Source organism: Cygnus atratus, chromosome 21 (genome assembly GCF_013377495.2).
Source record: "Cygnus atratus isolate AKBS03 ecotype Queensland, Australia chromosome 21, CAtr_DNAZoo_HiC_assembly, whole genome shotgun sequence".
NCBI lineage: Eukaryota > Metazoa > Chordata > Aves > Anseriformes > Anatidae > Cygnus > Cygnus atratus.
Window position 1 is genome coordinate 6,584,660 of NC_066382.1, and position 55,137 is coordinate 6,639,796.

Genomic DNA, 55,137 nt, shown 5'->3' on the forward strand with positions numbered 1-55,137 from the left:
AGTATAAAAAGTAGAATAAACTATTAAAGAGCATCCACAGGAGAGCTACAAAGATGGTGAGGGGTCTAGACTAGGAGATGTATGAGTAGCAGCTGAGGTCCGTTGGTTTGTTCAGTCCAGAGCAGAGCAGGCCAAGGGGAGGCCTCATGGCGGCCTGCAGCTCCCTCACAATGGGAGTAGAGGGACAGGCGCTGAGCTCTGCTCTCTGGGGACAGTGACAGGACCCGAGGGAACGACATGGAGCTGGGACAGGGGAGAGTCAGGCTGGGTGTTAGGAAAAGGTTCTTCACCGATAAGGTGGTTGGGCACTGGAATAGGCTCCCCGGGGTAGTGGTCACAGCACTGAGCCTGATGGAGTTCTGGAAGCATTTGGATAATGGTCCCAGACATAGAGTTTGATTTTTGGGTGGTCCTGTGCAGACCCAGGAGTTAGACTCAATGATCTTCGTGGGATGATTCTGAGTTGTGATTCTGGATAGTCTATGATTCTGTGATCCCAGTCTTCCCTGTCTACTTGTCCTCCTAGAAATTAAACCCTGGGGGGAAGACGTGGACCACATCATGTCCCTGATAAGTCAACATATTACGATTGTGGTGTGCCAAGAAGGGAGGTGCTGAAAAGCCCAGACTGCAAGCAGTCATCTGCCTTCATTGCTCAAATGCTCCTGCTGATCTTAGCAGCGATGTGGGGAGAAACTTAACTGCTCCCAAACTGCTTAGCGCTTTGTAGGTCAAAACCAGCACTTCACATTCTGCTCTGCATTTGATAGATAGTCTGAGCAGGTGTTCCTGCATTGGTTCCTTTAGTTCTTGGGTGCAGACTGTGTGGCACTGCAGTGCCTGATCTGAAGAGCACTCACACATCTTAGAGCTCTGTGGTAGGAGTCATGTCTGGGAGTTTCTTTTCTCCTTTTTGTAACTCCTGGGACTTAATTTTCACACCTAAGCTATTCCTGAAATATTTATGTTTGAACAGTATCTGGACTCTGCATCTTTAGTCAGGTAAGTTGCTGAATTTGGGGAGTCTCAGTTAAGAATGGAGCCTCTTCTTGCTGTAACCACTAAACCACAATATAATAAACTACTAGGGGGTGTAAACTGAAAAATGATTTTTGCTTCCTTTTGCTAGTAGGACCCTTTGTTTTTTCTTTAGCTGGACCTTGTGAAAGCAGTGTGGAGACCAAGGCAAGAGGAGGCCACTAGATCCTGGAGCCATGGAGCTTCCCAGTTACAGAAAGCAGTTGCTGCAGCAGCTGTAAACACTCTTCAAGGAGCAGCAGTTCTGCAATTGCACCATCTTCATTGGGACTGTTCATTTTAGAGTACACAAGGTTGTTTTGGCTGCTGCCAGCCTGCTTTTTAAATCCTTATTGGATAGCACAGACACCATCTCCATTGATGCTTCTGTGGCTACACCTGAGGAGTTTGCGCTGTTGCTGGATGTGGTGTACACTGGCAAACTCCCAATGGGGAAACAACTTCACCAAAGCCATCTCTCTGTCAGACAGTCTGCAGATGTTTGATGTGGCTGTTAGTTGCAAAAACCTCCTTAGAGACCTCCTCAGCTGCTAATCTCAGGATCAGACAGTGAGAGAGGTCTCCAGCCAGCCAGCAGACTCATCTGAAAACAGCGCTGAAGCTGATAACCTGCTTCAGTCTGAAAAACCTCCTGCAAAGAAAAAACAGATACCTTGCACCCTCAGAGAGTGTCCCCTTCTCCTGACTCTGCAGAAGCAGAAATGGAGGGAGATGTTTCTGTTCCTGACCAGGAGCTTACCACAAATCACACCTGGGTTCCACAGGACACGACCCTGAGCAGCTCTGGGTCCCTCAGGGCAGATTCAGGCTCTCATCCTGACCAGCCTGCCTGCACAGAGCAGTGTGGCTGTGCAGAAGAGGAGCCTGCTGAGCCTCTGGAGAAGAAAGGAAGAATGAGTGATTTAGGTGAGACTTTACAGGTCTGGGCACAGCACTGCCTCTTAATGATTTACAACCCAGTTGCATTACACTTTCTTGGCATGGGGGATCTTTTTCTCTGCATTTCTTCATTCTAGTTTGCCCTGGGTTGGTAGCAGCACTGGTGTGTACCCTGGTTCTGTAGGGGCTTTCTTCCTTTGGCACAGTTCCTTAGGCCTTTGTGATTGTTTCTCTCAGTGCTTTACCAGAGCTGTAGTGAGCAAAACTTTTCTATCCACGCGTGTGATTGCATCTGATGTACAGTGGGATCTGTGTTCGTGCAGAACATGCGGTTGGTAACACAATCCTTGTAACAGTAAGTGCACAGAGTTGCCTGCTAATACTACCTTATCTTTTAAACTTGTGTTCAGCATGGGAGGAAAACAGAGGCTGCAATGGATTTAAAATAAATGTTCCATTTATAACTAGTGTTAAATAAACTGTTGGTTTTTCCTCCAGGCTGCGTGATATCTTTAGAAGGGATTTGTGAGTCACAGTTTTCATATTACAGCAAATGTGCTGGTTACAAACTGATGCTTTTCAATCACATCATGCTTTTTGTGAATCCCTTCAATTAGCAAATAACTCATCTTGTTTCTCTCACACAGCAGCAGAGAGCAAAAGCTGTAAACTGTATTTCTTTCTTCGATATGAAAGTGTTTTCTCTGAGGCCCTTTCTGATGCCCAGGCTGTGCTCAGAAGACTAGAAGAATGCAGAGAAATTGATGCCTCTCAAAGGGAGGTAGGTGTGTTTATTGGAAAAATAATACAAGTCTTTTCTTCTCCACCCTGCTGAGGGCTAGAATAGTTTGGGCCTTGTTCAGGAAATATTTTCATGGGGAAACTGGGGCTCTGGTGCTTTGTTGTTTGAAGGGCAAATCTCACCTGAATGACACCCTTGAGAAGCATCTGGAAGAGCAAGCTGCTCGTGCATGTAGGTAAGGAGGTAAGTAAGTAGGTAAGGTGTCCTGCCCTGAAGACATCTTCAGTACATGGTAGGAGAGCTCTGACATTCTATCTGTTTATGGCATTCGCTTCGGGAACTGTATCAACACGGCAATGACTGACACATGAGATCCCAAAATAGACTTCCTGAGCCCATGGCGGAGTCTTGCCGTGGAGCATCTGCTCTGCTCTGCTTTGCAGGCCGTTCACCAGGAGTGTCACAGGCAGGAACGGATGTGTGGCATATTGGCCTGCTGTCCCATGACACTTCTCCTGGTGGTGTGCCACTTTAAAAGCAGTCATTGCAGATGAATGATGATCAGGTTGGTGTTGGAAGATAGTTGAATCTAGTGCTTGGTTAACACTGGAGGATATTGTGGGCTCTGAACAACGGATGCCAGCCATCATAATAGGTCAAAGCCACCAAAGAAACAGCAGGTTACATCTTCAGTGGCACCACTGAAGTTCCTGTATTTGTGTAGTGGCCATGCAGGGAGACTTGGGGGCACTGCTTGAGCACAGTGTCTGGGGAAGAGCCACAGCTGTCATGCGGTTGCTCTGCTCACCTGGGCTGCTTCTGATGGAGCTGTTTTCAGGCCAGGCTGCCTGGCTGCATGAATTGCCCTCTATAGCTTTTCTGTATGTAAAGAAATAAGAGCATGGCAGTTTTGTGGCCAACGTTTTGGTGACTCTGTGATTAGCCTGACTTTCGACGTCAAGAACTCATGTTCCCTGGATTGGAGGGCTGAGACCTGTAGGTCTTACAAGCTGTCTGGGTTTCAGTCACCTGTACCCAGCAGTACCAGCATGTCTGTGTGACACGGGATGTTTTGGCCAAGACAGCTTTCTGCTTTTGAAAACCAAAGTCAACATCTTTACTAGAAAAAAAAAAGTATGACAGCAGGTAGGAGAATTCCCTTGAGTCAGGGAATACAGATTTATTTTCTGATGAGGCTTTGAATGTTCATGGGAGGAAAGCCTGTGTTCTCTTAGTGGCTGACCCCTTTGATGGTGTTCAATTTAAAAATGCTTTAGGAGGGAGATGTGGGTCCTAATTCATGGTTGCAGTTGCAAGCCCAGCCAGGCTGATGCGTACCTTTGAGTGCATTGCTCTCTGCATGCCTGCCGAAAGATTACATTTCTGTGTGTTTGTTCATCTTCCAGATTAGAAAATGATGTCAGGTTTAAGGTTTTACCCATTCCACACATTGGTAACTGAGGCTCGACTGGAGCAGCACCTCTGGGAGGGCGCCGTGCTCAGGGGATGTGGACAGGCGCTGCCAGAGGGCAGCCTGTGCCAGCGTGTCCCCCTCACCTGCTAACACCCCGTGCTGCAGGTAGGCAAGTACACTGCCTTGCTTCTGTAATGGCCTAGGAAGCCCCATTTTCTGTTGCTTTGCAGTAACTATAATGTTTCGAGTTTCTTCAGGCCCGGCAGATGAGGTTGGTGGGCCCTTATATGCCATATGCCCTGCCCGTTTTGCTCCCACATGAGTTGTTGCTGTAGGGCCCAAATGGGAAGCTGCGGAGCTCAGAGACAGTCTGGGTATCTGACTGCAGAATGGCACCTGGACAATTTTTCTGTAGCTGTAAATAAATGCTGAATAAATGAGAAATGGATTTTCTTTAAGCCTTGCAGAAAAATCACTTCTCAGCTGCAACAAGCATGAAAAGTGTCAGCCCCAAAGGCAGTGGGGAGGGGGGATGCAGCTCAGTGTAAGTAAGGGCTTAGGTGAAAACTCTCAGCTCAGCCTATTCCGTTGCTCTCTGAGCTCCTGCTGGGATAAGCGGGATCTGTCGGCGCTGGCACCGGCCTGGGCTCTGTTTTCAGCAGAGGGTGTTGCTTTTTCCCCTAAGGGCTCTGTGTTTTCTTTGGGGCCATCATACAGTGATATATTTCATGCTTAATGTGTAAGTTTAGCTCAAAAGAGCCCAGCTCAGGGTGTGTAATTAGGGCTGAAATTGTGTCAGTGGTAGAAAGTCATTGGATTTTTTCCTCTCTCTCTCTTTTTTTTTTTTTTAGTTCCTTTTTGTATTATTTTACCAGGTATTTGCTTGAAGTCTCTTGGGTGCCTCAGGGCAAGTAAAGTCAATTTGGAAGCCAGCGAGATGGCTGTAGATGCAACCACGCCGTGAGAGGAGCTGCCTTTTCTTCATGCTACGTGGTCTGGTGGGGAGTGTTTGCGGTGCTGCAGAGGAGAGGTCCCATCCCTCGTGCACGTGCTTTTGCTCACGAGTCCTTTGTGGGTACATTGTCTCTACAGGCAAGCAGTATTGGGTTTTTGATGCACAGCACTGGGGCTTGGGAGTGTTGGTGGGGGTTTTGCCAGCTGCTTTTAGAGCCAAGGCTGCTCTGGCTTTAAGCTCCTTAGGTTTCAGTGAGAGTTTGCTTTAGACATCACCCTCTGTTTCTGTTCCTTTGCTCGTGAGCTCGTCTGTGAATGGGTGCCTTGTTTCCTGCGGCAGGCCAGTAGCCCTATGTTCTATGGGGTTGTGCTGTGCTTCCTTTCAGCGTTGCTGCCTTATTTCCAGGTACATCCAGTAGAAGTTTAAGTTGCAGGATTTTTTGCCTTGCTTTTGTCAGAATTTTTACTTTTCTATAAGTTTGTTGCTACCTTCTGCTCCCTGGGCTGAAAAATGCAGATGTACCCTTATAAGTTGGTTTTCTATTTAAGATGATGTGTTTTTTTGGGGGGTTGTTTTTGTTTTGAAGTCTCTCTGTGTAACTCACATAAACTATTCCGATCTAATTTGGTTCTGGCCTGGATGAAACCTGCTTGGAAATGAGAACAAGACTGAAATTGCAGTAATCTGGGGAAGCGTAGAAGAGCTTTGCTGGTGTCAAGTCTTATCTTCCTGTGCTCTCTTAGAGAAACTCAATTCAAATTATTGCACAGCTCATTTGTTCCCTCTACTACTGGTTTCAGATGAAGTGGGGGAGCGTTGATTCTCTAGCGCAGAATAAATGTCACTGTGCTTGTGGATCATTTCCACTGCATATGGGCCTGTCCAATTATCGCTGTCCTTCATTTGCAGCTGCAGGAATTTCTGGATGCGGCATAAAAAAGTTTGCTGTTACCTTCTGCATCCTGATGAGGAGCGCGAGCTTGCAGGTTTGCCTGTTTTCCTGGTGGCAAAGCTGCAGGAACCTTTTCATTGTTCCGGTCTTCTTGCATGGAAGTTTTGGCTGAGCTTTAATTCTTGTGTACAGCAAGCAGGAGCCAGCAACCTCCATGGCACCGTCCTGATGCTGGAGTCTCCCTCATAGTTCACTTACAAATGCAGGTTTGGGGGGGGGGGAGAGAACCACAAACAAAACATTTCAGCGAGCTGAACTAGCAGTGGGAACATAGTTTTCCCCTGATTACTGTATGCCAATGGTATATCATATATATAATGTATTATACCAGTGGTAACTGGTTGACTTCATGGCTCGGTTGTAGTCGAGGAGCTTTTCTGTGGGTCAGATGTGAGCTGCGCGCTGTGCTGTTCATGCCATTGGCTCTGCAGGCAGTGGCTTTGTCTGGGCTGGGCTGTGGTTTTCTGATGGCTTTTTTATATTTGCTTTATGTTATGCACTTCAAAAAGTACTCAGTAAAAAAACAAACAAACAAACAAACAGAAAAAAAACACACACAAAACTAAACCAACTTGCATTCACAGAGGCCTGGTTGTTATGTCTCTGAACTGGTTGCCTGCAGTTGGAGACTTTGCAGCTGGCAGTGGCTTGTGCAGCTTTCCTCAGGGAAGGGAGGTAGGGCTGAGTTATTGACGCAGAATTTACCGTGCTCAGGGGTCAGTCGTGGAGCTGAGTGTGTCTGGGCTTATGAGGGAAAGGTTTAAAGCAAGGTTCGACTGCCATCCTAAGCCTCCTGGCTTTCCAGCCCATCTCTTGAAGATCCCTCCCACCACTTTAGGTGCTTGCATGAGTACTGAAGCTGCTGTTTAAGGGAGATCACTCAGCAGCAGTAAAGTGGCTTTTTGCAGAGATCTTTTGCACCTGAGGCATGTCTCACAGTGGGAGCAGAAGCATGGATGAGATGTGAAAATCCACCTACAGGGAAAAGGCAAGGCTGTGGATTAGTGGCCAGCTGGATTTGTGGTTGCACCGCCTGCTGCTCTGCCTCTCTCCCCACATCCCTGGGTGAAACCTGCAGGCTTGGTTATGGGCCACTGCACGTGGGATATGCATTACTTGCCCACCTGGTTTACTCCAGGGAATGTTAGAAGAAGCAAAAGAATTTGAAGCATGAAGGAGCAATGGGGAAGAGCAAGAGATCCTGCAGCAGGATGAGGGGATGTAGCAGTGTAGGAACTGAAGGTATTAGGAAAGAAATCCCCCAAATGTGGAAGATGATATGGAGATAGGGGACATATCTCCTGTGGTGTTTCTTACCCCGGGGCTGCCGTGGAATTGGGGAGGTTTAAGATCAGCTTGGGGGACGTTCTCATGGTGTGTGATCATTGAGGTACTGGTAGGACTGTGAGCAGCTGGGGCGTTGCGGGCACCACAACTGACACCTGCAGTCAGGGCTGAATTTCTCGGTGGACTTTGAGAAAGTCCACCACCATTTGGTGGTACAACTCAAACTGAAGTCAGTTCTTAGTGACTTGGTTTCTCTGCCCCAAGGAAACTGCCCCAGACTGTCTCTTGCCCCAGTCTGGAAGCTGACTGCATGCTGCTTTTTGCCAATTTGGCCATGAAGGGTTTTGCAAGTGTCCCATGCAGTGAAAGCCTGATAGATGAGGCTACAACACGTGGGCACCTTACCGCTGAATGGAAGCTGGGATTCCAGCTTAATATCACTATTTCTCCAGTTCTTCCAGGTTCTTTGGGAGCTGTTTCTGCTTCAAAGTCAGTCTAAAATGCACTGTGCACTCATTCAAAACAATGCTAAAAGGCTGTTGCTCCCACTGAGCAACGTGTCTGAGGAAAGGTCTTCCAGAAAGAGACTATAAATAGCAGAGCCTTTCAGTTTCTGAAAACTCATTTCCATTAACGAAAACCATGCACCGAGAAAGGGATGTTAAGTGGACCTCTGGGTAGTGATGCTGTGCTGATTTTAATTAAAAAAAAATAAATAAGTTACAGCAATGCAAGTTACTTCTCATACATATTAAAAACATGCATTTGGCAAGGTGCTGAGCACCTTTAGAAAGGTGAGATTCAAGATATTTTGCAGGATCGGTCTCAGCTGGTAGGGGTCAGACATGCAAACCTTGAGAACAAACACAATCTGGTTATCAAGTCTTATGAAAAATTGATGCTTGGATTAAAAAAATACCTTTAAGCTTGCTCTTTGGCACATCTGCTGCATCTCTTTTTTTTTTTTTTTTTTTTTTTTCCTTTATAACAGAGCCCTTCATGTCCACATCTCTCTGGCAGGAAAAATGCCGTTAGTGGATAAGAACTGGGACTCCTGCAGCTCCCCCTCTGTGGACACTCCTTGCAATAGGTCATTGCACTGTCACGCTGCCCTAAAATATGAGCATTTACACCTGCTAGGAAAAGCAAGTCCAGCATCCCCCTGGTGTGGCCTCAAGCAGTTACATTCAGTCTTTTTATCATAGAAATAAAAATGACAATGACAGCAGAAAATGGCCGTTATCTCAGGAGCTGGGCTAAGCTCTCCACTTCAAAGGTACTTTTATAGCATCCCTGGAGTCTCTAATAAAGGACGCCTGCTCTGAAAGGCTGGCATCTCTTGTGGAGAGCTGGGGAGCATGTGTCTTTAGGGGCAGTATTTACAGCGTTAAAGGGCTCCAGGGAAATGGGAGCAAGAGTTCCAGCTTATTTCTTTTCCTTTTATTTCCATAACTGCACAGGCTTGTTTGCCTCTGGTTGCTCTTTTGGGTCACTGGAGTGGATTTTGGAGCTCTGAGCTTGATAACCAGGTGTGCTGAGAGCCCACAACAGACAGCACTTGGGTGCCTAATCTCCAAAGCTTGTGCCCAAAGCTAGGAGATGCGACTCCATTGTGATTTGGGAATGAGAATTCCTAGAAGTCCCACCTAAAATGTTCTCTGTTTTCTATGCAAGTGCTCTCCTTGTTCTGCACTGAAATCTTGTATTCCCTCCTCTAGTCTTGGGCTTCTTAAATAAGTGTTTACAACCTTATAAGGTCAGTTAGCTATTGGCATTTTGCTGTTAGGAGAGCCCTGGTCCGAAGAGGTGTGTTTGGTGCTGGAACGGGGCCATTCACCAGCTCCCATCGGCAGAGCTCACTGCAAGGAGAAGAGCTGGCAGGCAGGGCTTGTTGCCCTCCTTGCTGGGGCTGGTGGCCACAGCCCAGATATCTCCTGGGGCTGAATTCAATGCAGGCAGGGCCTCAGCGAGCTCAACCTGTGTTGGTGGGCATGTGTATATGGGTTTCTATGTTTTATTTTTTTTCCTTCCCTCAACAAAACCCCCAGAATTCTGCTTTTTGCTTGTATCAGGCAGTTGCCTGTGTTGTTAAACCTTCCCTGCACTTGCCTGTTCTCTTGTAGGCTCTGGTTGCCTGTCTGGCAGAGGCAGGGGAACAGTTGGTGTTCACAAAGCTGTTGGGCAAAGTGAAGGATGCCCCTGGATGCACAGATCCTTGTGTCCTTACTGAAGCTGTTCAAGATGGGAATCCCACGCTGAGAGCAGCCTTGCTGGAGAGGGAACAGGGCAGTGGAGAAGCCCTGCAGCAAACAGGTAGAGAACTGGGCATGGTTCTGGCAAAGTGAGTGGGTAACCATACAGGCAAAGCACCTTCAGAAACCTGGTCACGTCCCCCCGGTGGGCTGCAGTGCTCCAGTATTTGTTCAATCCTTGTATCCTTACTCAAATACAGGAGGCTTATTGCGTGCAGGCCAAGATCCTGGAGCGTTTCTGTTCCACAGCAGCGGGTTGCGGGCAGCGCGGGGCTCTCCCCATTGCTGCCTGGAGGGTTGGATCGATGGCTGCAAAGCCAATGTGGGTCAGAGCACAGCTGAGCCTCAGGACTGAAAGCTCCTTTCTTAGTGGAGGCTGACACAAAGTAGTGGCCTTGCAAACCTGGTGTTAACCTCCAGCTTGCTTTATGGCTTTGTGCTCTGTTAGATAAATGAGACGTTTTCCTTTCACAGAGTTTAAAGAGAATCGTAAAGTGATTTTTCTCTGCTGCTTGTGCTTGGGATGAGCTTTGCTATTCACTTAGATCTTACACAAAGTCTCACTCGCTTCAGGAGCCTGTCAGTTCCTTCAGACTGACTTGTTTCTTCTCTTGTGCTTCTGAATCCCTTTCCCCCAAGAGAGCATGAAAGAGGGAGAGATGCTGACTGCTTGTTTGCTGGGATGCAGGGAGGAGCTGATCCAGAACGTGACACAGCTGAGCCCCATCATAGAGTTCCTGGAGGCAGCAGAAGAGGGATTCCTGACCGCCTCGGAGAAGCGGGTAACAAATCCGTGAGAAGGAAAGCTTTGTGGGCGAGGGGCATACGCGTGTGTCTGCAAGGCACTGTCTTTCCACATGGTGTGCCAAGTGATGGGCTAGCCTCACAGGGTGATTTCCCTTTGCGCAGCATGGACTGCTTGTGGGAGTTGTCTCATGTCCTGTGCTGAGCTGTGGGAATAATGAGAGCTGAACTGCGAAGGGGGCTTCAGGGTGAACCGTCCAGTATGCCAGACTGTCCCTAAAAGCTGCGACTGGGGCAGAGGAGGCACCCAGTGTTTCTCAGTCTCTTTAAATGCCTTTTTGTGAGCCTGATGAAGGCTCTGCAGTGCAGTTTGTTTTCAGCAGAACCATTAAAACCCTGTGCTGCCTGCATGTCATTACGTCCTTGTGTACTCAGTCATCAGCTTACCTTTCAGCTGGCTCTCCCAGCATCTGCTTTCTTTAACTCTGGGCACACAGTTGCCTGCAAGTGTAGCATGCCCATTGACTGATTTTTATTTATTTATTTGCTTATTGGTTGATGTCTTGAACGCAGCAGTTGGTGTGGAGGACTATTGCTTTCCTGTAAGCAGTTGCATTATGTATGTTGATTTGAAGAAGCCATGAAATAAAAAAAAAAAAAAGCAGCGTAAAACCTGCTTTCTTTTGTGTTTTGAGGCGAGCTGGCTGTGCCCTGCCTGTGCAGCTGAAACTTGCAGGTGTCCTGGCGTGCTGTGTTCAGCACATAGCTTGCAGACCTCCTGTCCTAGTTTGTCACATCGGTTAGTTCCCCTGACATAGGATTATAGGGATTGGAAAGCACTGTTGTGCTCAGTGACATGAATGATGTCTGCTTTCTGTCTGAGTGAGCCTGACCGGAGCCACGACATGCTTCTTGAAAACCCTTGCTCATCTTGTAAATGCCTCGGTTTCTGTCTTGCTCCCTTGCACGCAATTCCTGACAAGGTTTCCAGCATGGGGCAGCCTTGGATATAGCTACAGCTGATTGTAGGAGGGCCAGAGAAAGTGCTGCCAACAGAGCATCCACCTTGTCCTCGTGGGCTGGGGGGTGAGTAGCAGCTGATGAATTTTCTCCTCTGAAAGCAGCACGTCTGAACCTGGGAGGGGATGTGAGAAGAGGGAGAGAGGTGTGAGTGCAGCAAAGGACTTTGCGTCTGCCGGGGATGTTGTGGCTGTCAGCAGAGATCTGCAAGGGTGCTGAGCTCCCAGCCATAAAAACTGCTTCGGAAGTGGGGACTTCAGAATTTTTCACATACCCCTGTTCACTGTTCACATCGTAACCCAGCCTTTGCTTTTAAAAGCTGCACCTTTTCCCTGCGCTCTTTTTTTTTTTTTCTTTTTTTTGTGTGTGGTCTTCATAAATTCAGGTAGTTAAAATGCAGCCTTTTTTATCTCCCTTCCCATGTGGGAAAAAAAAAAAGAACAACAAACATTCTGCTGTCATAGTTCTGACCCTTGGGCATAGGATCCGGTATTTAATTGCGTGATCATACACTCTGGTGTTCACAGGACTTCTGCCTTGGTGAAGGGGTAGTGTTAACCAATATTTCTTTTATCCTCTTCAGTTGCTGCCTGCTCCCAGACTGTTTGCTGCAGAGCCTCCAAATCCTGCTCTGAATACAAAATTCTTTTCTTCTCTATGGGTTCTCTTTTTGCCCTTGTTTTAGCTGCACTGGGAGGTGAGGCACAGGAAAGTCAGGTGCAAATTGCCAAGTGTAGACGGAACTGAGGAGCAGGGACCCTAGGGGTCCTTTTGTCCTTTTTTTTTTTTAAGGACTGCTTTATTTGTTTGTGCTTTTTTTTCTTTTTCTTTTTTTTTTTCCTAGACAAGTGGAAATGTGCATAATTATTTCAAAGTTAACTTGATTACAACAGTGGAACTGTGGCATATGTGCACTTGAGATCTCTGGTGTCTTAGGTGTGGTACTGGGAAAACTTACATGGAATTTAGCTGCCACCTCTGAAGGTTTCATCTTACCTGATTCTTGCAGAATCACACGAGAGCTCTGGGCTGGCAGAGGTATGATCTAGTTCTCCAAGATTTCATAAAGATGAGACTTTTATTTTTCTTCTTGCAGTTACTGCCTCATTAGTGACACATTTATTCATCAAGAGAAACATGAGTCTTACATGTATTAGCCTTTTTTTCTAGACAACTAGGATCTTTCTCTGCCTGGTCCAAGTTGTGCATGGAGCAAGTCCATTTTTCTTTGCTCAAAAAACACTACATGGTGAAATGAAGCCCCTTTACAAATCCCAGGTTTTGTAGAGAACTTTTTATCTAGCAATTCCATTTTTTGAGTGCTTAACTTTGTGTCTTTATTAGTGTTTGTGATGAGGGGAGGTAGGGTGGAGGATCTGGGGTATGGCTTGGGTGCAAAACCTTAAGAAAAGAAAAACAAATTTGGATAAAATGGAAGGGAGGAGTAATCCCTTGTGCATGGTGTCCCATGGCTTAGGTTGTCACATAGTTCAAAGTCACTGGTCCACGGAACAGCCCTGAACTTGGAGCAGTAGAGTGGCTGTAAAAAAAAAACCACAACACACCCATCCTTTTCTTCTGTCCAGACCTCTTCCAGAAGAGACCGGGCATTTTACCAGCCGGTAGCCGTCTGGTCTATATGTTGACATCTCACGTCATTAAAGTGTTGGCATTCCCCCTTCACATCTGGTTGTGGTAAGGCAGGGCTCTCGGGTGACTGCAAACCTTGCTGCTACGGTTTCCATCCTGCCTCACCCCACCTTCCTCTTCCTGCTTTGCACACCTGGCTCCTGCTTACTTCTCGCACCATCCCTCCATCACTCTACTCCTCTCCAGCTCCCATGCGTGAGCTCCTGCTGCTTTTCCCTCTTGGCCTTTTATGTTGTTCCTGTTTACCTCCCCTTTAGCTCCAGTGCCTACACAACTTGGTGCCCAAATCAAACTGCCTCTGAGCTAGGACAAGTGTTAAAGACCACACAAGCAAGAATACCTGCCTAGGATATTCACTGCCTAGGATATGCACTGACCATGGGGGCTGCAGGGCTGGTTCTCACTCTTGGCTCTCCCAGCTGCTTTTCTGCAATAGCTTTTTTTTGTTTGTTTGTTTTGTTTTTAGGCCACCCCTGCAGCCCGCACTACCAAAACTCTACCACATAACCCCAGTACAGGCTGGTTGAAGTGCAGTGCAGATACCTGCCTGGGAGCAGCAACAGGTTCCAGTAGGCACTCTCCAAAAGGATGCTATTCTTGTACCCCTCTTGTGTTCTCTTCAAAGAAGACTTCAGACTGAGAGACCAAAAGTCAGCTTAGTGTGAATTAGACGGAAGGATATGCCAACAGGTTCACTAACAGAGTTTTGGCTATAAAAGAACAGATTTTTAGAAATGAGAGAAACTAATTAATGAGTTCAGCTGCTCATAAGAGCTCAGGAGGAGCTGTTGGATTCTTTTCTTTTATGTTAAAGGTATGAGAACTGTCTGAAGTTTGCATCCCCAACAAGAGAGGAGAATTTGTATGAGAGGTTGCAGACCTGAGTGAATGTATAACTTGAAGAGGAATATTAGGCCAAGTAAAGAACCTGCCAGGAATGGCTGGAACAGCAGACAAACAAAGAAGTTTACTTTAGAGGTCTGAAAGTGTATGTAATTAGAGAGGCTTGCAGCATGTCAGACTGTTGGGAATCACAATGTATACTGAGATAAGTAACAAACGTTTAATTAAGTAAAGAAAAAGGATAATGAGAGGAGATGACCCACAAACTCATGGCTGAGCCAAAGGACAAATCCAGGAGAGCTCTGGCGAAGAGATACAAGAATGGAAATTTTCTGAAGTGAAACCACAACTCAGAGAGCAAAGGGGATTCGGGCTAATCATCCAGCAGACCGGAGGAGCACACACACATAGTTATGAGAGCAATGGCAAGGTTTATGGGTGCATTTTTCAAGCTGGGAGTAGTCCCTACAATGGGGCTAAAACTAGGACATGTGTGTAGGAGTGGGAAGCAGTGATCAGGCAACCAGAGCTATGGCTGCACAGGAATATGCACTGGAAAAGGCTGGAAGGCATGTGTAATTGAAGCACTGCACATAAGTAAAGAAATGGGATAAAATGCAGCAAAGGTGTTCAAGTAAATTGTTTCTGCCTGACCTGGAATCTTTATGTGATGAGATAAAAATGGGGTTTTCTGCCTCAATCTAGACTTGAGCAAAGCATTTGAATTTCATGTGGGGAAATTGTTAATCTAAAGGAAATGGTGATACTAAAAAGAGGATGTAGCTGATTGGGAAATAACTACAGGTTGTGCTGAAGGCAGGACTGACATGTTGAAGCAAGGTTACCAGTGGCTTTCTTGGTACTCAATTAATTGCATCACTAATGTTGTTGACACAAATATCAAACCACGCTAGGAGGACTTGCTGATGAGCAAAACTGGGAACTTTTGTCTACACAGAGGAGGATCTGCAAGTGGGAGAAGAATTACCTGTGTGGAGATGTAAGTAGTGAGAATTGAATGATGAAGTAGTATAAAGTGAAGGGGGTGCGTTCAGTAACAAGAGGTAAGAGTAGTACCTTGTCTGAAATACTGTGTGCAGTTCTAGTCCGGTTCAAAAAGGATGAGTTTGTACTGAAGTAGAGGCAGTTTTGCAGCTGTTAAGATCAGGGGAGTGGAGAATCTATTTTACAAGAGAAGCTGCTTTATTTAGACAAGTGAACTGAAGACTGAGAAGGAATATGATCATGCTCTTATAAAGAAATTGGAAAGGAGGAATAGGGTAAATACAGAGTTTAGAAGAGCTTTTTAAGCTAAAAGATAGTGTTGGCACATGAACTAGTGGGTATACACTGGCCATGAATAAATTTAAGCTGAAAATTAGAAGAATCAACAGGGGAATGAGACTGTAGAAGAGCTTTTCAACCAGAGGAAAGGGAGCAAAATGGATAACTAGTTTTAGGATAGATCTTAATAATTTTATTAATGGGAATGTATAACGTAGTGTTTATGACAGCAGTGAGATGGACTGGTAACCTACCAAGTTTCTTCCAGTTCTACATTTTAAATGCTTAGGAATGCAGAGAGTAGGTCAACGTGTATTTGTGAGATGGCTTTCCCCTGTAAGACTCTCAAGCAGGAATTTAGTAGGACCCTTGTGCAGGAATCTGTGTGTGTGTGTACACACACTTCTGTGATCCCCTGTCATTCCCCTTGAATCTGTCTGTCTGTACTGGCTGTGCTGGGGAGGTGTTACAGTGGCATGATAGAGCTTTTCTAAGCTACACTGATTATGTCTCACACATGAGATGTCTCATGTGGCCTCATCATATAAATCATTCAATTAATAGAGTGTTTATTTAATGAGTCATCTTTTTTCATCTCATCTTCAAGTGACAAACAGAAAAAATGGGGGAAACGAGGGAAAAGAGACTGCCAATTTAAAAAGTATTTGCTAAGAATATTAAATGAAAAATTGTTTTGAACTCTGTCCTTGAAATATTTTTTTTTGTTTGTTAACAACTTCCAAGAGCAAGACTTGGTGTAAGAAACCACCCGGATAGTTTTCAAGGTTTCAAATCATAGTCATCTAGGTTGGAAAAGACCTTCACGATCATAGAACCATAGACTCATTTAGGTTGGATAAGACTTCTAAGATCATAAAGTCCCACTATTAACCTCTAAGATTTGTGAATTTCTTTGTGGTTGTCAGAGATTGTGGGCTTTTTCCAGATCTAACCTTTGACATATGAACATGATTTCTGAGGGTTATCTTATTATCACCATTTTGCCCTCCTGTGGAAACTACTAGAGAGATATTTTTGCTCAATTAGCCTCTTGCCTTGTAATTTCCATTAACGTTAAAAGCGACCATGCGGTTCTGAGGCTTTAATCTGCTCAGTGCCAGGGAAGCTTAGTTGGGCTTTGGTCCTCCCCTAGATCCAGGTAGTGTTTCTGCAGATCATGATCATTAACTTGTGGTCTCCTGGCTGGAGCAGAGTGTGCTGATGGGTGTTCTGTACTTAGTGTCCCCATTAGACATCTTTATCATGGACAGCTAATCCCCTTCTTATTTCTGGTGTTTTTTGTTGTTGTTGTTTTTGTTGCCTGCCTATGGTGGTGCTGGGACTTGGAGTCCTCAGCTTTCAGTTGGTGGAACAGCCTTCCAAGCTGGGGTGGATTTAGGCACAAGTCTGAGCAATTCAGATAGAGTGGCAAATTTCACTGGCTCTGAAGTCACTTGAAAATTAAAAGCTAAATCAATATGCAGTGAAATGTAAATGATGGTTTAATAGAAAGCAAAACTGCACTCATAATGCTGATAACTTCTTCTGTAGCAAACATTCCCGACAGGCAGTCTGCTTTGTCATTTGTTAAGCACGATTGCTTTCTTGAAACACCAGACTCCCAATATGGTTAATTATCTAGTGGTAATACCCACTCCGAGGAGGAGCATTGCTTAATTACATAGAGTTGAATCTCCTCAAATTGCAGCTTGAACAAACAGAAGCACAAATATTTCTTATCATGAAAATGAAGAGGGAGGGAACAATTTGAGCTGCTAATGGTAGCCCTTGCCTGTCCTGTAATGTAGTGCTAAGAGACAGGACTGGTGGGGAACACGCTCTAGTTATGGAGCTCACCTTGGTATGATGGTGGGATGCTGGGAATGCATTTGTGACAACTCAAGTCCGTGTAATAAAATCAGAAACATTTTGATAGGATAAGGGGAAAAATATTTTTATTTGTAAACCACTCCCTGATCCATATGGGGCATATACAAGTCATACCTAAACCTTACAGCGCTAAAGTGCTCGATGAGTTTCCTTCAGCTTCGCCAAGATGTTTCCAGAAAGTCTTTTTCCAAGGAGTTTTTCATATTAGCTCAAAATCATTCCTTGATTATTCCACATTCTCCACTGCCTCCTTCACCACCTTGGAGAGCTTTCTCTTCCTACCTTACACTGTGTGTCTCCTGGATCCCAAGGACTGTATTTGCTTTTCACCAAGCTGTGTTTTTCACTGCTTTCCTCCCAAGTAGTGCCTTGTGAGTAATTGATCTTTCTGTTTGGTACTGAACCGAAATGATTAAAAAATCTAAGCATGCAAACAAAAAATATGCACAGATGTCTCGGATGAACTATAGTTTTTTATTTTGGGTTCTCCTATGAAAGTATCACTATGCATCTTCTCCAATTTTGTAACTCTAGCAGTGGAAAAAAAAATAGGTTCATCTATTTGGCAATTCCCAGCTTTATTTATCAACTAGTCTGGGGACAAGTACAATCATATATTATTTTTGGTACACAGTGTATTTTCCCCAAATCTCTTCATTGCCCTGAGTAAGGATTGTTTTTTTCTTGAATTAGTCCATTGTATTCTCATACTGTGGTATCTAAAAAAGGTTGTGGTTTTACTCTAGCGTCATTGTTTCTCAGATTCATCAGGTCAAGCCTCAGCAGATTCAGCTTGGAATTAGATATGAGAGGAAGGAATGAGGTTGAAGTTGCATTTTTTTTGGTGTAAGGGAGAGAAGAAGGTGTTACTGCCACTTTACAGTCACAAGTCTGGTTTGTGTTCCCTTAACATTAGCACCAACGAGGACTCAGCCCACTCAGTTCTTGATTCTGTTGGACCATATGGGTGTTAGGCCTTTAGGTTCTCCTTGGGTTTTGTGTTTGTAAATACCTTTATTTTTTATTTTCCTCTTCAGTGGCCACCAGTGAAAGCACAGCCATTGAGATCATCCTGAGGCACAGCAAGTTGATTTCGGAGGCCATTAGGCAGAGAGCGGACCTTGGCTCCAGGGGAAGCAGGACTCATGGAAGCAGTAAAAGAGGTATGAGGGGATGATGCAGCGTGTACCCCAGCTGCCTTTGGAGCCAGCACAATCTGGGGCTCAGAATCTGGACAAGCCCTAGCATGCACTGAAATCAGGGGATATTACTTAGGTCAGGCAAGAGGTTCAAAGTTGGAGGCATCCCTCTACTGAAGTGAGAGCATACTGGGTGTTTTATATAAATCTGCAGGAGGTTCTAGGTGAAATAAATTGCCAGTGAGCTTTTCAGTTGGTAAAAATGTGGATATGCAGACACACAAAATTTGGGTCTAGTCTGTATAGGTGTTGAAGTCTTAGAGAAAGTAGAACTGCCAGTGGATTGAAAGGGTTTCCCTTTGAGTAAGTTGTCTGAGGACTTTATCTAACATGATAATGAAATACTCCTAGAAAATGCACTGAGGATGCTGTGATTCTGTATCACCATCGTGCCTTGCCTGTTTGCCCTTTGACAAAACAAATGGTCTCTGTTCATTAGTATGTAGCTTTGAGCTTTTTCCATGAAGCAATCTGCAGTTGCACATTCCTGTCCTGTTTAGCTGCTGTTGGAGATCTGGAAGTGTAAGGTGCATAATGGCATACACAGATTCTCTCTTTGGCTCTCCTTGCAGTGGCTGGCTGAAGATGATTTGGATTTGGAAGGGAGAGAAAAGCCCAGGGAAAGTTGTGTATGAAAGACAGGTTTACAAGTCGGGTAAACTTGTAATTCTGTAAGGCATTGAGGAACCTCTATTTCCATGGAGAAGTAGTTTTAAGTAACCTAATACCAAATCAGAAAGTCTGAGAATGAATTTATTGTAACTTGGTTTAGTCCTGAAATTCTTTCAGCTCATGCACATGTATTCGTGGAAGGGCAAAGACTTGTTTGGAAAGATTTTTTTGCTGGTTTCTCAGAGCAGGTTCTCAGCAGAAAAGAAACAGGAAAAGTGAACGTGCCCTCGCTCCCAGACCATCCCATCCTTTGGCAGCCCCAAATTTCTGCCATGCGATATTTTCTTCTTACTTCTGTAGCTACTGAGTGTTTCTGCTCAGAGGAAAGTTCAGAGGCCTCCTTCAAAGCAGCTCTGAGTACAACACAGGAGAAGTCTGTCCCGGCCATCAAGATCTGTCAGCTGCTGTGCAATGTCCGTGAGTCTTTCCCAGACCTACAGCCAGTGATGCAGGAGCTAGGGCATGTGGGTAAGAAATGCACAGGCTTTCGTCCTTCTGTGGTCATTTACATCCAGTACTGGGAGTTTTGGGTAGTTTGAGTTGTAGTGGACCTCAGTATCCTGGTGGTCTGAGATTGTTTCACAGAACTGCTCTCTAATGTTGGGGTTGTACTTGCAGGAGAATTCCCAGGGGTGATCTCTGGATAAACGCCTTGGAGTATGAATTTCTCCTGCTGCTAAAGTGCATCAGACAAACGTGTCTGCTTTCTGAGAGTTGTGGAGACTGACTGACCCCACACTGGTATTCCTTAAGCGTGCTTGCAATTCTCCATGCTAGCCTTTGCTCTGGAGACATTTAAGCAACTAATTTACATTGTTTGTATCTATGTTAGGCTATTTCTCAGAATTTATATCCATACCTGTGGGGTTTCTTTGATTCTTCTTGTTGCATACTGTTGGATCTATATGAATTTGGACTTCCATTATAATCTGTTGACTTTGTATATGTGTGGATACTTCACAGACTGATTGTGAAAAGCTCACATCTGAGTGCACTTATCTTGTGAAAGGATGACAGTGATGGTGCAGTTTGTAGCCCCAGACTATTTTCTGAGTTAATTGTCTCACCATGCCTTAATTTGGTTTTGCTATATATACACTTTGCGAAGCAAATGATCCCCTAGGAGAGTCCCACAGCAGTAGGGAAATGTTACATACTGTACCAGTTTGGCAAACGTAATTTCCTGAACTCCAGAAACAAATGCATAGCAATAACCATGTGTGAGACCCTGCCCCGAGCTGTGGGATGCTTTCCGGCTGAGCTGAATTGTGCCTCTGCATCCGTCATTTGAAGGAAGAATGCTTAACAGGATGTGGTGCTTTAATGGAAAAGATAAGAGAGAGAGAAAAGTAGCTGCAGGTTTGCATTCTCTTGAATGCAAATGTGACTTGCTTATTCTATTTTCTCGTGTTTTTATGCCATCATGTTTCCCAGTTTGTCCAGGTACAGATTTTTTGGGCTGCACAGTCTGATGGATGTACATGGTGTGTCTTTTATCCAAGCGCAGACAGCAGTTCAGCTCAGTCCATCCCTATTTACTTGTGGTGTTAGAGCTGCACAGCTTATGGTGCAGTCTGGGAACACTCACAGACTGCTTGCTAGTTAGAGTAAACAGCTTTTATTAAAGTCTTGTCTTTTTTTTAGGGGTAGGAAGTTTAATTGGTTGGTTTGAAAAGTTGAGTCAGAGCCATGATTGGTCTTTATGAATGAACATAAGCCTCCTGGCTTTGACGCTTGCCATTGTTTCATGTTTGTCGGTAACAAGCAAAGGAAATGTTCCCTCTGTGCCAGGAAGGGGTAGGAGGGAGAGGAGGGTAGAGAGGGAGCTGCCATTCATTAGCTTGTCTCATTCGTGAGCAATAAGGAAAGGTTATTAGGGTGGTAGATGGGATTGGGTGGCTCAGAGCAGTGCATGCATAGAAGAAATCAAGGACTGGGCTTACTGCTCCAGCCATAGGGCTCAGAAGGTCGCATGCTGTGCTCCTCTTCCTCAAGTTCCTCCTGCTTATTGACTTCCTTAGCCTTAATGGTCCCCTGAGAGATGTCCTATACTGTAAATCCATTATTCATGCTCAGTTCAGATTTAGGTTCCCTCTTACAATGTCAGAAGAGCTGTTGCCAATCCAGTTGGCTTTTTTGCCTGGTCATGGCTCTGATGAAGATTTCCAGAGTAAAGTTGATTCCTTCTTATCTGCCATTCCTTCTCTGTTTCCTGCTGAAGCTCTGGTCACCTGCTACACTTCTCTTGACCCTGTCTAACCGTGAGATCATAGAATCACAGAATATCTCGGGTTGGAAGGGACCTTAAAGATCATCCAGTTCCAACCCCCCTGCCATGGGCAGGGATGCCACCCACTAGATCAGGTTGCCCAGGGCCTTGTCCAACCTGGTCTTGAACAACTCCAGGGACTGGGCAACCTGTGACAGTGCCTCACCACCCTCTGAGTGAAGAATTTCCTCCTAACATTCTAGAGGGTGTAAGGCAATAAAAATTGCACGTGTCTTTGAACGTGCAGACCACCTTAGCTGCTTGATACCTTGCAGAGAGGAGTCAGCTGAATCGCTCTGGCAGATGCCTGCTTCTCTGGCCCTGATATCAAAGAGAGCAGACTGCTGTTACTAAGTGTCTTTGCAGGGCTTCAAGCCAAGGTTGAGACAAAATCAGGCAAGAAGCAACATGAAAAACAAGAGCCCTGGAAAAATGGTATTTATTTGGCAAAAACATTTTTGTATGAATCAATCAGAGAAGAATTGCCAGTTACCAGTCCTTCTTTGGCATTCTATGGATCTTTACAATGAACTTCCTTATCTTAGTTTTTCTACTGGTCTCCTTAACTCTGGTATCACAGCTTACCAGCCCTGAATGTTGCAGATTGCAGTTATGGATCAACAGCCATGTGGCTCGTAGCATAAGATGTGAATGACAACTGAGAGCCTCATGTTTGAGAGATGTGAGCTTGCACTAAAAACGGAGAAAATCTCACATTTCTGAAGAACATATGTGCCCCATAGAGACACATGCAGTTTGCATTTCCATTTGAAAGCTACATTTTTTTAACATCTCTATCACAGAGAGAAAGAAAAGGTATTTCTGATACCTAATGTAGGTGAGCTGAACCACTTGGCAAGCACCAGGACTTCCTGTGGAGGAAGCTTCATCCTTTGATGCCGCACTCAGCATCATCAAAGTAATGGGTTGGCTTCTCTGATGGAGGTACAATATGAAGTCTGTTGTTTTTTCTTCAGGTCCCTTCTGTAGCTAGGTTGCTTTTACTATTGGCAGCTGGTGCTTAAAAGGACAAGGTTTATCTGTTTCAGCCAACTCCATAGCCTCTTCACTAGCTAGCTGCTTTCCAGGTCTCTGTAGAGTCACTTCTTGGGAGATCTTGTTTGTCAAAATATGCATAATTTTCAAATCTCAGAGATGTGTCAATAACTCCAGACAAGAGGGTTTTTGTCTGCATAATGCTGCATTTAAAAAAGACAGTTGGCATTTAACTGAGGCCTGAGTCAGCCATTGCAATTGTTAAATCGGAGGGTCTGCAAGTAAAATTCCACGCTCTCCTGTATAAGTTTTGTCCATGGCTCCATGTATGTCAGCAAACATTTGAATGACCTTCATGTGCTTGCTGACATGGGATAGATGCAAAAATGTAGGCGGGGTTTTCTTCCAGCTTAAGCTAAGAAGTGGGAGGCAGAATGCTCATACATCAAGGGGGTCTTTGCTTCTGGAGTCACGTACTTGCATATCCAGTTCTGGTTTCCTTAAAGCTCATATCTTCATGTACATTCATCTCTTTTCAATGTTCAACATTTCTGGGAGGTTTAAAGATTCTTATTTGCTTAGATCAGAAAAACTGACAGTGTTGGTCACAGGAATGTGGGAAGAGACCTTAGAGGTGAAGGGTGTGTAGTGCTGTTTTGACAGAGGAGGGCAAACTGGAAAACAGTCTTACAGTCTGTTTTTCTCCCTTGATTTATTCAGGGGTTGGTGGGTCACCGCTTGACATCATCAGATTTCTGAGTCAGTGTGCATTGGAATTATGTCAACTGGTTTCTAGTTGGTTGGAAATTCAGGGTGATATCACCATGCAGGGAGAAAACTTTTCTGAGCTCTTCCCGTAGTGAGGAAGGCAGAAATGAAGTTTTTCAAATACAGGGTGAATTTACTGTACATTGGCAAAAAGTCTGCAGTGGTTTCCATGGCCACACAATCGCATGGTTCTCATTATAACAAAGAAGCCAAATATATCTGTTTGGATTTTGATTTCTTCCATATGTGTATTCCCTGTGGGTCTTTTCTGTAGAATGAGATCCTAGGTGAGTTTTCCAGCTTTTGCTTTTTGAGATGATGGTGTTACAGGGACTCAGAAAAGCATTAAAGCTTGTTAGAAGTGAATGTAATGAGTGATTTAAAATACCTCAGGGCCCTAACCAGAAGACTCAAAAAGGTTGTAGCAAGATTGTGTTCTCTTTCAAAGAGTTTGTGTTTGGGAAGTGTTCCTGAGGTGTCTTGTAATTAATGGCTGGATATCCACTCTCAATGGCAGAGTTAGTGAGACAGTATCATCCCCGAGGCTCAGATCTTCAAACATTTAAGCACAGCCATAACTTCACACGTTTGAGCAAGAGGCAGACTCTTAGAAGCAACAATTGTTCCCATTCTCGCCAGGTGAGGAGCAAGCTCTTTGGAAAATCTGGATGTTGCTCTTGTCACCAAACCCGGCCCCTAGTATGTGTGGGTGGAAAAGTTAAAGGATCGCTGCTTCATGCCTTGTACCATGCATTGCCACGACCGCTTTTGGGCAGAGTCTCGTGTCACCATTGTGGTGTCTCAGTGTGTCCACTGATGCGTGCCCATTCCTACTGCATAAGGGTGACTCCCTGCTCAGGAGCATTCAGGAGATGGGAAACCAGGGGGCTGGTATTCAAGCCCTGCCGGTCACCACTGAAACTGGAGTTGTTTTGTACACAGGGCTCTTGACGGAAGGAAGTGGAGAGGAAGCTGGGATCAGGAAGTGGAAGGTGAACAGTGAGTCCCAACTTGAAGCTCTGGACAAAGAAGAGGACAGGGCAGGAGGTGCTGGGACCAAGGAACCGAAGGAACCACAAGAGAAAGCTTCTTCCAAGAAGAGTTTTATCTGCAAAGCTTGTGATAAGAGCTTCCGCTTCTACTGCTGCCTAAAGGTGCACATGAAACGTTGTCCGGTGACCAAAGGAAAGCAAATCCAGCGTAAGGAGTGCACTGAAGTCAAAGCTACAAAGAATGAGCTGGAGAAACATCAGCTGGAGGTCCATGGAGCAGTCGGATGGCCAAGAAGAAGAGGTGTCTCCCTGCAGCATGTGACATCTATGGCCAAGAGTTTGCTCATGCCTCAGGTAGGGTTGGTGATAGCAGGGTGGGAAAAGGGGGGTTTATTCTGAGGCCCTGTGCACACACTGTGAAGAAGACTGGACAATATAATAAAGTGATAGTCTGAAATCTCCTCCACCCTGCAGCTCTGTGAGCGCCATGTGCAGGAAATGCAGCTCAGCTTGTTTCTCCTGCCCCACTGAGCACAGCTACTTTCTGATTAGTTCTTCCCTAATTGGTTTTCAACTTGGCTCATCAAGGAAAAGTGGGGCTACTAGCAAATTTAAAAGCCTCCAAAAATAACTGAGCTGTTCCAATTCTGTGGCTGGCACAGCAGGACCAATAACAGGAGCTGAGTCTCTTTGTTCTCCTCGTGGCCAGCTTGAGGTGCCCAGGTGTGCTGGGATGAAGCTGCGGGAGGTGCCTGGTTGTCAGAAGCTGTCACTGGGTTCCTGTGCTGGGCACTGGTGCTGCCCTGCTGTCCTGCCCATGTCCCCAGGGATGCAGTACCACAAGCTGGCGGAGCATTTCAACGAGAAGCCCGTCTCCTGTGAGGAGTGCGGGGCCAAGTTTGCGGCCAACTCCACGCTGAAGAACCACCTGCGGCTGCACACAGGGGACCGGCCCTTCATGTGCAAGCACTGCCCGATGACCTTTATGCAGGCCTCGGCCCTTGCCTACCACACCAAGAAGAAGCGCTCTGAGGATGAGCCTTCCCCACAGGAGCCCATCCCCAGGGGCATGAGGCTCAGCTTGCTCCATCCACCCCTTTCTGCCCTGCTTCTCCATCTGCCTCCTGGCTGCTGGCCTCTTTCTCCATCTTTTGTGAGAGCCCTGGGCCGCAGGCCATTCTCCCAGCTCCTTCACCTGCATGTTTTCAGGTGGTGTCCCTGCTCATTCCCAGCTCTGCTACTGCTCCATCCCCCTTTTCCAGGTTCTTCCACTAGCCACCCAGTTAGAAGCTTGTCCTCAGCAAGAGACATCAGCACAGAGAAACAAGGAACTGAACCCTGAGCACTGGGGTGTGAGGAGGATAGAACTAGTAGGAGAATGGAAAAAAAGGGAGATTTGCACGAGAAAGAACAGAGAAGGACCTGTCTGGACTTGGGGAGACCACATAAAGGGCCTTTTGTGTGGGGAAGGGCAAAGACTCCAACCCAGCTGCATGCCAGTCATCGGTGTCCCTTCCTTTACCTCCACACTTTCTTTTTCACAGGCTGCAACTCACATTCATAAACTGGTTTTTGGGAGCCGAGAGAGAGGGACTGACAGTGTGTGCAGAGGTGCCTGGTTTCTCAGAGGCTATTAAAAGCCAGATGACATACCCCATGAGATGATAGCTGTTTTGTTGGAGGCCAAATGCTAGGCCTGAACCCAGACTCTTTCTCTTAATACCTCAGCCATCAGTGGAGAATAGCTCCTTGGATGAGGGATCCTAGTGTGTAAGGTCCCCTGGGCTGGCATTCCTCTAGTGTGTAATCACAGGGTGTTTATTGTCTACGACTGCTTGTGGAGCTAAATTATAGCAATTTTGTGGAGAGAAATATTTAAATTGTTCTTCTGTTTTCTCTTTTGCATCATTAGTGTGTGTAGCTTAGAGTTTACCATTAGTCTCACGCCTATTGTAATTGCAGTCCTCTGGTGTGAAGCTAAATGTTATTGCCGGAACAGGGCCAGGAAAGAAGGAAAGATGTGTGTAGCAAAGTGATTACAAAGAAAGGGATGCTGTAAGTGTCTCACTCCATTTTGTCTTCTACACAGGAGATTCAGACGTCAGAGGAAGGAGCAGCAGAACACATCATCTCTTTTGATGAAGCCCAGGTTGCTGGCTCCCAAGTCTTTGCGACGTTGCCCGAATCCCAAGTGAGCCAAGCTGGCTTGGAGCTGGTGACAGTGACTATGGAGGACTTGTTTGATGACAAAGTCACTCCGATTTGTGAAGAAACCAAAGGAGAGTGAGCAGTGGGTGCCCATGTGTGGCACCTGGTATACACTGGACTAGTTCAGGAACCATACCTAGTCATGGTGCTCTAGCTGGGAGATTCATGGTTTCTGTGGAAAAGCAAGTCTGGATGGCATGTAGCAAGCACAGCGTGGCCAAGGACAGGAGAGGTTTGTAGACTTTCATAAGGACCTGGAAAGTCTCACTGTCCCTGCAGTCAGCAGCTGCTGGCTCGGGTGAGTGGGACCAGCCATCCCTCCCAGCTCACGAGAAATAAAGCAGCAGGAAGGAAGATGGGAAATGGGTTTTCTTCATGTGTGGTCCTCCACTGCCCTGGGCAGGGTGGAAAGGAGGTGACTAGTGCAGCCTAGAATGAAGTTGAGGTAGGGTGGACTTGTGAGATCAAAGAAAAAGCTGTCCTGAGAATTTAGGGTGGAAGAGAGGGAGATTTTATGTCTGAATCAGTGATATTCTCACAGATGCCTGTTACTCTGCAGGGTGAGGAAGGGCTGCTTTGTTTTGTCTGTTTCTCTTCCCTTTACCATCTTGCTGCCACTGAACCAGCTGGAAAAGTCCCCTAGTGCAGAGACGCTGTTTGGGCTTTTCTACTTTAGTGGAGTCTTCTTTGGGAATTGGGCTAAAATGGCTCTGCAGCCATTTAGGTAATACCTTGCACAGTGCAGGTCTAATCTCATCCACACTTCGGAGGTGACTGTGCATTACGAAGAAGGGTCAGAGCACGGGCTGGGCAAACACAGCCTCTTTCTGAGCAGACAACAGCCCTGAGACCTTTCACCCTTTCTCTAATTCAGGGAGGAGATGACAAAGCTGCCTCATCCAAGGAAGAAGGAGCTGTGTCTGTAAGCCAGGGCCCCTTGTTGCTTGGGTGTTTAATACAGTTACCAAGGGATTGTTGCTAATGAAGGTGTTTCCGTCTGAGTGACTGCACATAGCTGTTCCCCATGGTACACAGGACATTGCTTTGTAAAATGCATTCGGATGCCTGAAGTAAAGCTTGCCTCTTTGGTGCCAGGATGATGCAACAAATTCGTTGCAGCACTCTGGCCCCTTTAAGAATAAATTTCATAAAGCCTTTTTATCTGCAGTTTCCTAAAATATAATCTGATAACTAATGGTTTGCTGAATCCATTATGAAGTGCAATTAGATAGATGCAGGGTTCCTGTGGCTCAGAGGGGACTGATAGCATTTATCTTCCTTTCCCTAATGACAAAAGGTTGAACTCTGCCACTGCAATATTTACATACTGAGCGGTGATCCCTGCCACATCTTGCACCCTGAGACCCTGCAGTGAGCAATGGCTGGTTTATCGTGCAGCCCAGAGCCCCAGGGGTGCAGGAGATGAACAGACTGGAGTTTCCCAGCAGCATCTTCTGCTAGCTGCTCGCAGCCACCAGGCAGAGCTGGACAAGCAGGAGCTTTTGTGCCAGCAAGACAGTTTGTTGTTCCTATTACAGCTTGAAGAGTAGGAGTAAACAGCAAGGAGCGCCCCTACCATGGGGACTGCACCATGGCTTGGTGGAGCTAATGTTGCATCGTTTTTTCATGTTTTTGGGAGTCAGCAAGCATATGACCCTGCCGAAATGTTGCGCGTGTAAAGTGCTGCAGCCTTCCTCTCCCTCAGTTGTGTGCATGGTTTGTCCCCAGGGCTTTGCCGTGACAGTGAAATGGAGGAAGCGTTAAGTTGCCACTGAAACCAGGAGTGACCAGGAGATGGTGCTCGAGGTCTTGAGTAGTGCCAGTGGCCAGGAGCGTCTGCTCCTCTGAGCCTTTGTGGGCCAGCTCGAGCCCCTGGGCTGGCAGGCACGGAGAGTCCTTGAGCTACTGCCAGGCTGCAGCACAGCACCAAGCCCCGGACATCACTGCTTAAAGGAGAGCCTGAAACTGGGCTGTGCCCACCTGTGGAGAGAGTAAAATACAGGTGCTACTGAGGTGAAGTGATGAAAAAGTCTGGGAGCTCACAGTCCCTGCAGCCAGCAGCAGAGCAGAGGGGAGACTGCTGGAGAGCATCACGCATCCGTCCAGACACAGAGACACAGGAAGAGCTGTGCATGGTGCTCAGGCTGAGCATAGAGACAATGACAGAACAGACGAGCATGCCTAGAAGTGTGTATGGAAGGTATGTGATGGATTTTGCCCCACCGGTTGGAGAAGTGGGAGCTGATCCCCATTTTCTGGCTCCATGGGGACTTGCAGCTACAGAAGTCTTGCACAGGTCCTGTGAGTGCTCTGTGGAGCAGGAGATGAATTACCCAGGCTACAGCCTGTAGCACTGAGCTCCAGTGTCCAGTCCTTCACTCTTCCCTCATCGCTCTCCCCTTGCTTGCACACTGCGTGTCTTCTTGAACTCTGCCACTGCAAGAACTTGTCTTCTGCCTGGCCATCCCATGGCATGCTGTCTGCACTATCCTGGTGGCTGCAGTGATCTTATTTTCCTCGAGGATTTGCTTGTGCATGTGCTTTTGGTGTGACAATTAGGGTGCTTAATCCACAGAACTGTGGGGTACCTTTATTCTTCCCCAGAGGCTGGAAAATGGATAGGAGCTCACAGCAGACCCTGGTGTTGCTTTGCAGACGTCCTAGCCCTCATTTGGGAGCCAACACTTGCAGGGAGCACTTGGTGCAGTTGATCTCCTTTTGTGGCTGAAAAATGCAGGAGGAAGAGAAAAGGTTTAGCAGGGCTTAGTGGGAAGTTACCTTCTTTATAGCCCTCTTAATAAGGCACAGGGAGCTTGGCTAGGGCAGAGCATGCACATGAAGCACTTTGGTTTTGATTTGTTTGGTCCCTGTTGACCGAGGCTTGCCACGGTGATGTGTAAGGCAACATAAATCACACACTGGGCACTGTTCAGGCTCACGTCTCCTGTTTTAGGGCCATCTCTCCTGTCTGTGGCCCAGATCTGAGAGCTGCCTGCACCAATCCCCAGGAGCTGTGCACCCGTGGGTGGCCTGGTGCTAGTTGGGAACACCAGCTGAGGTGCAGTGCAGCTCTGGTGCCCTGTGGGGCTTCCAGGGAACTGAGGTGGCACAGCACGTCTGCCTGCAAGAGCCTGGGTGGCCGTGTCCTCAGCAGAGCCCTGCTGGCAGTACACACTGAGGGAGAGCTCTGCAGCTGTGAAGGACACCATCAGACACCGCTCACACCTTTACAAGGAGATAAGTCAGATCCCCTCCCCTTTCCAGTTTCTTCTTGGTCGGTGAAATGTGTGTGTCAGAGCAAAGTGCAGCGTTAGTGACGTCTTTGTCCTGCACGTTTCCCAGGGCACAGCCTAGTCTTGGTATGCGCAGTGCCAAAGGTACCAGTCACTACTGATTTCTCGTTATGCTGCATATCCTTTTTTCTATGTAAGAATAAAACATAGGGAATGAAGTACCTAGTTACGTGTGTCATCTGAAGCAGTTGATTGGAAGGCAAAATCCCCATTTCGGACAATGTGATGTTTGCAGATCTCATAGGTGCTGGGTGACCCATGTGGGACCCATTCTCTGTAAGGAAGGAGAGAACCTGTTGCCAGGTCAGGCTGGAGCACGAGACTGCCCTGTCCCTTGCTGTGTCCTACTCTTGCAGGTGCCAGCTGCTTTTGGAAGAAGGGGCAGCGTGCTTGTTACCTGGAGGGTAGCATCCCATGGAGGAAGCTGGTTCCTGAACCGGATCAGTTAACAGCTGGTGCATGCCTGAGAGAGGTGGGCTTGTGTGTCTCCTTGTGTTAATTAGTGCCACATAGGGTGCAAGGTTAAGCTTGTGCCTGTTAGAAAATGTCTGTTTTCTGTGCAGCTTTCATTCTGATCCGGTGTCTGTCCTGTTCAGGGAGGAACCTCTGGAAAAAGGCAGGGTGCCACGGTGTACAGCAGGGTCCCTTAGCAGCCCTCACTTGCCATTTCCCAATGCAAAGTATAACGTGCAGCCCTTACTGTGTTATTTTAACACAGCACGTGCAAATTCTGTGTTCTGGGACTATTATTATTTTCTTTAAATCCAACCCACCTATGATTATGTACAAAGATACTGCTGCCCTGCCTAGGAGCAAGGGATGGAGGTGGCAGGGGCAAGGAGTGAGCCCTGTGCTTTCAGGAAGCCTGCGTGGACATCGCTGAAGCCTCTCCAACCCCAGGCAGTGTCCCAGGGGAGAGGAGAAGGGCGAGGGCACCAGCAGGCTGAAAGCCTTCGGCACAGGTTGTCTCTCCTGCAGCTGGCCCTGCTCGGCAGGCAGGCCCTGCCAGTCCCCGCACCGCAGCTGATGCTGATGTTTTGGCAGATTTCATTATCAGCCTGGCAGGCTGCCAGCGTGTCCCCGACGAATTCAAAGCCGAAAAGGGAAAACAACATTTCTAACGGGTTCCAGCTCAGCAAATGCTGAGCTGCATTTCACAGAGCAAAGACAAGACGCCCCGGCAGCCTGAGGGAATTCCCTCTCCTGAATATCCATGGTTTGCTGCAGAAAGCAGGAGCCAAAGCGCTTCCCCAGGAGATGGGCTCAGTAACCTTTGGTAATGGCAAGGGTTGGCTGGCTAATGGAGAGGGCTCCGTCGCCTCTCCAGCATCAGTTAATGCGTCTAATCCCTCAACACAGTCTGCTGTATGGTGCAGTAAGTTGCAATGCGTCCTAATTTCCTCTGTTAAAACAGGAATTCCTTTTATCAGTTCTCCAGCCAGTCTTCAGCACATGATGGGAGTGCAAACAGAAGCTTTCTCTTTGCCTTCCCAACCCCATTTATGATTACTCGAAGCAGGAAATCTGTCCAGGTTTCTAATCATATTTAAACAAACCTGATAAAGTGAGCTATCTCTTAATCCATTTAATATGAGACACACGGCTGTTGTATAGAGCCTGCTGTTAAGTTGCTATATTTAACTCTAATCTACAAATGGGAGCGGGGCCGGGAAGCACCCATGAGCTGCGCGATGGCACCTGTTTCTCTGTGACCTGCAAGGAAACACAAAGTCCTTGCTGAAAAAGTGAGCAGATGAGACAGAGGCTGGAGGAGCAATAAGGAGCAGTGGGGATCCAAATTGCCTAGCATGTGGGCGCAGTCGAGCTGTGCGCATCTTAGCATCGCTAAATGTCAGGCTGTGTGTCTGGGAAGAGATGATGCTGGCTGCATGGAGACGGGAGGGGACTGCAGTCAGGAAAGTGATGTCTGAAAGCATCCTGAGGACTGTTGGTCATCACAGAAGTGTGGAGCTGTGAGTGACATCTGGGGGCTTTAGTAGTTGCTTTTGGCAGAAGACGGAGGTGTTTACTCCTGCCCCCTGCTCTGAGCAGCGCTGCGACTGGATGTCATTCCTGTACAGCTGCTCGCCCACAGCAGTGCATGACAAGCAAACGACAAACTGGAGACAGTGCAGACAACAACGACAAGCAGAAGTCAAGGGCTGGAAAATCTGCCTTATTGTGTGAGAGCAAAGGAGCTCGAATTGCTGGGCATGGCTAAGGAGTGACCTGGCGGAAGCCTTCACCTTCCCATGCCAGGGAAATGTGACCTGTAGCCCAGCAAGGGCAAAGCACTGAGGGGCATCAGTGCTAGTAAAGGTATATGTGCACAGAGCACAGGTGCTTGGGTTTCCCTTATTTCCCTTCCCCTCTTGAACATCCTTGAGATGCCCAGCATTGAGGGCAACCTAGGCAGTGACCTTTTCAATTCTAACAGGAGCAGTCAATCCCTATCTTGTTTTTGGGGAGTTCGGGGTCAAGTTTGCTGGACAAATATTTGTGTCATCCGCTGGATCAGGGATACCTAGAGCCCTGCAGCATATGGGAAGCCTATTCTGGGCAGGGTGTGTGCTTGTGTTGTTCTCTGTGCTTCCCTGACCTTTTCCCACTGAGCCCGAACTCTCTTGTAACTGGGGAGGGTTGGTTGGGGTGGGTGTTTGGTACACGCTCAGCCCCACGCAGGGTTTTGCTGTCTGGAGAGACTACACCCAGATGCACATCTGGAAGGTCTCTGGTTGCTGGTAAATAACTCCCGTTCTGGCCTTCTGCAAGGGTTGCGGGGAAGACTGTGTGCCAGGTGGAAGGTGGGTGGGATACCTGGAGGGATCCCTTGGCAATTAAAATGCGTGGACAGTTCCCTGGGCCCAACTTGTGCTGCTTGCTCTTTTTCCAGTCCAGAGGCCACATCAAGAGAGAATTTGGAGTGGGGCTCCATCAGCTGACACTTAACGCAGTAATAATACTACATTCATTTAGCCCGTGGCACATCAAACCTTACGTTGTTTGTCTTGTCCCTGAGCATTCAGCAGCTGCTGTTACTGAGCTGTCCAGTGACAGGTAGGGCTTCTTCCAGCGTGGTTACAGATCATAGCGAGTTCGGTGATACACAGGAGTAGGTCAGACGATCCCTGTGGCATGCATGAACTTCCATTTATCAACACCACGTTTCCCTTGCAGTGAAACCGGTTTCTGTTAGCAGTGAAATCCCTCTGCAGCTCCTCACAGCCTCTCTCATCGACTAACCCAGATAATCCTCTGCTATCTGCCACATCTCAGTAGACCTATTAAACACACAAAAGTTCTGGTGTCCTTGTGCATAACCAGAGTGGGTTGTATGATTTCATATCCCCCAGTGCAGGATGCTGTCAAAGTTTTATTGGAAGTCCAAATAAATAAACCATTCTTACTCATCCATTTCTCCTCAGTGGTAGGAGAGGGCTTTTCCTTTTTAGCAGAGAACAGCAGTGCTGTGCAGCTGATGGCACTGGGGACTGGGTGATGGGTTGCAGGATGCCAGAAGCCTTGTGTAATTGGCTTGGGTCTGCTTCAGTGGTGCAGGAGGGTGAGGACAGGTAGGACATGTTTCAGGGGTTCACAGTGACTTCCTTACAGGCTGAGGAAACCAAACTGTCAGCCCCGCTGTGCATCCAAGCTTTCTTTTGCCCGTATCCCTTTAGGATACATACATGACTGCCAAGCTTTGGCAGGCTCTGTCCCCTTCTCCACTCAGTCCTCAGAAGGCCAACAGGGCAGTCGCACAACGAGAGCCTTGCTGCTGACACTTCTTGTTGGTCGTGTGTTGGCATTCGCCTCCCACCCCTGCTGCCCTCCCCACTTCTCACCGCAAACAACTCTACCTCTCCTGCATGCCTAATGCAAGCATTGCAGGCGGATGATTCAGCACCTGGAGAATTGCAGACGCCTGAGATGTTATTTTGAGCATCTTGGAGTGGCTCTGGGAAGCAACAAGGGTTCCTGCACTCCCCCATTTGGCAGTCGTGTCCCTGTGTGGCAGGCAGGTGCAGGATGCGGCCATGGGGCAGCCTGGTGTGCCCCCGACTGCCACCTTCCTGCCCTGCGGCTTCTTGGCTGTTTTCCCCTCCCACGGCTCTGCAGCTCTGGGCAGAGACATGAGCTCACCTTGCCAAAGTGATCCAACACGGTTTCCTTTTCTACGCCCTCAGCCATTTCCTATGGATCTGCTCACACTGGGCACTCACAGGGAGAGGGCAGCGGAGCCCGGTGAGGAGCAGCGGGCCGGGCTCCTATCAGGCCACGGTCACTTCCCCCCAGAGGCAGGTCACTCAGACCTGAAGGTTGGAGGGACTGATTGGCGTTGGTTTAAGTGTGAAAGCAGCCCATCTCCTGGATGGGAAGCAGGAAGAAACTGTAAGCAGCTGGGATCAATGGTTGCAGGTCAGGGAGCAGAACACCCAGTTGGGGATGGGCTTCAGCAGGGGCTGTGGGACCTGAGCCCTGGGAGACATTGGCTGGGCCCTTAGGACTCAGACGTTGTCCTCTGCAGTGTTGTGTGACTTCCAAGGAGCCTCCATGCCTCCCCCAGAGCCCCTCTGTAGGGTTGGCCCTTTGTGCAGCCAGCATGGCCAGTCCAGGGGCGTCTGTGTGGGCCTGTGGATGCCAGGAGTTAAAGAGCCCTTTTTTCCCCCTGTCTCAGGAGGTTCCCCCAGCGATGATCTCTCCCTGCATGACCAAGTGCCTGAATTTGTTTGGTTTCACTCCCCACTGCTGCCTTTCTGCTTCCTCTCTTCTTGTGTTGCAGACAAGGTGTCTGCAAGGTGGGCAGCACGATGGAAGAAGAGGATTATGACAAACTATTACCAGGGAGCGCTTTCTCCCTGCCTTTTTTTTTTTTTGAAGCTCAAATAATGCAGAACACATCCACAGAGATTTTGTCTCAGCTTTCCCCCAAAACCTTTAGTCTGTTATGAAGCCCAAGACATCTCCAGCACAAAGAATTTTTTTTTTTTTTTAAAGTTGTGAATGCCTGAAAAGAGAGGTTTAGGAGAGAACAACCTTTAGTGTCACTTATAATCTCACTGCACGAGTCTCTAATATCCCTTGCTCAAATGAATACGTACATCCAGCTTTTTCCCGAGCGTCCTTCAAGAAAATCAATGAGGAGACAGGATTTGCCATGCTGGTCTAGCTCGCCTAAGGTCTTCTCTTCAGAAGCAACTAGTCTCGTGCTCCAAAGGTGATAATCCTGTGCCAGGCACGCAAACATTTCTTGCAACAGCCTGATGGGGAAAGAATTCTGCTCAGGGCACTGCACCCCCCTCAGCATTTAAGTGAATGTTTCCCTGCCTTTGCCTTCACCTCATCCAGGTGACCTGGTCTCCTGTTTACTTCAGGAGAGGGCCCACAATTTCCCCAGTCTTCCTTTCATCGCTGACGCTCCTATAGGAGCCTTTCTGTTTGGCCTTGATGTCTCTGGCCAAATTTAATTCTAAAAGGGCTTTGGCTTTCCTGACCTGCTCTCTGTCTGCTTGGGCAATGTCTCTGTATTCCTCCTAGACTACATGTCCTTGCTTCCACCGTCTGTAGGCCTCCTTTTTCTGTCTGAGTTTGTCCAGGAGCATCTTGTCCTTCCATGCAGGCCTCCTGGTGGTCAGACTTTCTCTTCCTCCTCCAACAGATATTGGGGTGCTTGAAGTCCCCCATGAGGACCAGAACTTGTGAATGTGAGGTTGCTTCTATTTGTCTATGGAGGGCCTCATCTGCTTCGTCTTCCTGATCGGGGGGCCTGCAGCACACCTTGAATACGATGCTCCCTGTCCCTGCTCTCGCTGTAACCCTGACCAAACATAAAATTCTCAGCTCCTCGCCCATCCCCAGGCAGAGCTCCATGCACCCCAGGGGCTCGCTGGCACAGAGGGTGACGCCTGTTCCTTGTGTCCCCTGCCTGTCCTTCCTGACGAGCCTGTGTTCTCCCATCCCAGCACCCCAGTCACGGGAGCCACTCCAGCATGTCCCCATGAGGACATACATCTCCAATCTGTTTAGTTATTCCCCATGTATCATCAGCATCTCTCTCTTTGTGTCCAGCCTCCATGCTGTTTGCCAGTCTGCTGCTGTCCTTGCAGGGCACTCCTTTCTTCAAGGAAGCTGCTTCTACTCCATAAAGCTTGATGCCTGTCCCCCTTTCCCCCGACAGGACCAACCGCCCTTCCCTCGGTGTTGTCGCTGCGGCTCCAAGCCACATGCTCCATCTGTGTCGGAGACACGGTGCCTATTGCTGCCTGCAGGCGCGTCCCAGCACACACAAGGTTGTTTTAGCTTTACCCTTCTGCCTTCTGTTCACCATCTTCTAGATCTGCCCTTTCTGATTTGCTCCACGCTGCTGTCTCCAGGGTCTCTCCAGCTCCAATCTGGCCTCATACACAGGCCGTTCCCACTCCGAGGTAGCTCCAGTCTGTCCTTACTGGGGCTGGAGAAAGCTGTCATGGTGGCAGTGGTATTCATCTGGATAAGCTGGGTGTTCACTGAAGCCCCCTCGCTAGTCCGATCTGTAATGGGCTCAGGTCACCGTCATTTCTACCCAGGAACCATGCGCTGGGGCAGCTTGAATGTATTTCCTTTAGCAGTCACCCTGCTGAAAGAACAGATCCCACACAGGGTGCAGACTCACTGCCCAGCACAAATCAGGGCTGCAAAGCCCAGCCCCTCACGCCCTGCCACCACCGTGGTGCTCCTGGCTGCACCTCTGGTGAGCGAATCCTGTCCGTTTGCAAGATTTCCTCTCCCACCGGGCACACGGAGCCACACTGATTCTTTAATGACAGCTGAGATTTGTGAGTATTGACTTCATTATTCAGTAATTAAAATATTCCAGCTTCATTGCGACACAGGAGTGCATTAATCATTTATAGTATTGCGTTTTGATTCGACACCTTAGCAAACTTTAAAAGCAGCTTGTGCCATGTATTCTGCTGAAATCTGGGAATTAAATCTCAAAATGTAGTACTTCGTTGGCTTGAAAGATAGGAAAATGAGCTAGATTCACCATGAAAAGAAACAAGAAAAAAAAAAAAAACAAAGTAAAAGGAAGAAAAAGAATGAAAGACTTCTAAAAGTGACTGTAACCCGGCCTGGCTCATGGATGCACCCGCTGCCCGAGGCGGCAGCACTGGGCCTGGAGGGGACGGCATCCATCTCCACACATGACAGGGGGCTGGGGCTTGGCACGGCCACTCTGACCCTCTGTCATTCTTGATGCAGCTTTGCAGAGTTTTAGCTCTGGTAATGAGATGGGTCCTTTGTCCTCGCTCAGAGGAGGGGCTCCTTGAGGGGCACATCTGGGCTGTGGGAGCTCCTTCCCCAGCCCCTCTCCCCCTTCTCCACGCCACCCTGTGCAACATGCCAGCTCCCCTGAGCATCCCCTGAGCATCCCATCCCAAACCTTTCTCCCTGGGGGCAGGAGGGCAGGAATGAGGTGGGCCGAGCAGGTTTGCCAGCCCGAGCAACCCGGTGCTCGCTTGCCAGTCTGGGGGTGTCACTGTCACTGCAGGGAGTTCGGCAGCACCGAGTGTCCGTCCCCCTCCTCTGCCTCATCCTCTATTATTGGCAAATGCTCTGAGGGCCTGTTTGTGCGAGTCTCTTGTACACAGTGGGGTTCCCCATCGATCGCTTTATTCCTTCCATCAGCTCTTAAGAGACCCCTGAGGCTGCGTCTTTCCCTCTTGTCTGTGTCCTGAGATGAGCAGAAAGGACAGGGGGCTGGGGCTGGGGCATGACTTGTTCTTGGCATGTGCTGTGCAGGGTGTTTTGGAGGTAGGAAGGAGAGGGGAAGCTTCATTTCGGACATGCTTCCTGCAGGACCTGCCCTTGAGCTGGCAGCCACGGCAACCTCAGCCCCTGATCCCCCTCCGGGTGGGGTGTCCCTGTCCCCATCCCTGTCCCCGACCCCTTTCATCCCTGCTCCGCAGCCAGCGCCACGCCCTCTGCTCCCTTCACAGCCCAATTAGCTGTTTGCTTAAAGTAATGCTAACCTCACTTGATAAGTTTACCTAATTGCTTCACTTAAGTTAATTACTTCTTGGCTGAACAAGAAAGCAACATAATTGATGTCAAGGCGTATTTGTCACTTTGATTAATGCCCTGGGAGCAGGGAACTTGGCCCTGGCCCCGCGTCCTTCTGTCCCGGTCGCGGCCCTGGCCAAGGCTAGCAGCACTGTGCAGGGGAGCAGAGGTGGGTGCAGTGTGCTGGTGATGCTCCCTCCTCTGCAGGGCCCTGGGAGCTTCCAGACTCGGTAAATCCCTTTACACGGTCCTGCCTTGGAAGCTGGGAGGCAGCCCCGTGCATCCGTAATGAGAGCAGCTGCCCGCAGTGTTGGGTGCCGTGCACGTTTTGTGTTCACCTGGCAGTGGGGAAAGAGGCGATGCTCGTGGCTCTGGGCTGCCCTGGGTGGACAGCAGGCTGGCCTCAAGGGGACAACCCCTGGCCAGACCCAGACCAAGCCCTGTGCAGTACTAAATTCAGCCTCTGCTCTGGCTGCTTGCAAGCTGCCACCGGGGTCAGGATGCGGCCCTAGGTGATGTCTTTGAGTCCTGGCTGTCTGCGGGGAGTTAGGATAGGCAGCGGGATGCTGGGCTGAGATCTCTCCTGCTAAATGAGGCTGGAGGCAATTGTCAGGGAGTTTGTACCCTCTTCTTTCTTTCAGAGGGTTTATTTTATTTTTCTTTCCCTTTGCATCTGAAAGGAAATGGACTGAAGGATTTGAGGCAGTAGGTTAGCTCATAAAAAGCTTTCCTCGGGAGCGGCTGCTTGCCGGACTTGGGGTGAATGCCCCAGAGAAACGCCTCCCACTCCAGCGAAATCTTCCTCCTGTGACCTGCACCGAGAGGTGAACTTTTGTGGGAAAGAAAGATAATCCCCTTTGCTCACTGGGACTGAAGGCTCTGTGATAAAAGCTTTATTCAAGATCAAAGACATATTCTTTTTCCTTTTCTTTTTTTTTCCTTTTTTTTAAACTACTACCTTAAACAAAAAGTTTGGTTTACGCTGGATTGGAGCTGTGAGCGGTGACAGCTCCAGAGCTCCTCTCCTCGGCCACGCTGGTGCAGGGAGGCGAGGCGCCGCGACCATTATCCCTGCACAAAGAGGGTTCAGTGGCTCAGCTCTGCTTCCCGGCGCATGAAACCGCTCAGGATTCAGGTTCCTTTTCAGGCTGGGGATTATCCGGGCAGCTGGAGGAGCCAGGGGACCGATTCACGTTTGATCTTACTCAGCAGTTTCAGCTGCGTGAGTGTCAGGCTCCGCTCAAAGGTCTGGGAAGCCGCCTGAGCCCAAGGTGGGGTGACGCGAGGGCTGGGGGTGCTGTGCCCATTTCTGCTTCCAAGGCCATAAGATGGCTACAGACTGCAGGGTTGTGTCTTCATAACCACAACCCCAGCACTGGGGCCCTTTTTGTTGCTTTCTATCCTGCCCCCTCCAGCTGCTGACCCTTCTCTGCGGGTCTGGAGCCTAATAAAAGGCAAGCCTCAGCGACACTCCTGAGGGCATCCTCTATCAACACTTGCAGATGCAGGACGTCCCATGTTGGGGGGAACACTGAATTCTGAAGAAACCTAGAGGTGTGGCTGTTCCAGATCTTGGGGTACCCCACGCCATGGGACACCCAGTCTGTGGGACTCTCCCTGTGATGTGACATCCCCGTCACATCTACCCTGTCTCTGGACACCCTTTAGGTGATGTTGCAGGATGCCACATCCTGCAGGACAGAAGGGCAGCTGCACAGTGAGAAGCTCAGTCGGCAGCCCCACACATTTCAAATGGTGAAACAAATCCCACGGGATCCTGCTTCCACCCTCAGTGCTTATTTTCACATCACAGCCACGTCCTCCTGTCTGCAATACGGCCGAGGCTCTCTTGCTCACTTCCACAGCTACATCCTCTCCGTGTTTAGTCTGCTGTAAGATTAAGTACCATAGGTTGAACTGTGTGCTCGGGATAACTCCTCTGAAGCTAATGGACTTATTATGGTCCCTCAATTCAGAGCTAAGCTCAGCAAACCTGGTCTGAGTTCCCCTAGCAGCGGAAAAATCTCTCTCCAGGAATAAAATTCACTCTGTCTCCTGCAGTGCATTTTGCAGGGAGATAAACCTCACCCCTCTGTGAGCCCGGCCCGACTCTGCAGCACCCACGCTTGGAGCCAAGCTGTGGGTCCCACCTGCATGTGGCGAGGAGCTTCAGCTGGTCGTTGTCAGCCTGTTGTGGTGAAAACCCATCAGTGCCACCCTGGGCACTGGAAAAGACCAACTCACTTTGCACCATTAGAGAAATAAAATAATTTACATGATCTTTCAAATTGCATCTCTAGCTGTTGAGCTGCAGCTCTGGAAATGTCACTGGATTTTATCATGTTGTGGTACACACAGAAGCACATGTGTGTGCACAGGGATCCCCTCACATCTGAGCATCACACCAAGGACTCACTGGTGGCTTCTTGGGGATCACGGTCCCTTTGCTGTGCGTCGGACCAGGCTGTATTTTTTTCCCCTTTTCTTTTGGTAAGTTCTGAGTGCTCCTGGTGGATAGACTCCAGCCACCTGCAGAGCCAGGTGCTTTTTCAACACCTCCTTCCAAGCAGCTGCCTGGTGATGGAGACGTGACTTCCCTGGGCTGGGGCAGGCAGAGGGGGTTGTCCCTCATGCCATGTCCATCGCACATCGGCCTGCTGAGGCTGTGAAAACAGCGACGGGCCAGGAGAAACAAGCAGGGACAGGGACACTGCACCCCTGGTGCTGGGAGGTGGGTTGACCAGCATCCCTCCAGCTGGCTCAGGAACAACTGTCTCACCAAATCAGTGTTAGGCTGGGAGAGGATAATTCCTGGCAGGACTGAGGAGCTGGGAAGAATGGACAAGCAGCTGATAGGATGTCACTGCCAGCACTCTGCTTGCCTTTTGCTCCTGCTACATGATTTTCCCCTGCACCTACAAGCAGATGCCAGCTTGGATGTGGCACCACGGAGACCACTACTGAGGTTGAAATGAGAGGAGGAAGGCCAGGGGACCCCAGAGAGAAGGGGTTAGCTCACACAGGTTTAGCAAAGAGGGGCAACTTTCCTTGTCCTGCCCATGAAAACTGTGGCCCTATCACAGGCTGCTACCAGCAAATGTTTGAAGAGGGATAGATGGGGATTGCTCCTGATCCCTAGTGGGCACAAGTCAGCAAACCCTTCTCTAAGACTCCCCTTGGTCAGAGTGGAACTCAGCACGATGTCCTTATATGCCTCTCCAGAGCCAGGGCTAATATAGACACTTGGTCCCACTGGGCATTGCCGGGGTCTGTACGAACTCTATCTTTGATCAAAGGAGGGCAACTGATCATCCCCAGAACCTGAAGAAGACTTTCCTTGCCTGTGAAGATTACATGGAAGGTTCACGATGTGGGGAACAGGTGCCCCTCGGGGCTGGGCCAGCAGTGAGCTCCTCTGTCCCGTGGGAGCAATGTCACCTCCGCGCCGTGCAGCAGCGTTCACCGGAGCCACAGTGCCGGGGCTGCCGGGGACGTGGCCACGAGCTGTGCAGAGCAAGCTCCCTGAAAGCAGGACGGGAAGAGGTGGGCAGAGGAGAAGGTTGCAGCTCTTCAGAGGGAAATTGTCCTTTTCTATAGAGTCAAAACGCCACCATTGAAAGGGTCACTCTGGACACAGGGGACCTGGCAGTGTAGCAGCTGATGGAAGTGCGCTCTCACAGGGTAATCCAAGAGCTCTAATGATCTGCCTTTGATCTCCTATTCAACAGGGAGATTTATTACAGCTTTCATTTCAAGTCAGAACTGATGAATTTCAGTGGACCTGTCGAGTGGCTACAATCTGGAGGCATTTATCTTTCAGGAGGAAGTGACAGTCTCCTCTCTTTGTCTCTTGGAAATGATAGGGGGGTGACATGGTACCGGGAGATACCTGCTGCGTGGCATCAAGGTCTGTCTGGCTCAGGGCAGGCTCCCTGCTCGAGCCCTGGCACAGCAGCTGCTGCTCTGGCCTTTCTGCTCTGGTACAGTGTTAATTACTTATTACACGTTGCTCTCAGTCTTCCCAGCTTTCACGGACACCCTGCAGGGGCTGGGGTCCCACGTCGGGCAGCCTGTGGCATAGGGCTCCCTGGGTCCCTCCCCTGGGGCTGGAGGAAACCTGTGCTTCTCTAGCACAGGGTGGCCTGAGGATCTGGTGTCCAAAAGCGTGTCCTCTCCTGGCTGGGGTTGTGCAGGGACTTCCATTGCCTTTAAGCTGTTTTCCACCAGAATCAACCCATTTTATCCTTCAGCTGCTTGAGGGTGCTGGGGAGAGCACGTTTTAGGTTTCTCCATGTAGATGTGTTTTCACTGTCCTGTCTAACAGTGTTTTCTCTTAATGTCTCTCTGCCAAAGGTTTGCAGCAGCAGGGCCTTCATATGAGCTCTGGAGGGGCTTGGGCCCCTCTGCAACACATGGAAAAGGTGCTTTGTTCCCAGACTGGGGATCTTTGCTAAATAACAACAATTTTATCCTTGCTAAGAGCCGCAAAAGAGCTCTCAGGTGTTATTTGAGGCTGTTCCTCAGGTAGGACCCGCTCTGGGCACCTCTTCATGCTGTCCCTGCTGCTCCCTGCCTGCACCAGGTGGCAGCTATGGCAGGAGCGTGTTTTCTGCTGCATATTGGTGCTGGTTGGAGGTTTGGCTTGAAACGAGACCTGCGTGCTATTGTTCAGCACCTCTGACTATTTCTCCCAGCATCCAGAGCTGGTCCCATTGCTTCATTTGGCCTCTACCTCGTCCCCATCTCTTGCACTGAGGAACCAGCTTTCACTTGGCCGGTGGCCGCACCTTCCCTCAGCACAGAGGAGTCACTGCTCTTGTCCTTGGAGCACTGCATGGGTGATGACAGCAGCCCTCCAAGCTCCCATCGCTGTCACGACTCCGGCAGGTCTCAGCACCCCTGCGGTCCTGCAGGGCTCTGCCTCCCCCCGCGGGCTCTGCGCTGGCAGCAGCTCCTCCGCAGGGTCCGGCGCTCTCCCTCCTCTGTCAGCAGACAACAAAGAGGCTCTGACGTGCTTCTGCTCCTGAGCAGGGATGGGGTCTCCTGGGACTGGCTTGGCTGCCTTCCCTGGCTTGTCTTGACTTCACCAGTGGTTATCTGAGCACGCTGCAAGCCCCGTGAGCCCCACGGCAGGCCCTCGGTGCTTTACTCCAGCGGGACCTCCGGCAGCAACGTGAAATCTTTCCTCTCCTTTGCTCCAAGGATCCTGCCCACAGTAGCAGCAGGATTCCTGGGGCTTGGGGGGAGAAGAGCTGGGTACCAAGCACTGGTGTAGCCAAGGGCAAGAGAGAGGTGGGGTCCATGCAGGCAGGGAGCAAGAGCTTTGGAGATGTGGCACCTTTCCAAAGGACCTTTTTCAGGGAACCAGCGTGCAGGTGGACTGCTGGAGCTATCCAGAGTCATTGTGCAGTAGGACAGACAGGGTCCATCCTGGGAGCAATGCCTGGCTGGTTGCATTTCTGGGGCCGTGGTGGCTGTGGCTGTGGTTTAACCACTCCATCCTGCCTGCTACCTGCTGCTCGTCTGATGGTGGAACTGCACGCAGCATGGATGCTGGCGGCATTGTGCCGTGAGCCCTCTGCCCAGTGGGCTGTCCCGCTGTGCCATGTCATGCCCAGGGGGGCCTCAGGGTCAGAGGGGCCCTGTGAAAGCCCTGCTGTCCTCCAGCACATCCGTGGGCCGCACAGATGTGGGTACGGAGCTGCACATTCAGGCTGCGTGACCTGCTCTCCGTGCCTTGTCCCCATCCATCTCCAGGCTGCCCTGCTGTGGCCGTGCAGCACGGCAGCGATTTGTATGTGCGGGTGGTGGTGGCAGGGGAAGAGCCACCCGTTGTCAGCCTGTCCCCTAATCCATCCTGCAGACAAGCGGCTGCCTGCCTGCCTGGCAGATAGCACCAGGAGGGCTGCTGCTCCCTGCCAGGGACTGCTACAGAGCAGTCCCCATATTGATTGGCCCTGTCACTGCTTGAGGGATGCGTTCTTGTGATGAGATTCCAGCATCAGCAGTCAGCACACACGTTGGCTGAACCAAAGGCCACTGAGGCCTCCTTCCTTGGCAGGTACAGCAGGGACAGGGCTTGGGGCCACCTGCAGCGACACCTCCTGCCCCAGGGAGCCAGGGCACGAGGGTGGCTGAGGGTAATGGACGTGCAGCACAGGGGGAAGACCAAGACGATCTTGTGTCCGGGAATTCGGGTGACAAGGAGAAGCTTGGTGCATGTCTGTGCTCACGACAGGAGTGCAGCTCACCATGGACGATAGAAATGCGGAGCCTTCCAGCTCATGCTCTGTGCCTGCCAGATTTGATGGGCCTCGATGTCTTCAATGGCATAAAGGCTGCAGGAGCATGAGTGGGGCTACAGTGTTTTTTTTTCATTGAGAATGCTGATTTGCTATTCTCCAAGCTGTTAGTATGAAATGGCTGGCTTGGACAAAAATACCGCTTTGGAAAAAGCTCAGCATTTCTAAAGTGACCTCTTTGGATGTTGTCAGAAGTCAAAAGCTCAGAGTCTCTTGATTTAGAGCTGGGCTGTGCTTTGACAGGTGAGTGTTGGCTCCTCTTCTCCTGGTTGGAGTTTAAAAACTTGTTCACAGTTCTTCATGTGCTCGTGGGGACTGGGACGTGTTCACTGGGACCACACTGCTTACTTGTTACAGCTTTATTGTTCACTTGACTTCTGGACTGCTTTATCTTTTTGTGGGGTCAGTGCTTTTTGAAGGACACCTTGCACCCTCACTAATGTAATTGCCTGGCCAGGCAAAGACAGAGTTATGAGCCACATGTGGTTACAAGCCACATTTGTGGCTCATCTGGGGAAGATGGTCCTACAGACGGCAGGAGCAGGAGCTGGAGGGAATGGATGGCTTCATTCTGCCAGCACAAGGGAAAAGGACTCGGCTGAGGGTAGCAGATTTGGGCAGTGTGGGGCGAACTGTGGGTGGGGAGATCCTGTGATCACTGGTGGAAATATCTGAATGGTAATTCTGTTATTTGGATGGTTGTATCTGCTTCCGGAAGAAAAACAGCTACCCAATACCCATGACAAGTTGTGATGTGCTGCATCAGCCTTTATATACTACATCAGGCTCTGCAGCCACCTTTCCAAACTCTGCTCGCTCCTGTTAATGGGTTGTTTGTTTATCTCTGGAATGGGCAAATAAGATATAGGTAGGTTTTTCACCTGCCCCCTCATTAACATAATGCTGAGCAGGAGAGCAGGTCTGAGTGGTGCTGTCAGGCTTCATTACAGGAATCCACCCCAAAGAGACACGCGGCTGTGGGAGCTTGCTGCAAGGCCATCCGTCAAGCCAGACCCAACCGTCCCCATGCAGACAAAATGTCAGAGCCGCAGCAGAGAGAGGTGAGCAAGTGATTCCCCCTGCCCAGCACAGGCTGAACTGCACTCCCATTAATCCTTCCAGAGAACATAGCTCCTTTCTTGGGTAGCATTAAAGTGATCTTGGTTTTCTAGTTACACATCTGTGTTTATGGTGCGGTCACCCCATTTCTGCCTTGCAGGCTGCCTGATGGGACCTGGGTTACTCACCACCAGACACCAGGGCTGGTGCCAAGCACTACTGGATGATAAAGCTTTTCATGAATGCTATGGAAACAAATGTCAGTTGTTGGCCTCTGTAACAAATAGTGTCTGAGCAAGATGCTGAAGGGATGCCCTTTCTTCCTTCATGTCCCTCCTGCAAAACTCTGCCCTCTCCTGGGGAACAGCCCGTGGCAGAGGAAAAAGTATTTCAAGGGCGTAAAAGCTTCTGTTTGGGATAGTCCTGGGAAAAACCTCTCCAGAAGAAGGAATGCTGTAGCCATAGACATCCAAAATGAGGACATGGAAAAACACAAATGAAGCAATGGGCAGCAACATGTCCCACAGTCTGTGGGGCTGAAGTAAGCAAGGTCATGGGAAATCACCTTGTGATCACTGTTGCCTCCCAAAGGGTATAAAATTCAGTTTGTCATCGCCAGTCCAGGAGACGAGATGCCATGACACACAAGTGATCCTGGCCAGACCACTTGGGCACACATGTGGGTTCTGGTACGTATGTGGGGATGAGTGGACAGGGTCATCTTGGAAAGGGCATCAAACAAAATCCCCTTCCCTTTCATGCAGTCTCCCACTGAGGTCTTACATTATTTTCCTTCATTTTGAGCTTATCAGCAGGTTCTTTTCGTAGGAAAAACAAGCAGGTTTAAACAGAGAAGTCTCAAGATCGGTTTCTGAGGAGTGCCTCATGTGGGACATCGTGTCCATCGTGCTGGCCCCTGGGCTGATGCCATGTCCATGCCTGGCACGTGCATTCCCCTTTCCCTCTTCAAGTCCACTTCATAACCCTGTGTGATGCCAGGGACACAATGGCCAACCTCCTCACAGGCTTGCCGAGTCACTGAGAAAATGTCCTGAAAAGGGGGTCCCACTGCGTGCAAGGCTCTCTGGGCTCGGTGAGAGGGGATGTGTGGGGAGCTGGCACCCAGGCTGGCAGGAGGCTCAGTCCCTGCCTGCACGGGCAGAGCTAGAAAAACCTCCCCAGGCTGGGGCGTGCAATGCAAAGTCTCACAGTCTGAGCCCCTGCTTGGTGCACGGCTGCCTCTAACGTCATTAAAGCAGAACACGGTGACAGTTTAAGCCCTTTCTCCCTAACGGGAAGTGGCATGCAGAGTGAAAGGTTAATGAAGGTAGCCGTGCCTTGCCGAATCTGAGCTCTCCCCATCCCCAGGCACCCCCTCTTGCTCGCCTATTAGCATCCGCACTGGATGGCTGGGCCTGGCTGCGTTTGCCAGCACAGGAGGCGGTGGTGCAGGGCTGGACAGGAGGAGGCACCAGCTGCTCCTCTCCTTGCATGCGGCGGATGACAGGAGCAATCCTCCACACGTCTGGTTGGGAAGGCCCCTTGCACTGCTGCTCTCCTCCTATTGCAGCAGGTGCCTTGGGAGCTGAGGATCACAACAGCAGGAATAGAGAGCACGACTGCTATTGTCATTCATGCTCGGTGGCAAGCGATGGAGATGTTTGCCCCCGTCGGGGCAGGATGCTGCCACTGCTGTCCCAGGTAAGGTGAGCTGCTGTGACCCCAGGCTGGTGAAGTGAAAAGCAGAGCCATTGGAGCCTGCAGCATCCCAGCCGCTCATCTCATAGAGAGAAGATGATTAACAACCCAGAGCTGCAAGAAATTTGTTTCTGGCATGGCTGTCTAACTGCCCTACTGCTCTCTTGTTGAGGCTGCTGCCAGCCACAGCTATAGGGTTTCTGGGGGAGTGCAAGGGAATGAGGTGAAATGCTGAAAATCGTGATCAAGAGAGGGCAGGTTGGATTTGAATCTCCAGCTTGGGCAGCACTTTGCCCAAGGTGACCAGGCTGGGACACCACCAGCTGCAGACTGGCTGGCCAGATGCTCGCCAAAAGCAACCGCAGTGGACTTGCCCAGTGAGCTCTAAGCACAGCATCTCCTTCCAGGTCAGCCTGCTGACCTTGGCAAACTGTTGTTTCTGCTCATCCTGCCCATTGGATTTTGAGTTCCACAGCAGAAATGCGTACTCATAACACTCACACTGGCTTCCCTGCTTGCTGCACTTGCCTGCCCCTCTGGCCTAGAAAATCAGGGCCGTGGGCTGCACGCAGCCCAGTCTGCATGGTCCCCATAAGGTCCCCACCCGCCCCATCCAGACACTTTGGTGCTGGACACAAGGCTGGGAAAGGCAGCCAAATACCAAGAACTAACCAAGACGGTGGAGAAGAAACTCCTCACTACTCACCTTGATGTATTATCTTTTGGATCTGTACCTCCTTGTACTCCTCCGTCCAAAATCTAGGGCGAATCCCCAGTAAGCAGCTAACAATTTGCAGGAGACATTCAGCCCCGTCCTGTAGCGACCTTTCTAACAAAACCTTCAGCTAAAGCCTCAGTTCAAGCACCAAGTGTGCTCACAATGGCAGAGCTAATCTCTCCGTCTGTGCTGGTACAATTTGCATTATCCCAGGGAAATGTCACAGGTTACATGCTCTGGGGCAAGTTCTGCTACATGTTCTCCTGTGGTTCAAGGGGGAATTGGCCACACTTCCTGCCTCTGACCTGCCCTGATCCTCGCTCAGAGCCGTGTGAAATCTGCAGCCAACAGCACAGTGCTCTTGGCTCAAAGACATGATGTGTAAAGACACAGGAGTGTAACTAGTGCCACTCAAAATCCCATCACATCAGCTCAGTAATGAAAGTAACAGCTCTGTCCAAAAGCAGCTGACATCTCAAGGTTTTGGGCTGATGTGGAAACCTCTGCTTAGAGATTCAGGGCAGGCAGAGGAAACTGGATGCCCTGGGCTAGCAGGGCTGGGGAAAGAGCCAGCAGTGGCTGTCTGGGTACCTCTTGGGTAGGCAGCAATACTGTGCTCAGCCCCTCAGGAGAGGGAAGGATGGTGTGAGGCAAAGCCTGGGACAGAACAGAGTGAGCAGCATTTCTGGGCAAATACCTGGGTCAGGCTGAGCTGGAGCTAGATGTCAACCCAGTTTTGTCCGTGCTGAGGAATAGTCACTGACGGGAGATTCTCCGACTGATCTTGGGGCCACCAGCCACCACTCATGGAGGGCCTCGTGGGCCTTGAATCCCTGTGAGCTCTTGTTGCATTCATCTCTGGCAGGCACCCGCTTTGGAGACACAGGGCATGCAGGGTTTGGGTTGGGGGAGTCACTACCAGGAGGTTAGGAGGGTTACTAGGGTTACTAACCCTAACCCCAACCCCAACCCTAACCCTAACCCTAACCCTAACCCTAACCCTAACCCTAACCCTAACCCTAACCCTAACCCTAACCCTAACCCTAACCCTAGTTAGCAGTGACCAGGAGGAGTCACTACCCTCTTTTTCAGATCGGTGCCAAGCATTAAAGCAGAGGAGCTCTGCCTTGGGCTCCGCTGGCTCAGCTGCAGCTTTCCAGGGCTGGGCTCCTCAGGACCCCTCCCAGGTCCTCTGCTACCCCTGGGCAGCAGGACACTGCCTCCTGTCTGTTGGGGGGGGGAGGGGGGGGCTCAAGGAAAGCACAGCATGGAAAAAGACAGCCTTCAGGAGACCAGAAGGGAGTTTTCGTGACATGGATCCTGGCTTTGAACCCCCCTTGGGTGCCTGCGCTCTTGCCACAGGTGCTGAACAACACGCTGACTTCAGGAGCCACCAGTTCCCAGACTGGGGTGGGAGAGGGCCCCTCTCTCCTTGCTAACGAGGCAGCTCTGCTAACGAGGCAGCCCCTCGTTAGCATGGGCTCGGGATGCTGTGGCCGGCAGGTTGGCTCTGTGGGCAGGAGCATGGGGACAGCACTGACCTGCCTTTGCTGTCTCCTCTCTGAGTGCCAGCCCGTCCCCCTTAATGGGGAGCTTTGAAATGACTCTTTCATTTATCCTAATGCAATAAGAGCCCGGTTTGAGTGTGGTTTTTGTGTCGGAGCAAACTGTCTCTGCTCCCTGGAAAGGCAGTATTATGCTGTCTCTCGCACTCCAATATGCTAATACACCAACTCCCTGCAATTTCATTTTCAACAGGGACTAATTTAAAAGAAATGACCAGCCTGCCAGTGGACTTCAAAGATATCTTTTGATGAGTTTTAGCAGCTTCAGCAAAACTCTAATTTGAATTTCAGTGGCTGCCGTGTGATTTTCTCGGTGACAGTTAAGAGAGATGATAGCACCAGCTCCATCTGTCATTGGAGCCTCTTCTCTTCCCTCTTTTCACTGATTTGTTACAGAGGGGGGGAAGTGGAGAGGGGAAAAGTTGAAAGAGAGGGTGGTGAAATTCGGGTGCCCTTGCACACAGAGGGAAAGGGGAAAGCTGAAAGGCAGGGAGGGGTGTGGAGGGGATGGGGAGCAGGCAGATGGCCAGGGAGGGCAGGGTGCTGAGGCCAGGCAGGGTGCTGTGGCAGCGCCAGGGCAGCCCTTCCAGCACAGGCAGTGCACTGGGGGTTTTGACAGAGCAGGGTAATGGCTCAGGCAATCTGGGTTAAACTGATAATGGCACAGAAAACGCTTTCACAGGGAAATTAGCAAGCCTTTTCTGTCCAAGCTGGCTGCCCAGGCCAAGAGTCTGAGGAAGATGAGCTCTTGCAATGGGGGAAAATGACAGGTTTGGGGCACATCTGTCAAAAACTGTCTCTGCCAAGCTCTGTGCAGCCCCTGCAAACGTATCCCCCGGGAGTTTTGATCCCCTTGGTGGTTCGATGTATTTTGTAGAGGTGCAGCAGTAGACAGGCAGTGCTGCAAACAGCGAGATGCGTCTGGCTGGTGTTCACAAGCTGCTCACCGAGACCCAATCCTGGTGAAAGACAGGGGTCAGGGTACCACCAGGAAATGCCAGACAGCAGGGCCAACGCAGGGACTCCGTTCACGTTGTAGTTGGCATGAGGGGTGCTGGCCTTACCTGCCAGAGAGCCACAGCGGCCTGTTCTCCACCCCAGCACCACATGCATTTCTCCCTACAAAGGCTGCAGAGCATCCTGGCTGGATGCACAGCCCAGCTCCCACTTGCCTCCTCTTGTCTGGAGCTGCCCCTGTTATGGTTGTCACCAGCGATTTCATGCTCCCTCTTATGTCTTTAGTTTCCCTTGTCAGAGACAGCTTCATCGCCGGCTCCCCGGTGCCGTGGGGTCCTCTCACGCTGAGCTGGCAGCTTTGGGGGCAGAGGCGCTGTGGCCTTTTGTTCGCAGAGACCCAGATTTACATCTTCTGTCTGATGCCTGTGGACAGAGCCATGGCCGTGTGCACGAAAGCACAGGTCCTCGGCACCCGAGCTTGCCCCCGTCTCACAGGGGAGCTCTGCCCTGGGTGACAAGAGCCACTCGGGGCTGCTCTGGCTTCCGGGGCATTGGGCCGCATGGGAGCAGCTGTCAATCCCGCAGTAAACCCCAGGCAACCTGATCAGGACCTGCTCAGCCTGTGTAAAATCCTGGATTACAGACTGGTTCGAGTGCCCCTTGTTCCCGATTACAGCTGCTCCTTGAGCCCTGGGCTGGGAGTCCTGCTGGCAAAGCCCCGGTTTGTGTGTGCTTTCTGGTGCCCTGCATTGCTGGCTGGTTCTTGGGGATGGGATGCTCCCAGTTCTGGTTTCTTAGTGCTGAGTATCCTGTTAGTGCTTCACCCAGCATTGATGCCTGGCTGGGTCCCTGCCCTGGCAGAAAAGCCCAGAGAAGGGAGGTCTGTGCTCCATGTGCTGGTGAAAGTACTGCCCCTGCACCCGGGGTCTGTGCGCTCCCAAATATCTGGGATCCCAGCACCACAGGGGTCAGTGCCAGGTGGTGCTCATGTGGGACATGCCATGGGGCCAAAGTGGGGTGGCAGGACCTCACGAGCTGGAGGTGATATCTCTCGGTTGGGCCTGCATGGAGGAGGTCCTGGAGATGCGTCTGAGGACCATCCTTAGCTTGGATCAGCTGCACGGATGTCCTGCCAGCTTTGTGGGGTCTCTGCATCATACAAGAAGGTGACGAGGCAAGGAATGGCATGAGCAGTGAGGAAAACCTGCAAAAAAAAAAAAAAAAAAAAGGCAAAGAGAGCAGGTAGGTGAGACTCCTGGAAGGCAGCTGCAAGGCAAAGGGGAGGTTGTACCCTGAGCCTGCTGAGCCTGCAAGCTCACGGGGTCGGGGCCAAGGCTGCTGGTATTGCCAGCAGGGACAATGACACTGCCCTGTGCTTCCAAGCACGCCCCTCTTTTCAGGTTAGCAGAGTTAATCCTACTGCTAACGAATGCAGCGCTTCCCCATCCCACCCCTCAGCCGTGCTCTTCGAGCAGGCTCCACGCGGCCTGGAGACCCCTGGGGGGCAGGCTGGGGGGCTGGGGGTCCCTGCTGCCCCCATTGTCTCCCGCAGCAAAGAGCTGGGGTTGGTGTCATCTAAGCCCATCTGACAGCGTCGCCGGGGCTCTGCAGGCAGAGAGCGGTGCTCCCAGAGCCACCCGTCCCCCTGAGACCCGCCGTGAAATCGCTCCGACGTTAGGCACTTCCTAATAAAGCTGTCACAGACACCCCCATTATCTCCCGGCTCAGCCCCCTGCCCTCTGTTTAACCAGATAATCCGCTTTTTAAAGATACACTTTCCTCTGGCTCAGTGGAAGCTCAGGTCTGTCCCAGTTCCTTGTCACCGAGGCACACTGAGGAATTATCAGCAACGCAGGCCTTTTTTATTTTCCTTTGTCATTGTGTGATACTGAAAAGTCTATTTTGTGGCTAATTATGCTGGCATCTGTGTGCCTTCCTTGGCGTGCATTTGAGCTTGTCCCTGCCGCAGTGGAACCGCATCTCTTTCCATTAGACATGCAGAGCTCAGACCTGAAACTTGCCCCAGCCCCATGCACAATGCTGATGTCTGGGGGCTTCATCCATCCTTTTGTCCCCAGCCCTGGGAATTTCCCCTTTCTCTACCGGGGCGGGTTTTCTTTCCGGCAGGAAGGTCTGCCACCAGACAGGGGCTGCAGTGTGTGCCTGGGCTTGAGAAGGTTCTGGGGCCCAGACTGCAAATTTTGACTGCGGTTCCCTGCGGAGACAGTTTTGGTGTTTGCTGAAGGAGGCTGGGTGAAGGAGAGGGATCAGCATCTTGGGGAAAGAGCCTGTTAACAACCCCACCGAGCTGCCAACTGGGGCCTCACAGCGGAGACACTGGCCAACCAAGGGACATCAAACAGGGCTCCAAAGCCAGTGACAAAAAGCTGAACGTCAGGAGGCACTTCTGTGCTCTGTGGGTATTGAAGCACTGGCACAGGCTGCCCAGAGAGGTTGTGGAGTCTTCTCCTTGGAGAGCTTCAAAAGCCACCTGGATGTGGGCACCCTGCTCTGCGTGACCCTGCTGGAGCAGAGGGTGCTGGACCTCCAGGGTTTCCTTCCAAGCTCAGCTATCCCGTGATTCTGTGATTCCTGGCATGGCTCTGCAGGGAAGAGACGGAGTGGAAATAGTTAATCCTAAAACTGTGCTAAAACTGTACAGTTTTGCTGTGAGGCAGGAAGGTGGCAGGGGAGAGGTCACCACAAACCCCACCACTTTCAGGCTCTGCTGGTGGTGCTGGTCAGGCTCGGGGTGACACATGGCCATGACCTGGAAACCCAGCTCAATAATCATTCAGTCATGAACTAAGAGACTTCAAAGACCAGCTATAATTGCTAATGCTTTGATTAATCACAGGGGAAATGTAGTGTAAAGCATCGCACCATGCCCTGGTCATGTGAAAAAAAATCAGCATATCGGCCTAGAGAGGTTGTTGATTTATTTATGGACTGAACTACCATCTCATGGGATGATGAAGTATCTAAACGCACTAACCTTGCTGAGGCAGAGCACCTGTGACACCTACAGACCTCACAGAACCTCAGCCAGCTCCAGATATAATTACCCAAGTTCACACCAACGTGTCTGGGGTTAAATTACCGCTTTGGAGAACTACTGGAGCAACACTACGGATTTCTGTCAGATAAGACGTGTGACATTGTTTAGCAGAATAAAAAAGAGCCTTATCAGGCGTGTGCCAGCCTGAGCGTTTATTCAGCTCTGCAAGCAGCCAGGCTGGCCGCAGCGGAGGACGGCCACCCGCTGTACCACGGATGGGGGAGATGCTGCCCTGCAGTAGAGATGGGTCCCAGCACTGCTCTGCTGGGCGCTGCAGAGTAGCTGATCCATGCAGCATGAGCCTTGCCTGAAGAAAGCACTGTTAGCATGATGCTGGCAGTTTTCTGATGGCAGAGATGGGACCACACTGTGCAAGACGCACGGGTGGAAATGTCTCTGAGCTGCTGCTCTGATGAGTCTTGATATACAAGACTCTCTTGTGTGGAACCACAGAGAGACACATGGTGCATCTTCTTATTCTGGCATGAAAGGATGAAAAGACAGAAATTAAAGAGGGCAGTGCAGCAGCTGAGCAGAGGATCATCTGAAGCTGGGAACAAGACCCTCACAATCTGTTCCTCAGTGTTAGAGATGCCCCTGCAGCAACACAGGGCCTGGGAACTGCAGCAATGAGCTCTCCCCAGGGGATGGCATCTCCGCTGAAAGGGAGGAAATGAGTTTTCCACATGCATTAAGACAAGACACGCCAGCATGAAGGAAGATGTTCCACGTGCCCAGAAATGCACGGGGGACTGCTGCGTCCTGGTGTCTCATCACAGAGGATAGAGCAGAAAGTGAAATCATGAAAATGATAATGGGTGGAGAACGATTTCCACATGAGAAGAGAGCAGAAGGGAGCTATTTAGTTTGAGAGGGGATGAATGAGAGAGAGCACAGTGAGATTGAGATAATAATGAATGGGACAGGGAAGACACGTCTACTAGTCACCCTTGCTAGAGAGAGGTGCCTGGGGAACTAAAAGGGCCCTTCTTGCAAATGGATGCAAGAAAGTACTTTCTGGCAGAGCAATTCAAGTGGTCTGACTGTGGGACTCGGGGCTGTGTGAAGCAGAGGGCAAATCACCAGGTCGTTTCTGCTGGAGCCAATGCTGGAGCGCATTTCCCTCCATCTCCCTCGACCTTCCTGCCAGCATTGAGCAAGGCAGGATCTCTGATCTGTTCTGTTTGCTCCCCCAAATGTCAGCGATCCCCAGCAGCTTGTTAGTGCAGCTTTCTGGCTGTGGTCACTTGTGGGCATGAAGGCCATTGTGATGAGACTGCCAGGTACAAAATGGTTTGGTTCCCTCGGGCAATGGCTCTCAGACAGTGTGGGGCATTGAATGCCTTCCAGAGGTGTTGCTTTGCCTTCTGGCAACACAGTTTGGAGAGCCCCCACCCCAGCAGCGAGCTGCACTTTCCCACCCCACCGCGTCACCGCCAGGTTGCACCCCAGGGCAGTGAATGCAAGCAGGGAAAGCAGTCTGCTGCCTTGCTGGGCACTGACAGCACGTATGACTGGGCAAGGGGCTTTGGAAATTGGGTAATACTGCCTGAGAAGCTGCTGGGGACAGTAAATTAAAGGTGATGGGGAACCAGCTGCCAGGGACCTGCATTGCACAGAGGAGGGGGTGAGGTGAGCAGTGAAAGGATCCCCGTAGGCTTTAGGAGTGGTCAGAAGTGACTTACCCACCTACAGGGAATGGGGCAGGAAAGGAGCACTAAGAACATCTCTTTACATGTCCCTTCTCTCACCCTTCCTCAGCATTAGAAAAGGATTTGGCTCCTGGGGCTGCTGAGGCTTCATGGTGTGACAAGGGAGTCACTCTGTCCAGTCCTTTGGGGGAGAGGGAAGACGCCAGGTCCCTGTGCCTTCTTCCTGATGCCAATATCAGATTGTTGGAGGAACAGGTCCACACAGCCCCATACTTCTGTACTGCTCCTGAACCCACACACAGTGGGCAGTCCACAGTTTTCCCTGTCCGCCAGCCTGGCTGCTGGTGGCGATGCTGCTGATGGTGCTGTGGTGCATGTGTACTGCACCCACAGAGCTTAATTAGGATCTTTTTTTTTCTTCTTCTTTTTTTTTTTTTTTTTTTTTTTTTTTTTTTTTCCTGGGGCTGCTAGCGTGACAGTCCAAAAGGCTCTGCTGCGGTGGGGAGGTGCTTTGCACGGCATTGCCATCATAATTCTCATCCCCTGCTGAGCAACTGAGCCCTGGCCTATCTGTCCCTGTTTGGGCCAGATGGAGCAGGTGGGGATGGAAAAGACCCCCCGGGCTGCTCCTCCTTGCTGCATCCCCACAGCATCCCCTAAGGTTTTCCCAGCCACGCTCTGCTAAACAATCCCACCTTGTAGACTCGGCAGGGTGCAAAGCAGCTTCTCTACCGTGTGGTC

General features: G+C 49.7%; 1 protein-coding gene across 1 annotated transcript; it reads left to right on the top strand.

The window, feature by feature from the left end:
• Positions 1-1,214: 1,214 nt before the first annotated feature.
• LOC118253246 (zinc finger and BTB domain-containing protein 40) lies at positions 1,215-26,133 on the top strand. Its single transcript, XM_050714980.1, is given in 18 exon segments — positions 1,215-1,474; positions 1,476-1,675; positions 1,678-1,944; positions 2,565-2,698; positions 9,391-9,464; positions 9,466-9,503; positions 9,506-9,580; positions 10,159-10,301; positions 13,400-13,502; positions 17,988-18,069; positions 18,071-18,113; positions 19,122-19,140; positions 19,143-19,289; positions 23,797-24,129; positions 24,132-24,200; positions 24,674-24,913; positions 25,056-25,216; positions 25,936-26,133. Coding segments are annotated over 18 exon segments (2,586 nt in total).
• Positions 26,134-55,137: the final 29,004 nt, after the last annotated feature.